A 72,089-nucleotide genomic window follows, 5' to 3' on the forward strand; every position below is an offset into this window, starting at 1 on the left:
GAACCGGAAATGCCGAATGGCCAGAAAGAGGCCGAGGAGCTCCCGATCGAACGTGCTGTATTTCCGCTCATTAGGCTGCAACTGTCGACTGAAGAAAGCCAGCAGTTGCCACGCCCCTTTCACCCACTGCTCATGCGCCGCCCCCACCGCATAGTCCGAAGCGTCCGTGGTGATGGCAATTGGAGCCTTAGGTGACGGGTGTGCCAGCATTGTTGCGTTTGCCAGAGCGGTTTTCGCCTCAACAAACGCAAGTTCCCTCTCTTCAGTCCAGTCCACCAGCTGTTTGATGGCCTTGCCTTTCAGGGCTTCGTACAGGGGCCGCATCACTTGTGCTGCTCGGGGAATAAAGCGATGGTAAAAGTTCACCATGCCTAAAAACTCCTGCAGGGCCCTCACCGTGAGTGGGCGTGTAAAGTTAGTCACTGCCTCCACCTTTGCCGGGAGGGGAAGCGCCCCGTCCTTTGTGATGCGGTGACCCAGAAAGTCAATGGTGGTCAACCCAAACTGGCACTTAGCCGGGTTGATGATCAACCCGTGCTGGCTGAGTCGCTCGAATAGAGTCCGGAGGTGAGACCTGTGCTCCGCTCTTGACGAACTGGCCACCAGGATGTCATCCAGGTAGACGAACAGGAAAGGCAGGGCCCTCAGCACCTGCCTAAAACACAGCTCCAGGCACAGTGTCCCAAAAGTGCGTATGGGGGTACCGTTCACGGCTTCCAGCGGGGGGCCCTGCCCGTCTGTCAGCATGTCCACCCGCAATGCAGGCACAACGCTCCTCTGCGCCCCCGTGGCGCAGAGAAAGTGCCGCCCGGAAACGTCGCCCCTGATGAACATACAAAACAAACACACATTCACTTCCTGCCACCCTTTAACCCCCCCTGTCACCAGGGTTACGCCCCTTTCCTTAAAGGGGCCCGTGAATTCGGTCATTCCCTACAATAGTATTCATGTGGCATACCAAATTTGATGGCACGCTGATATTTTTTATGACATTTTTCTAACATACTATATCATTAAAGTCATTATGTCATACGATTCAATGACTTTTTATGACATTTCTTCAGGACATACTGTCATTAATTTATTTGGAACACTTGAAAGGTGGACATTTCCAGTTGATGAAGGAAGTGTTGCAGCTCTGGTGACACACTCAGAAAACCGGTTACTCTGGTTTCTTGAGACAAGCCTGACTGTTTGTGGTCAACAACATTTTGTCCTTCAGTTCAAATTAAAGTTGTTTAGAGGCTTCTAAACAGAAGGTCGTTGGTGTGTCATGATTCCAACGACTGGATCATTTTTGTAGCTTCTCTTATTCCTATTGTTTACAGTGCCTTCAAGGGAAATCTATTTCAATAGGTATTAGTAGCATTTGCACTGACACTGCATCTCATGCCTGAGAGTAAGTAACTGATATATTGTTCAGCTCTACTTAAATCTGAGTGTAAATCCCTCAGTCGATTGGCTTTTATCGACGTCAGGACAGACAGACCTTGACTCGCTCTACGTAAACATCTTAAATTCAAGTCAAATCGACACAGAAACCCAGTGAAGTCCAACACATCCTGGGAACCCGGCAGACGTTCTGACCCGCTGAACCATCCCTCCATCCATCCATCCATCTGTTCTCATTGTGCAGCTCTTCTAATCGGTCTTCTAACAGGCTGGCAGTGTGGTCAATAGCTGTGGCCTCTTTCAGGCCTGCCATCCACCCTTCATTTGCATGCCGTCTTTCTTTAATCAGTGAAAACATCCCTTCTTTCCACCCATCACTCACATCATGGTGGTCAGTGTCTTCGCAACTCCTGGCATCCGTTCATTTTCCTACTTTATGCTTTCACACTCCTGACTGCTCCTCGTCCCTCCATCTGTGTGTGGAGCAGAGTGGCCGGTATGAGTCTGTATGCTCATCCTGGCACTGATCCACTTCATCCTTCAGTGAAGAGGACTGAAGGACTTGGACCTGAGCCAGCTGGCCTGGACTCAGTGCAGGCACAATAGCAAAAGCCAGACCATGCAGATGAGGTTAATGCAGCCCGGATCATGTTTTCAGCACCAGTGTCCTCCTCTCTAACTATTTGCCTGAGACAAACTGAGGCGGCTTCAGACTGATGGGGGATTTCTCCTAACATTTGCTCAAGTAACATAGAGGACAGTAACTTGATGTAGATGTTTGACAAATTAGTTTTGTATTTTCAAATCCCTTATCTGACATCTTAGCCAGTAGGTGTTGTGTTATAACAGCCTAATGGAATGTAAATACTGATAAGTTTCTCCTTAAATAAACAGACTTCTATATCAGTGCCAAAAGGTCACGCCCCTAAAATCAACAGCAGTGAACAGGATGAATAAGGAACCATTGGTAGCCAGCGGCTTTTGTTTTTCTGAACAGTCACTGAGAAGAATATGAGTGGAGAAAGTAAAAATCTCAAAGTGTGTCCCCCTTAAACTGTCTTCTTTACTTCCTTCTGCTCTAAACCAACTGTTACATGTCTGACAAATGACTGCAGGGTGCAGCCTGTAGAAATATCGCCCCTTCTGACCCCACAGCCAGTGAACGAGAGGAAGTTCAGACAGAGAGAGAGGGGAAAGAGGACAACACAGAACATCATTGAAGAGAGCAGTTGATGCCGGGCCAAGACCCTGACAGCTGTGTGGTGAAGGACGGTCCAGCCTCTGCCTGTTTTCAGAACAGAGGAGAGAGCTGTAGAAGTAGGGCAGAGGAAGCATACGCGTCTGGTTGAGATCAGTTGTGACCTTCACACGGCATGCAAACGTGATCTGCACACTATATTTACTAACTTCAGCAATTCAGTGTCTGAATACAGTTTTCAGGAAAATACTGGTTCTTTTAAAAGATGAGCGACAGAAAGAGTAGTTTGTTTTCTCAACACCGACAGCTATGCATGATACTACCAGAGCTGAACAAATTATTATTTTTACTGTCGCTTCATCAACTGTTATTTTCTTGATTAATCGCCTCAAAGTTAGTCTTTGAAATGCCTTTAGTGATGTTTTACCCAAGAGAGATGTTGGGCATCTTTTATTCTTTTCAGGCCTGCAAAGCACATTCTTATTAAAGTAGTAAGAAATCCATTTTACCCGACAACAAAAAAGAGCATTACTAATTCAGAAGAGACCAGGTAAAATTCTCAAAATATACAATTTATTCAAAATATGTTAATGCGCCATCCACATATTCCAGTAATTATAAAATCAGTAGTTTTTCGTCTTTATAATCTTATTGTTGTAGAGGCTTGCAGACAAACACAAGCTTTGATCGATACCATGAGAACACAGGGTACTTTTTAAACTCTCTGGCTAATACTGAGTCACTGACCAGGTCGTAGTTAGAAAATACTATTGAATGGGATTTAGATTTCATTATAAAGGAAGCAGATCTGACATTTAAATTTAATCGACAGGATAAATGTGAACTGGAGAAGCTCTGGTAAGTTTCAGCCGAAACATAACAAGATGATGTCACTGCCCTTTGACCTTTTAAAACATTACAAGAAGGAACCAAAATAGGGGACATAGCAATCTCTTTGACTTCATTTGTACTTCCTCAAATTGAGTTGAAAAAAACAGACTGCTTTCAATGAGGCTGTTGCGAAACAAATTGCACAAATAAAAAAAAAAACACATCCGCAGACGCTACAAGTATGATGATGACGCCTGGCTGCACTTCACTGTAAAATGTTGGACTACTGCAGTAGGCTACAGAGACTCAGTTTCTCCCTCTACCACCAAACATCGGCTAACAATGTTCCTCAATGTGGGCAAATGTATCTACATACATGTTCCTCAGCGGTAACAACACATACATGTAAATGCAGTTCATAGGAACACATACGGGGATACCAATTCAGACATATTTACAAATGCATCTGTAAATATTTGCCACTGTACAGTTGATGTTTTGGGGATTAATGTGGCATTGTGGGTCGGACATCAGACACGAACAAATCAAGGTAAAGACAATCTTACCCCAAAGTGTCACATGTCCACATCATGCAAGACTCTTTGGCACTCACAAGGAGATTAGAGGAGCTGCTATGAGATAAATGGAGTAGTTCAACATTTTGGGAAATATGCTTGTTCACTTTCTTGCTGAGAGATCGGTGAGGAGATTAATCACTCTCATATCTGCGATTTAAATATGAAGCTTCCAATCTTCTCACCCAACCTAAAAAGCATATTTCCCAAAATGTGAAATTATTCCTTTAATCAAGCAGAGTTGCTACTTCTAGTACTTGGTTTTATATTTAATGTTGAACCCATGATGCACTAGAGGACACCTGACATACTGGTGTGGGCTCGCTACATACCAAACCCATGTGTGGATTCATGTTTAAAGAATAAGTGAGGCAAGCATACAATTCCATACTAACAGTAATTCATTACATAATACTTACAATTTCTGTAATAAAACAAATACAGTGACTGGGAGAAGATAAAGCCACACAATGGCCACCAGCAAATAAAACGTAAACAAATAACACTGTTATTTGTAGTGACACAGATATTAAATCCATCCCATTAGGACGGCTTGTTTGCGTGATATTAATAACATACAGCAGACAATAACGCTTACTCCACTTCATTAGTTCAACGTTTGATTCTCCATGTCAGAAGGTTCCCCAGCTCATTCTTCTGTTGCATTCAAGCTCTCCACACAACATCCAAAAAATAAATACACTCAACTTTAGGAACCATCATTTTTTTCTTTACACTTTACATTAATTTCATAAATAAAGAAATGTACAGTCATTTTTAACCATGTTTGCATTAAATTATCTAAACGTGAGAGCGCAAGTTGAGTAATGCACAAAACAGAGCATGACCTGTCAGTTCAGGTTTGATGTGAGAGGACGGTGAGGTGAAGTTTCAAACACTAGTGCAGGACTTGACTCATGTTATCTCTCGCTGTAGAGGCACACTTCCTGAATATTTTAACACTCGTTTATGGCATTCCTTCCCTTTACTTACGCAGGCAGCATTTTAACATGACAGGTACTTCAGAGGAGACGTCACAGATCTCTTTTTGCTACGTTTCAATGTTTCTGTGGTGGCTTTCTTGCACGTTTGACCAAGAAATATGACAAAGAATCATATTTTGACAACAATGCTAGTTTGTCCTGAAGAAAACCGTGTTTAATTACATGATAACCGTATTTTTCTAAATAGATTTTCCATCTTCACCTCTGAGGACGAACATGCACCGTGTACCTTGAGATCTTCTCTACTTTCCTAGTTTTTGACCCTCCAGGTGAACGAAACCACCTGTCCACACTTCTTAGAGGTGCACAGGGGACAGCAGGGCCAGAGGAACTGCCTCTTACTCTCGTTCTCTCCATTGGGCTTGTGGAGACTGAATTTGAATCCAAGTGACACCTGGAGGAAAAAAGGTGTCACTGCTCGGTTCTGCTACGCTTGACACATGCCTGCGTTTGCAGAAGATGTCTCCTATTGTAGCAGGAGTGACGTGACAGGGAGGTACTCGGTACATTCTTCAGGCTAGCCATCTTCTCTGGGAGTTTAAAGGAGCGGAGGAAAAGGATGCTAAGAGACAGGAACACCCCCTCTTTCCTTCCTTCCTCTCCTCCTACAGCACTTTCCTCGCTTCTCTGTGCAAAGCACTTTTGTTCCGTCAACAGTCACATGACCAGGGTGCTATGACACGCAGCAGCAGGTTCGCACGTTGGGCTGCTCTTCTTCTATTGGCTGTTTCAGTTTGAGGAGCGGCGGGTCGCCGCTGGCAGGCGTGTAGTAAACCGCGTTGCCATTGGAGGAGACCAGCGGCATGCGGGGGTCCTCCGAGTTGTTTCTGGCATCAGTGAAGGAGTCTGTGGAGCCGTTACCCAGGTGACCGTTGAACAACGGGTGATTCAACAATTTGGCGGCAGCCCTCTGTTTCTTGAGCTCAGACAGAGTCTGAGCGCGCTCTCTCGGCCAGGCTTCCTCCTGAGCGGGCGGGCTGGTGGTGGTGGCTCCGCCCTTATCAGACGATGGCGTGTTGCCGTTGGAGGGCGACTGCTGTGGCGGCGGCGGCGGCGTGGACGTCGTCGTTGAGATGAGGCCGTTCTGTTTGCTGATCTTTGTTTGTTGCTGATCTTTGAGGATGGTGGGAAGCGTGGGCGTGTCTGGCAGCTCCACAGCTACGACCGGCTTGACCTGCAGAACATCAATAAAGATGACTTTAATCTCTACGAGGCTCCTCTTTTAGATTAAGTACAGCTATAGAGCTCATTTATTTCATACTGTAAAGAGAGGTTCCCCTCAGAAATTGTTGCTGGGGCTCTTCTGTGACGAAAGCTTGAAATGTACTTTTCCCTCTCAATATACTATCGTTTCAGATTATTATTATGTTAATGTACAATCCACCATTGAATTAGAAGAGAGAGTGGTCTGGAAACACAGAGTATCCATCTTTTTTGACATGCTATACTATGATTTTTATGGCATATTACACTTTACATTGTACAATGACTTTAATGACAGACTATACTATAACATTTGTAAGACATATTATACCACACCGTATGCCTTTTAATAGAATACTACACTACGACATCTTTAATGACATTGTAGAGAGCATACTGTACTATGACTACTTTCATGGCCTTTTGAAATAATATACTGTGACCTTTTTCATTTTTGACATTTAATAAGCTCGTACGAGACGAGACAGTCCTGCGCAGAATCGATCGCCAGCGATCGCCGCACAATGCGTGCCGGTTAGATTTGTGTCCGACTTAGATTTGACAAAACAAAATCCTATCTTTCTGTCATCTTAATACTTAACACTAGATTGTTGGCTATTTATCTCATATTTTGCAATTAAGGTTTAATCTAGACATATCTTGTGAGGTTGATGGTATTAAAACAAAGGACAGCATACAATACAGATACATTTCCACATAAATGTATATTTATTACAAACACATATCAATACATCTGAACGAGGTCTGCAAACTACAAGTAGCCTACAGATCTAACAGGAAGTAACTGTTTCTTTGACTTCCTGTTTATTTTTTGAAAGCAGCTGGAAAACTTTCCAACTTGACCGCAGATTTTTTACAACTCCGTTTGCTGCGACCGACTGCTCTCGTCCATTTTCCAGGCAAGGTGCAGCTCATCTCCAACGAGTGTGTTGTGACTTTTTTCATTACGTTTTTAATTACATACTTTTTACAATGGGTTTTATATATTTTATATGTCTTTTATATGTCTTTTTGTGACTTCCACGTCAGTCAGAAAGGTTTCAATGCTGCGATTTTCTCATCGCTGATGTCAATCAACACAAAGTTTGCATTTGCTTTCTTTCCCCATTGTGATTGTTAAGCCAGCCCTCTGTAAAAACTTGCATCGTCCATCAGTCCACAGTCCTCCGCAGGACGTTGGACAATGTTCCACTGGCAGGCTGTGACGTAGAGGCGCAGAGGTTGCTCTGCGTAGGAGTGTGCGTTCAGTCGCACGCCATACTTCTTGCCTTGCTTTCGACAACATCAAGCTTGCTCTGGCCTGTGCTCTCTCTCACACCGTGAAAAACATTTTTGCTGCACTGACAATTTATTTTTACAAATTCTGAATTTCAAAAAACAGAATAGGAGCAATAGTCTGGGAACACAAATATTTTTCCACACTTTTCTTTCCCCCCATACTTATTCAGACCTGGAAATGACCACAATCAAAGTACAATGCTTTTCCTCACTGCGTAGGAACCTTGAGAGGAGGAATTCTCAAACGCTTCTTTTAAAACTGTGCATAGGATTACAAGGAAAACAGAAACTGTAATAAATGATAAATAACCTGAAGACTCACATTAACCACCTGGTTATTCTCCTGATCAGACTCCTTCTCTTTTTCCTCCTCCTCCTCCTCTCTGCCTCCCCTCCACACGATGGCCTCGGTCTCGTACTCTTTACGGCACAAGTTGTGTCTGTCCGACAGGCTGGCTCGCCGCACCACTTTTCTGTGAACACATGGGGTTCCAGTGAGAGTTGTGCAGGTAGGAAAGAAGCATGCCAACAAACATGAACACAGCATTACTCGTATGTAGATTTTACTTAAATTTTACACTTGAAGATTAAAAGAGGCGGCTGTGCTCATCTAAACAACAGAGTTCAGAGTGTGCACATCAAAACCACATTAACTAAACTGTACAGAAAGCAGCACCAAGACTGACAGCTCCCGTCATTGACGAGGATTTCTGTCAAATTTAAACTCTCTTTTAAATTAGATTTAGTGGGAGCTATCAGTACAGTGCACAGATTTTATTTTTTTGTATAACTTAGCCTCAATCTGCCGATCTTTCCTTTCTCTTTGGGAAGGAAAGTAAATAAACGTTGGTAAATACTCTGTAGTAACACCAGCAGGTGTCAGCACTTACCCACGACTGCCTGCACTGGACGTCCGCCTACACAGTGAGGTCTTGTGTTTGAGCTGTGATTTCATGATGATGTCATGTTTGTGTTTCAGGTCCAGCAGGATGGCTCTGAATTCCTCGTCCTCGCACAGATCTTAAAAATGAGGAGGAAGGACAGGAAATGTTTTATGAGATTATGAGAAATGAGATTATAAAATGAATTCGTTTAGGTAATTATTATCCTTAGTGATGCTACTAGTTCCTAACACCGACTGTTAACATATACTCAAGTTCATATACCAAAGTTGTAAAACTTAACCATTTAACAACCATCAATACCTTAACAAGATCTAAATCAGCATTTAAGCAGAACAAACTCTGTAAACGAGACCATGCTGAGAGAAGACATTTGTTTTCTTTACCCCCCCCCCCCCCACCAGGTGTATCGATAAGAGTGTTGAGGTGTAAATATACCGATGGGGGTCTCATCTAGGAAGGTCTTGGCATTGAGACTGGCTCCATGAGACACCAACAGCTCCGCCACGTGCATCTGAAACAACAACAATCGCAGCAAATTATGTAAATGGCTTTGGAAACCTCTATGTGTGCCAGCTTATCTGTTTCCTGTTATGTTGACCCCACCTGACCCCAGCATGCTGCAGCGTGGAGAGGATGCCATCCATCGGAGTCTCTCAGGTCCATGCGCGCTCCGCCCTCCAGCAGCAGCTCTGCAGCCTGCACGTAGCCGCTTGCTGCTGTGATGTGGAGCTGCAAGGGAAACAATAAAAAAAAACAGATTTGTCCAGTGCACAGGATTTGCTATAAATATGCTCTGTGCATAAAATCCAGCGTGCATTTCACACTAAAGCCACAATTTAGATAAAATAAGAATATTGTAGTCATAACTCAAAGAAGACATTACACTACACCTGTAAAAATCTACATCAGGTATTCACTTTCGTCCAAGTTTGAGGATGTGGTGCATCACTGGGCACCTTCAATCACGAATGTTTTGTCACATTTCCCCAACATTTAAAAAAAAAAAGAAGCTCTGCCATCATTTCAAGCTGATGGTCCAGGTGGAACAGCTCTTCTGCGTTTGTAAACTGAACTGCGTTCACAGTTAGAGATTAAAAAAGGGATCCTGCTGATCTGAGATCACCCGCTCTGCAGGTCAGAAACTCACTTATATGAGGAAACACCTACAACAGCGGCAGAGCACAGAGAATCACTGCACACATTTTTTTAATTGCAGGATACTGACTGTTGTCACCAGCAGGACAGCCAGTACAAAGTTGTGTAATTCAGCCAAACATTGTTCAAACACTCAGTTGATTTACTTTAAATTCTAGTGGCCATATTAAATTTCCAAAGATGGTCCAAAACCCTGAGAGTGTTCCGTCATAGAGGACAGTCAAACACATTAAATATTCACATTTGAGAAGCGGGAGTCAGGGATTGATTGATCAAAACTGCTGCCAAGTACTAAGTGAGAAACAAAGTAATTGCTTTAGCTCTACATCGTATATTTGGCGAGGAGCTGCAGAAGCTGATATAACATCTGTATGCATGTGAACTTGTCGGAATGATTTATTATGATTTTAACAACCTTAAAGCTCCTTTAAGGGGAAACAAAAGAAGAAAACCGTACAAGCTCAACATTTTATGTTTCTTAAATGCTATGAATCCTATGCTTGAATGCTATTTAAACATTTTGATGTACAGCATGTTCAGAGGTTTTTGTTTGGGGTATTCAATGGACATTTTCTTTTGTCTCGCCTTCAAATCCCTCTGAGTCTGTCTGAGAAACGGACACGCGTATAAAACGAAGCAGTCACCGGCCTCGCTTCATCTCATCTCTTTCTGATTATTTCTCAAGCATTTGGTTGCTTTGGTGCCAATAACCTTAGACACTTCTCAAACTAGTGAGACGGAATCCATCTTGGTCTGACCAGAAACAAGTTTGAGCAACTGGTGACGACGTGAGCTCATACACACTAGAGTGTTGCTGAAGAGAGAGAGAGGAATGCACACAACATAAGATGCAACATACCAGTTACACAGCATTTTCTTTTTTACAAACTGAAGCAATTTTAGTGCACGGCGTTCTTTCTCTGTCCCCTACAATCAGGAAAGGGAGCACACTGCTACATGTATACAATGAGCACACTGAATGTGCCCGAGTATCTTTTAAAAGCAGCCTTTTCTGTGAAAAACTCCCAACGTTCATAACCCACAGTGAATGTATCGACAGCAAAATATCCAAAAATAATCCGGGCTTCATTGCGCACCAATCAATGGCTCACAGATCTTTGAGTACCTGACATGTTAAAGTGGATGTTTATCTGAGGTGCTACAATAACGGGGCATTTTAAGTGGATGAGGAGCTTTAAGGTTCATCAAGAGACTGAAAATGTGCCATTATCCGTGTTTCAAATCGCTTCTTTCTCCGCTCTAAAACCGCAAGCTTTTCACTCCACCATCGAGAATGCAGTTTGGATCAGGTAGAAACAAATACTCTTGCCAAAAATGTGTTGTGATAATCTCTCTCCGTCTGTCTTATCCTGTCTTTCTCCAACAGCCTAAAGACATGTCCGTTAGGTGAAACTGTACATTTTAAACAGCTGGTAGATGTGATTGGGAGGCTGTTTATGTCTGTAACCTCCCTCAAAATTGACTCATTTGTATCATTTTGTACACGTTATTTTGTCACCTGTGAAAAAAGACGCTGCCAATAATTGTTCACATGACCTTAATGCAAGAAGTGGAATATTTGTTTTGCTTCTTTAGATCTCAGATCTATTATTGTTCAGTTCTCATTCTTACTGTTCTTGATGTAAATTGATCGTTTGGTTAGTACCTTGTGTTTTTGGTTGATTATTCACAGTGAGTCTCACCAACATACTGTAGGTTGTACTTTCTCTCTCATCTGTTGGCATCACTTAAATTACACTGAGAGACTGGAACTTCATGAATGAAATAAATCGTCTCCTGTTCGATCAACCCATTTGCAACCACGAGGGATGAAAGTCAATACTCCGGCGCATCAAAACAAAGGACACAAAATGTATTTGGGTTGAAAACAAAGAGATTAAGCTTACATAACTTACCAGTTCCAGGTCTCTTCCTCTCTGTTTTTGGCAGAGATTTTAATAAGGCATGCTCTAGTTTGCCCCCATCGTGCTCGAATGAAGATTAACAGCGGCCATAAAGCAAGAGGACACACAGCTCAATGGGACAATCTGTAGTTAGACTTTAAAGCTTAACAGGGTTATTTTGGGCTACTACCATGTAATGTCCTCTGGCTATTTTCATCTAGTGATCCGTCACGTTGTTCCCACAGCGTAGATAAAACCTCTGATACAAAATAAAGACTCGATTAAGGCATTTGACATCGTACGCTCTTCTCAGGAAAAAAATTACACTTGTGATTTTTTTGTGCCCTTCTTGACTTTTTCATGCACCAGTGCACTGAAATACAGAAAAAGAAATTCAGTGACCAGTTCAGTTTGTGTGTCTGTGACTCACTATTTTAAGCCAAAAAAAAGTGTCTTCATACCAAACCCATGCACGCTTGGGTCCTCTCTAATGCAGCCGACATAACGTGCAAGAATGAAAGCACGCTTTGAAAACAAAAGAACCTTTTTGTTCCAATTCTCTTGACAGCAATCAATGACTCAAATGCTGATAACATGGCATCTGTGGCTGTCGTAGGACTGTTATGAGCCCGTCCAAGCATTTCATTGAGCATTGAGCCCGTATGAAGTGATTGGGTGGTCTACCTGCCCGTCTACCTACCTACCCTCCGTGCACTCTGCTGGTGCAAATAGTGGGATTGATGAGAGTCCAACACAAAGCTAGGCTGTTGTAGCTGTGAGCACAAACAATACCGATGTCCGTTGTTTAAGTTACGTGTTTTCTCACATGAGCTTGGTGGATGTGGTGAGTGATGACAATCTCTCTCTCCTGGACTCGTCGTAGTACGTTTAAGTGTTTTGGGGGAGTGGCTTTAGTAAGAGCCTGAAGGGAGCGATTTTCAGTTCAGAATCTCGCTTACTTATCTGGTTTCTCCCAAGTGGTCTACCCCTGCTTTAACGCATACATATTCATCATTAAAGGTTTATTCTAATCTACCGTCGGGTAGCTTTTAAATTGTGACTGCAGGTGTATTCAGGGCTCACAAACGGATCCCTTTCATATCTGCAGAGTGTTTTTTAATCATACAGCTGCTTTGCACTGAAGAAGACGATAATGAGTCTCTCAATGACTGATTAGCTTTAAAGGTTTTATTGCCTCATGAGCCAGTGTTGTAGAGCGCATAATCATTTGAAGGTGAATCGATAATAAAGATGCTCCTCTGAATATTTACGCACCTTTTCCTTTTACCTCTCAGTGCAGACCTGCCATGTCTGATCATTTTAAAAGAGTTCTTAAAGGAAGAGATGGAGTTATCTCATTTATAGCTCTGTAGTGTTGAGTCTCGTATTGTTTACTGCTGCGAGTTAATGATCAATAATATCTACACAATTATACGTCTCAAACAACTTCAGGATTATGTCTCGCCTTATCGCCACATCATCATATTGTTGGTTGCTTTGAGCTCAAATACAACACATGGTGACATGTATGTATAATTATTGTCCCTTACAAATAAAATATAGAAATTGAATAAATATTGTATCATATTAACTGCTACTTTGTACATGTGTATACCAGTGGTGGGCCGTCAGGGCCTGCAAGGCCTTCTCTGCTGGCCTACAGAATCACAAAGTTATAGCTATTTTATCATTTAATACTTTTTCATAAATACACTACATGTATTATAATTATCTTTCTCATTGCACAGCTACTGTCTTGCTCAGTTGCTCTGCTTCCAGTGCAGCTTGTTTTAAGTAGAGCTTTCATCCAATCAGATTTCACCTCTGTGTCTCTAGGTAGAAGAGAGGCCCAGGCCTGCAGAAAACTCAACAAACTTTTATTCTGTTAATATTTAGTTTGATGTTTTGACATTTTCTTTATACCCTGGTCCTAAGAGAGGAGAAATTTTCAGCAATATTTTCTCATGTCGTCAAAATGATGATAAACTTGAACTTTAAAAAAAACCATTTAGTCAGCTTGTTTTAAATTGAGATTGGTAGAGAAATGTCAAAACGAATACAAAGTCTTACCAGCGTGGCCCCCTGAGAGTCCTGTTGGTTAACCTCCTCTCCCTGTCTCAGCAGGTCCTGCACGTCCCCCATCATCCTCATCTCTGTCGATGCTCGTGTCTCGTTGATCATCTCCTGGGTGATGCCTGTCAATCAAATGCACAAGCAGAACCACAGCGTTAATCACAAGGCGGGCTGTTTTTTTCCTGCAGCATGCTGACGGGGCCAGTTCATCGCTGATCTGAGGCTCATGGAGGAACAGAGAGGCAACTCGGGTATAACGGACCAGGGACACATAATCATAATGCTTGTACTGAAACAGACTTCAAAAAGTCAACGTTATGAAGAGAAATTCATTTTCAAGTTTGACAGCAAAATCATTTTTTAAATTACACTGGAGGTTCTCTACAAGCAACGGGTCATGGGGTCCACAATAAAAGACTTCTCAGCAAGTATAGAAAATTGAAAGTTTTAAGGGAAGTAGGAATAAGTTTTAATGGGAAAGCAGCAGATACAGACTCATGTTTGTTTGACTTATTGCAGTCACGAACCAATGAGCCAAACTAAGACACGAGTAATTTATAACAGAAAAAGTTAAAATAATGTTCCTGGTTAACCGAAATACATTTGCAGACAATTATTTCAGTGTATTTAACTTTGTAAGATCAATACGGAGCTGCCTTCAGTTCAGTCTTTGAGTACCTGATAGAAATAAATTGACTGTTTCGTCTCAGTAAATGCAGTAATCCTCTTTCATGCTGCCTTTCCTTCCACCTTCTGCCAAAGAGTTTCATGGTGTTTGGCCCAGTTGCAGCTCAGGTGACTGTCTGTCACAGCCACTCGACATTCCTCCTTTAATTCATTGCCTCAGTGCCAGGTACGACTCAATACTGTGACAGCCACACTTGACTTCTTCCCCCAAAGCTGAGCAGTAATGTGCCCGACTGTCTGGCACATTTATAATGTATCATGAAAACAGTCAGAACTGTGACGCTTATACTCTCACAGTGTGTGATTGAACATGTGAATTACTAAAACTACAATAAATTAAGTGTTGTGGATGCAAATAAGATATTTTTAATTGTCACTTGAAAAAGTCCCTCAAGTGACAGCAGCTGGAAATAAAAGCTCAAATATGTTTGAATTTTCACAGAGATTCGTCATTTAAAGATAAATCTTTGTTTTTGTCAACAGAAACTGGACACTTATTTGAAATAAAACGTGGATGTAGACAGGCATCCCCTGACTGTGCATGTGTTATTGTCAGTATTTTCAGCCCTACGACCTTTCCTGTGGCGCAGTTATAAATTGAACCGGGCGAGTGAAGCTGAAGGCAAATCTATCCACTCAGCCATCATCCCAGCCTCCAGCCCGCCATTTTAAAGTAAACTTCCTGTTTCAGTGACACACCCGTGTTTTCAGCCACAGCCAAAACAGACATACGGGGATGGCCAGTGATTCTGAAAAATGATGAGGTGGAAAATTGGTATTTCTCTCTGAATTCATAAGCAGAATCACAGCCCGAGGGTGTTTAGAGGAGCGGGAATCAGGACGACAGTCCCCTTCGTCGACTTCAATGAAATGCATCCCTCCAGCTACTATTCTCTTCCGTGTTTTCTGTCAGCAAGCATCCGTCTCTTTGGTTTCTCTCATGTTTCGATTTAGCGACAGTGATGCCCTTCGGCTTAACAATGCCCCAATGGCTCTAAAAGAATGTAGAACACAACAAACATTCCTCATTGTCATACTGTGACGAATGTAGTTAACAGTCAATATATCATCACATAAATAAGAAAAGACTGATCCCAGGGCCAAGAGCATTGGTATGTGGAACCTGTGTTCAAGGATCACTGTGTCCCTGCAATGACAACAATACTTGCATAGTTGTGGCTAAAAACATGACTAGAGACACGACACTTAACGTGACAACTGCCCTCTGAATCTAATGACGAGTCACCAATGTAAAAAGATTGATTACAATCAAAATGTCCAAATTTATAATGTGCATTACCTGAGAAAAGCAGCAAACCCTCACATTCAAACAGTTGGAAGCAACGAATGTTTAGTATTTCTGCTCAACAAATTACTCAAACAATTAATTGATAATTAAGTGATTTTAAAACAAAATCAATTCCTCAAAAATTGCAGAAACTTGTGGGTGACATCTTCAATGCTACGGCTATGCCCATCAACAGTCTAGTCGAGTCTTAGGTTTGAATTTGAAGGACATCAGCTGTGTGGTTTGACTGTTCTGCATCCCCGCTTTACTTCACCGGGTTCAATTCCTGCGAGACGTTTGCCCGTTATCACTGCGGCTCATCACAGATGAACTGTGCTCAACGGGGGAGGATCAAAGGGATCAAGAGAAAGTGAGAACGGTCGATGCGGTGTGTGTGTGTGTGTGTGTGTGTGTGTGTTTGTGTGTGTGTGTGTGTGTGTGAGAGAGAGAGCGAGAGAGTGCTGGTGTGCCCATCCCTGCAGCTTCTCTGGAGAGATAAATCTAATCCAGCAATTCAGTGCTGATAATGTTACGGGAGCAATTAGCAGCGGCGCGCTTCCTTTGATCAGCTTAATAATCATTCTTCTCACCTACTGTACCGCTATCTGCATTCTGCGGCTCCAGAGATCTCATTGTAAACTGAGAACCTCATTTTCAGCGGCCTCTGTTTCCCCTTTGCAAGCCCCCAGCCTCTCTCTTTTCCAGAATTGTCTATTGTCTATTTGCACTGTTAAAAAAGTAATTAACCCCACACTTGTTTACTGTGCAGCACTTATCATAAAAAGGCTTTTTTCCAGACCTTTAATTGTCTGAGGAAATATGACTGAGCACCCATGATGCCCTCCAGCAGCACCCTGCCTCCACACCGTTTCCTCCTGTTTTCCACTCAGCAGCTCCACTGAAGCATTTGGGATTTACTTTTATGCAGAGGGGCGCCTTGACCGAGGAAAATTCAAGTATTTTCTTTTAACCTTCTCTTCTTTGCTATATTTACACACGCCAAATTGACGGCAACCCACAGCCAGGCGGACGCATGTAAACAAACTAGAAGAATAAGACGCTAGGTTGGTTAGCAGCAAGTTGCCCTGAAAGCAGATCTCTATACACAAAGGTCGACATTTCTAATAGTCTGTGCTTCATTGGATGGCGATTTGTCTGAGAATATGGGGAGTGAACCCCCGGAACACATTAGAAAGACTGATGAAAGAAACGCTAAATCAGAGATTGAACTGAATTACAGAGACTGTCGACCCAGTGAGCTACTATAGCTCATCTTGAGTTCTAGTTTCTGTGTTCATTTTTGGTCAGACTCAGAAACAAGCGATTAATGTACAACTGAAGTCAGAATAAACACAATTGTGAGAATGAGACCCAGATTGAACCAACCACACTTCAGCAGCCAACCTCTGCATTCATACTACAGCACTTCTCTACACCCGAAGCCCACGCAGCCACAGATTTAGCGGCTTTGTTCTCCAAAATGTGTGTTCACACGTCTGCCTGTAGATGTAACTGTTTACCAGAAAACAAAAACATTGACAAGAGCTTATGCTAAGACGGTTGAGCGTGATTCAACTCCAGTGTAAATAAAGCCGTCTGTCACCCGACTCTCTCTGTGTCGGTCCTCATTCTTATCACACAGACACCGACTGAAATGCAAACACTTCTCAAAACGCAGCGCGTCTTTCCCCCTCTTCCCTCACTGATGCGACGTCTCCTCGAGCTCTGTCTCGCTCACGTCACACAGACGCTCTGTGCAGAGTGTGTTTGTTTGCAGCGATGCAGCATGAATATACAGCATCCCAATCTGCATCCCGTCGCGAGTGAGAGAGCTGTGAATATCTCAGAGCACCCCGGAGAGTCAATCCTGAATCTCTGCGGGACACTAAGTGCTTTCTGAGGTCACAAACCTGCTGCCACATTCCTCAACAATCTGTTCCCGTGGCTGACATACTTTGAGAGCTGCCAGAAGCTACAGACACTCTTAACCCTGCTGTTCAGGTTAGGGCGGCTTTATACTTTCTGTTACAAGTAAGGACAGAGATTGGGGGTCAGAGACTATCAAATACACAGACTTGGCTCGGAAATATTAGCTAGACCCGTCCCACCAAGATCTATTGGCTACGTCAGCAACCGAGCTTTACTTTCAAAGGAGCACATCACGCACCAACAATATTAGCTTGTTGGTGAAATAAAAAGCCAAATTCACGACAAGCAAATTCCCCGTGTATTACTCCCCCACTGCACTGGTTACGACAGCAGCTCTGTCCTGCACTTATGGGATTTTGGGGAAGTTTACACTCCAGCGACCCCGACACAACGTTACCCACCTAACGAGCTCTACCCTGCAATGTGTTTTCCACAAGGAACTTTTTCAAACATGTAGCCTTTGCCATTTTTCAAATCAATATCATGCATGTGGCCAATAAGTGTATAATTAAGAGCCCTTTTCCATGACTCAGTTTGAAGTATCAAAAATTCAGCTAGAGACCGCATTTCCATCAACTCATGGAGCTAACACCAGCTTAATTAGCTGGCTACAGCTGATAAAACCTGCCAGTGACAGGAGGCAAGGCTAGAATGAGAAGCCTGCTTTTGTCTATATATATATATAAAAAAAGAAATCCACCACCGGTATCACTGTAATCTGCATTATGGGCTGAACGGTAACGGACAGCTTGAGTTTAGCAGAGATTGGATTCACATGCAGTTCTTTAAAAAAGGTACATGTGGAGACCCTGGGCCTGTCTTACAGCCGTGTGATTCAGCTTCACAAGAACTATAAAGGTTAAAAAGCCTGTAATGGTAAAATGATAGCGGTACAAGTCAGATCTAACTGGCATAATATTGAATCAAGTAGGCACAGCACACTCCCTCCAGTGGCAGCATAACTTTCCTACATAACTACATTTAGTCATTTATTCAAACTGCAGATGTTGTCGGTATGAAAAGTTCCCAAACTTGTTCAACAGCACAAAATAAATGTGTTTATCAACTGGGAGCTACAGCTTAAAGATTGTGACCACGGAGCCCCGATGTCTGCGGTCGTGCCATCTCTGTAAACATTTATGCTCTACCTCGGTTGGCCATCGCCGTCTCAATGATGTCCAGCGTCGGGTCGTCTTCACACAGGTCGTACGGCATGTTCCCATCAGAGTTGACCGCCAGCAAATCCGCACCGCTGTTGGAGACGAGCAGATAAATGAGTGGAATGTTAAACTGTATAAGCTAATAAAAGTTCTAAATATGCATTTCACAGCTTCGTTTACAACAAATGACATTCAAGTGCATTATCTGTGATCCAAATATACATATATGTGTTCATCATTTTTGATGAAAAAAAAAAACAAGATTACAGCTAAATATAATTTTTCAGATAATTGGTTTGTTGACATCGGCAATGCTTCTAAGGCCTGTATTTTATACTCTGATCAGTTGGGAGACCCAAGCCCTGCTGAAAAAAACCTAATAATAATAACTCAATGTCTTGGTGGAATAAATCTCAGTTCAAGCACTAATTGATGAAGCTAATTAAATTATTTCAGTCCTGAACAAGTCGGCCAGCATTATTCAGCATTTTTTAATCAATAATTTCCCTGTGGATGAGTCTGAGCGATGTCATGAGCGGATCAACAAGTCCTGCGTGTCAACAGATGGCAGCAGTGTGGCTGAATATGTGTGTGTGTGTTTCTAGTTATTGCATACCGGCAGAAACAATGTGAGTGTGTTCACATACTGTCAGCATCTGTGAATGTCTCTTTGAGTGGTGCACATGCTGTCTAATCAAAGCCTAATGTCACACTGTGTATGTAACTCTATACAGAATGTGTTCCATTACATCCATCACATTATAAGCGATTTTCATGCATTTGCCATACATCAACTGATTTCAGAAGTGTGGTTAAATAATAATGATGAACAGTATCTGCCTTCTCCAATAGGTCCTGTGCTTCTTTCAAACACCTGGTAACGCTTGAGGACAGCGTCATTTCTCCACCATGGCTTCCATTTTCCAATCTTTGTTTTTTAAATCATTTTATTTATTACAGCGCAATGTTTTTTTTCTTGCTCCTGCTTTTAGTGTGTGATCTTCCGGGCATTGCCTCTACTCTCTAGGTGCAACTTTCTGCTCCTCCAGGTTGCAGCTTCTGTTGTTTTAGGAAGAGAAACCCCGAATTTATCTTGCCCAGAACTTAATTAAATAAACCAATTCATAGTTTCCTACAAACTGCCTACAGTGGCTCACTGGGGACAGTGTTTGCATTCATTTCAGACTGGTGTGTGTGTGTGTGTGTGTGTGTACAGTTTTCCTTGGGAAAGCACTGAGCAAAGGCAGTTAGCGCAGCCCACCATTCTGTCTGATGAGCAGCCACTGACGATTCGTCAGGCCGGTCAATACAAACTTGAATCTAACTTCAACTTCAGACTCTTCGGGGTGAAGTGTGCATCCAAGAGTTTAAATCAAACTAACTTCTGCTTGGCCAGTTTTGTTTTTCTTACCCATCAGCACCTGGTTGTGGCTGATGGGATTGTTTTGATTTTACTTTTCTCAACTTCACAGCAAAAACTCAGATGTACTTTCTAGATGATGGTTCAAACCGGAGTCCTCATTTAACACTAAGTACTATTTACTTCACTTCCACGATCGAGCGCTGCAGGAAACCCTGGTGCAGCATATCTGCGTGTCTTACTGTGCAATGAGTATCTTGACCAGTCCTGCGTGGCCACAGGTGGCGGCGGCGTGCAGCGGCGTCCACAGCTCGTTGTCCTGAGCGTTGACGCTGGCTCCTCGGCCCAGCAGGATCTTCACCATCTCCTCGTAGTTATCTATACAACACTGTGGTTAAAAAGAAAGGGGGGGGGGAAGTAAGGAATGAAATGATATTGTTGGGGCTGTAACACTTGCCGGTATAACACCTCTGATTGAGTGAGATATGTGAAGAAGCTGGGAAAAAGGAGTGAGGGATTGATAAAGATTGATAAAAAGTGATGATAAGTGAACAAGAGATATGAAGGCAAGACAGAAAATGATAATAGTGCAACAGGTACGAGTTAACACTTTGCAGCACATATCTGTTGTTTTTAACTAAATCATCAAGTAATGTGAAAACTCTGGCGCCAGACATCCACAGCTTCCTCTTGTTTGGAGGAAATTGAAGTGCATTAGCTCTACATTTGATCATTTTCAGTCTGATGCAGCATATGATTCATACAGTGAGTAAGCTGTGTTGCATTGATGCAGCTGCACCTTAATCATCACAGGAAATGGATGAAAAGAGACTCATTGACGCAAAGAGCACAAACAAACGAGAAGTCCATCACGGAGTCAAACCCAATCCCTGCAAAAGTCTGTTATCGCATATTGCAGAGTGCAAAACTGGGAACACATGAAGCCAATTTGAACATTCTGAAATCTCAGCTATTGTGTGGGTTGTTCCCTGGATCTGTGACAGAAGCTGCGAATGCACCCATAACACACACCCATCCACAGAGACAAAGACGGGGACAGAGAGTATTTTCCTGGGTGTGATTATAGGGTGGGGTGGAAGCAGAATTTTTCCGTGTAAACCATCCTCCAATCTAGTTTCAGTGTGAACGGGGCACATCAGCAAGAGCCAACGCTGTCATGTATGCTGAAGTTGTGAAGTTGTGGGTTTGAATCTGATCTATCGAATGTTATGTTGGGATCCTCCCTCACTCTAGTGCATGTACAGCACATCAAAGAAAAAAAATGTCATAAACATCCTTCTTTGCTTCCAGAAACAGCTGCATGTTTTGAGAGCACATTCACTTTCGTGAGAAGCCACTGGAGTGTCGTCAGCCCTCGACTCTGTGCTTTGAAATGAAAATGAGTCATCTGTCGCCATGAAACGCTAAATCTGCTGACTGCTGTTAATCACGTTATGATTCAACCCACTGAAAGATTTTAACAAAGTGAGGAAATGGGGAACAAACGGTTGGTGACAAACAAACAAAATATAGAAAACCAAAAGACAAGAAACAAATGAATCCATCCATTTTATAAACCACTTAAGTCAGCCGCCAAATGATTCCTTTAATGCAAAAGTTAGAGCCTCTGGAACGTTTCTGTAATTATAGAAGGACAGAGTCTTTTTGACATGACTCAGGATTAGAAGATCTAACGAGACCTGGTTCAGTCAGCAGCCAATGTGGATACTTTATCTTCAACTTTCCCTTTGGGGATTGATAGAAGTTTTCAAAGAAAAAAATAGACAATTCTGGGGTAAATTGGTGGAGTCATTCATCATTCCGTGTCTTCAGGTTCCTTACGTACACAAAGAAGGTGACGCGAGTAGAAGTAGTGTACTTCTCTGTATGCCAGATGGCCAGTCACCACTGCTAGCTAGCAGCACAAACACTGATGCCATGTGATCTAGTGTTTATATCGTGTTATTGGTGACGTAATGCGAAGAATATGTTAAGAAATTGCAATAAGATGATAGTGTGGGCTTGGTATCATGATGTCGTATTGTGGGCCCTCTGGTGATTGCCACCCCTACTTTGTTTCCTTAAAAGTACATCCCTTCCCTCTTACACTACGTCTTTACGTATGTCACCACACCGCACACGCTCACCATGGAAACCTTGAGAAGCTGAGGTGCGCAGAGGAGACAGTTTTTCTTGTATTATGGATTTACATAGAGGATGAGCTGAAGTGCAATCTCGAGAGGTTTCTATCTGAGAGAAGGAGCGAGAGCAAGTCACAGCACAGCTAGAGAGGTACAAACGTGAATATAAAGAAACACGGTGGAGATGTCAAGATGTCAAGAAAGAGAAGGGGAAGCAGATTAGAAGATAGACAGAAGTCAGTTTTGAAAATGCAAACAGCAGCAGCAGATTCTTTCAAGCAGCATCCTATTGACGTCAACAGGCTAACAGCATGTGGATTCACCTTGTGTTCCGCACACAACACAGCAGTTAAATATGCTGGCACATATTAGATGTGACAGTAAATGTCCTTGTAGTAATGAGTGTGGAGTGGTTAGTGTAATCCAGACAGGAAGAACTGAGCACAGAAGCTGTTATTGTGTGACAAGGCGAGCAGATGTGACTGCGGGATGATTTAGTGGCCGAGAGCGTCACCTTTGGTACCGCGTACATCCCTGCTGGCTTAAAAACAAAACCTCAATCTGTCTTCTCAGTCACCTGTGCTCCATCTCTGTCTCTGCCTGCCTGCCACCAGAAAAAACAAATCTTAATCTGAGCGCTTAAACAACAATAAAAAATAAAAAAAGACAACCTTGACACGAGGGGAAAATGAGTTGTGTGTATTCACAGGGGTTGTGTAGCACCGACTGCCTGTGTGTGTGTGTGTGTGTGTGTGTGTGTGTGTGTGTGTGGGGGGGGGGGGGCTACATAAATTATTATACAGCACAAGAGAGTAAATGAAATTACTTCACGGATGCAGAGGACAGATAGCAGGAAGGCAAATAAGAGGTGCAAAAGATGCGTCGACAACATAAAGGCTGACTGACTGGAAACTCTACTGGTTGACAAACATCCTGTGACGGCGCTTTCGTCACGGTGGAAAGAATATCGTAATGATAGCAAGAAAATTGCATTACGTGGCCTGGTTACACACCTCTAAATCACTGCCCATGTCTCAAATTTGAAAATAGGGCTGGTGCTGACAGCTGCTTCACTGGGTGGAAAAACAAGCAACCAAATCAGACATTTGCAGGAAGATTTATAGCTTCAGACAGAAAGATTGGTGAAGCATGAATGAGATCAAGCTAAAGAGCTCGATGAAAACCTAAACGAATAATTACGTTATTGGAAAAAAACCGTAACCTTTGAAAGAAGACAAAAAAAGTGAAGCAAGAACGCCTTGCTTGACAGGGTTCTTTCCTGTGACAGTCTTACTTGGTCTGGTATGACCACTTCCTTTTGGTGGCTGATGTTCATTTGCTTTAGATACTAACAGACACTAGTGAGTCAGACAGTACTGCAGCTACATGATGCTAAAAGCCTTCAGTCAGCATCAAAAGAAGAAAAGATGAAAGACACGAACACTCCAGTATGAAGATCCTGGTCCCTGTCACAGAACACAGGAGGAAGTTCACTTCGAGGTTTCTCGTTTCTGAATCTTTTCTGAATCTTTTCTGACCGGACTTGATGTGAAAGGTTTGTGTGCATAAAAATCTCAGCTATAAATTGAGCTGGCGGTTACTGTCAGTGATGCTGAGCCGAGGAAGGCGAGAGACAGACTGAGAGAAACCGTCAGTGAGCTCTTCCTCTAAAGCTCCCAAAAGCAGAAGTTGAACTAGTTTATTTGTGTCAACTACTTCCGCTGTCACTGATGTCAAAAGAGCACCAGACACAACACATTTAAAGGAAAAGACGAGCGAACACGAGTCACAAGTTTCCTATTTGACCAAGTGTGTATCAGTGTGTGTGTGTCTGAAGGCATTCAATTCTTCCTCTTGTTACACCAAAATGGTCATTCAGAGAGCAAGTTATGGATTTCATTTTCTGTCTGAGTCTGGTAATGTGCAAGCCTGGAGATGTAATTCAGGGTGAATTAGCATTGAGCAGCCTCATCAAACTGCCACGAACAAGACTCTTAAGCGACATAAAAGCATGTCAAAGACATCCACTACACCAGAGGTCTTCAACAGGGGGTCTGCGGAAATTTTGGTTGATTAGACAATTTATAAAAAAAAAAAGAGATAAAAAAATAAGTTTTTCTCTAAACACGAATGTGTCCATTATTTTAATAGTTCAGTAATGTCTGCAAGATAACAGGTATCTTTATGCATGGCAGTGGCACTAATAGGCCATCGCTCATTTTAGTTTCCACATTCATGTTTAAAATATAAACATCAGTTTGAATAGCTTGTGTGCATGATTATCATGCAATTAACAGACAATGTTGACATTGGCATTGATATCAGCTGTTTATAAATGGCAGTGGGACGGCCACCCTACTCACTGTACCTTACACATGTTTAAAATAAAAACATGAACATATGAACCTGTGTATTATTTGAATAGCTTAGTATTGAATGCACAATAAAGAGGTATACACGATACTAGGCCCATTTAATATAGAACACAATTTTATTCAATATATATAGTCGGGGGTCCCTGCTCCATCTCTCTATCAGTTTGGGGGTCCTTGGCCTGACAAATGTTGAAGACCCCTGCACTACACTGATGGATGAGCGTCTACATCTCCATCCTGCAGCAGCAGCTTGACAGATGTCATCAAGAGACTGCAACCCACACAGCAGCCAAACGACGAGGCTAATCTCCTAACGCCCTTCTGAATAACCCACATACTTCAGCCCACCTGCTAGCTGACGAAACCAATCTCTTAGCTTTCCACTCAAAAACAAACAAAGAAATCAAACATATTCACACATACGCGCACTGACAAGCTAACTAGCCTCTAAACTAAGCTCCCAGCCTTCCCACGTAGATCCCAACCAGTCTTCTCTTGCCAACAAAGACTAAATGTGCCTTTCATGAAAACTACTCACACAAGGATGGGAGTGTGGCTCTGACAAAGGCTCGGATTATGTGGCTGGAAAACAACAGCAACAGTCTTGCTGGGATCCTTCAGTGGGCTGACAGGACTGTGGTCTGGGTCGAGGAGCAAAATGACGAGGGAGTAACGCTGCGATTGATCATTTTGGAGCACCACGAGGGCCGGTCCTGAAACTGAAAAACGGAGGTTAAATGAGCACGACCGGGTGGCTGAGACTGCAGGAGGTTAAAGGATAAAAAGGCTTTAAAATGGACCAGGCATGACAGGACTCATGCAAATCATGAGGAGGGAAGGGGGTCTGTGTGCAGGAGTGTTGAGAATTAGACAGAACGGGCTACATTAAATGAATCCGGGCTGTGACAAGCAGGTGGGACATCAGTCAGAGTACAGGTGGATGATTTCTGGACTCAGTTTTAGCTTAAACCATTGTTGCATGTCATTAACTGGCTTTTTTGGTCACTCTCGTTTATCTATGGACGTATGGGACACTTAAATCAACGTCTGAAAAATAACTGAAAACACAATGACAACAATAAAGTCCAGGAGACTAAATGAATGGTTCTTACTGAATCCGGGGTGCTGCGTACTAGAACATAGTGCTGAAAGGCTGGTAGACTGAGTTTAAGGTCCTCAAAGTCTGAAGTGACGAATGAGCTGAATGACTGATAAAAAGTCTGGGACCACACAGGAATGCAGTCTGATAGGGGCGTAACGGTTCACAAAATCCACGGTTGGGTTCGGTACGATACAGTGGAGCCACGGTTCGGTACGTTTCGGTTCAGTAGAAAACTATAAATGCCAGAGAAATGTACTTGATTTTAAAATATATTGATTCATCACAACTAACATCATAAAGTTATTCTTTGACTTTGAACAATGATGGAAGTATACCTGAGTGACTCATCTTCTGGGGTGTCTTCTTAGCAACACATAAGCATAAAAAACAAAAACTGCTCCTGAATGTTATGTAGTATTGTTACTTACATCTTGCAAAAGAGATTTTTAATCTCAATGGGACTACCTGGTTAAATAAAGGTTTAAAAAATATATATATGTATATTTTTTTATTCAAACGTATTCGGTTCGTCATGCGTACCGAACCGTGAGCCTCGTACCGAACGGTTCAATATGAATACGCGTACCGTTGCACCCCTACAGTCTGATAACTTCACACCTCGAAGCTTGCATCATTAGAGCTCAAGTTAAAAGGCCGCCTCACTCTCTGCCCGTCTCCATCATCTCCGCATAAATGTTTGAGTGGCTGAATCACTGAAGTAAAATGTTTAGTTTTTTTAAGTGTGACTCCGGCAGTCTGTTGATGTTCTGGGTCATCGTGCCTGAAGCAAAACACAAGACCTCAGAGAGCTCGGATAACAGCGGCGACTCAACCAGAGATGGGACAACATGAGCCGGGCATCGGCTGGCCAGGATGCCGTCTCCCCTCCACCTCGAAGGTTGTTCAGACCGAAAAACAACAGTGTTGAATAAAACGAATGAGGTGGCGCTGGTTACGAGTGTTACTACCGACACAGGTGAGGAAAAAGAAAGAGGATCGAGGGAGCTTAAACTCTCCTGCTATATACGGTGCAGCCTGCTTAAATCTGCCAGAGTTATGGATCAGCCCACAGCAGAGGATAGCCCTGCTGACTCGCTCTGTTGTGATCGTGCTCCGCAGCAAAGCCAACCAAGGCCGTCACGTGACCATCTCCCTCAAAGCAAAGTCATGTTTGATCGGCTCAACGGGTGTTTCTGTGCTGGTTGTTAAGAGAAAAAAAGTGCTGGTTTTAGAAGCACATCTTTTGCAGCTTGTACCTGGATATCTGTGCTTTGGAGATAAGTTTCACTCCTACGCTTCTGCTCGTACTTTCAGATAGTCATGTTTTACTTTCAGCCACATCTGAGCTGGATTTGAACCGAGTTACTGCTACAAACCAAACAGTTCCTGCTTCTTCACTTTCAAACCTCACAGCTCCTATCATTCTATTATATCTACTGCTGCTATTATTAGAGCAGTAGTCCTATTTCTATTGTAATTTCTGCTAATATCATCATTATCCTTCTATTATATTCACTGCTACTATTATTTTTTATTAGTCCTATTATAGCTTTTGCTCTGTCTATCTGTCTGTGTCTGTCTGTGTCTGTCTCTGTGTGTCTCTCTCTCTCTCTCTCTCTCTCGCTGTCTCTCTCTCTCTGTCTCTCTCTCTCTCTCAAACAATCAAGTCGAGACAGATGGACGCCCACCCAGAGCCTCGTTCTGCCTCCGGTTTCTACCCTTGAAAGGGTTTCTTTCTTTCTTGCCACCCAGTGCTTCCTCATGAGGGAATGCTGGGTCTCTGTAAATTATACGCTACAGTCTACTCTAGACCTGCTGTATATGAAAAGTGTCTCGAGATTATTTAACTTAAATGATTTGAATAAATAAATGAAACTGAAAATAAAAGCTCACCACTAGCAAACCAGCGGGGACTTTTATTGTGAAGCCACCAAGGCATATGCAATCTATTTGCACTGGAGGTAATGGAGCTTTTCTGGCTTCCATAAAATTTTTATTTACATCACGCCATTGTGATCCAGCCAGCAAACTGTGGAAAATCATATGTTCTCAATCAGAACTGAAGCATATGAAGCATTCAGTTTGTCTCAAGGGCTGACATAGTAAATATTGAAGTGTGTATACACATTAGGTGTGTTAGTGTGTGTAATCTGGCACATACTGTTCCAGCGAAAGCCATCTATGGATTAATGTCTCCCACCAGTGAGGTGAGACCAACTCTAGATCGGTATGACATCTCATTTAGAGAAACACCGCCACCACTTCCCTTCATTCATCTCACCCTCTGCCGAATGACGTGTGTGTGTGTGTGTGTGTGCGCGCGCATGGATGAATTTCCACATGTGCATTTCTGTCTGCATAGTGTCTTGCCTGCGTGTGAATGGCTGTATTTGTCAAATTGCAGCAAGAGTGAAAAGGTCTCATCTTGAAGACATTGTGCAGGCTGGACCGTCCAAATAGATCAGCGGCTACACACACACACACACACACACACACACACACACACAAAGCTGAAAGGTCAATCCGACCTCTTGGCGGCGAACGGCCCACAGCGTTTAAAAACACCAGCCACACCAGTGGTGACTGATGGACTTCAATTTTCTTTCCCCTTGTTCATTTCGCTGCCTCCCAGCAGGAGCCAGAGTATTAGGCTTTGAGCAGCCGGGAGGGAAAGAGAGGCGGCTGTTTGAGCTGAAGCAGAGCGGAGAGAGAGGACATAAATTGTCAGAGGTGTACGGCTGTATAGAGAGGAGAGGAGAGGGGCCAGAGGCGATAAATCGATTTTATCAATTAATTTGAATTCATGCTTTAGGAATATTTTTGAAATGAAATTGAATGATTTTCATTTGAACCTGGGTTAAACTGCTTCACTGACCTCCTGTGGAAGTTCATCGTAAATAGAACCGCGCGTTTTCTTCAGACACAAGTAAAATACCCTCACGACATCCGTAATGCACGCGCTTAGAAAAGTGAGGAGTTTCGTTCCCAAAACACTGTTCGAAGTAAAGTTTGCATCAACTAAAAGCAGCAGCACAACTGATTCATTCCAGCATCTCAAACACCTGCTCAAAATAAAGAAAAACAGCCGACTCATCTTCTCTTAATATCCCATACGAGAAGAATGCGAGAGCAAATGAGAACGCTGGAGCTGGAACAGCCGACTGCTGGTTGCTCTTCAGCTACAACAGCAACGGAGAGAGAGTTGCGTTAAAGCGAGAGAGTCGGCATTGCAACTGCCTACGCAGAGAACTTGAACAGAAATAAGTCGAGCATGCTAACGCTTATTCGCTGTAATCTGGCATGAAGTTTGGCTAGGTCTGGCTGGTGTGACTGGAGGAATGTGTTCTTAAGTTCTACTCAAGGATCTGATGAGTGCAGGGCTGGTTTCACACAGGTCTGTTTAGACTGGTCTGTAGTGTTTAGGCCGCTATTCTTTTTTTGCGCTTAGATTCCATCACGATGACTCAGAACTAAGAGCCATGTCTCCATGTTAACAATACGTCTGCTGACAGCTCATAATTTGAGGCTTGCTAACATTTTAGTGGAACAAGTATTGAGAAGAGAAAAGGGTTCATCAGAGAGTTACCTGTTTGAGATATACAGCCGTTCATTTGTCCAAGGAAACTATCCTGAGCCTGCCTGACGAGGGAGCAGAAGTACTGCCGGCGCTGCCACATTAAGAAGACGCAGTATCTCAGCCCTGCTGCAGCTCGGCACTGCACTGAGACTTTGTATTACTGGAACACTCTTTGCTGAATTTTACACTGTAGAAAAACGCGTTCAGCTGGAGCAAAGAGAGCTGTGCAGTTGGATGCAGTTGAATAATGTCTATTGTCCAGAACTCATTGCGGAGCAGTCAGACCCTAGAGTGCGTTGTGCTGAAGGCTGAATATTACCGTAGTCTGCGCTAAAGCAAAAGTCAAGGACTCCCTTTGTGAAAGCAGGATTTGATTTGATGGTTTTGTTGTTTCACCCTGTCTGGAGTCTAAACAACAGTTTGTACCGTGAAGAAGCCGGCGGTCTCTTGTACTGTGGTGACAGGAAATGGCTTCAAGTCAGAGGAACGAAGGAAAACTCTTTCAAATAAAAAGACTGATTTGTGATTAAATGAGACATGTAATGACGTATTATTTACACAGACAACTGAGCAGGTTTGATTGAAAGTGACTGGGAGCATTGATTTGGATGAGGGGGAAAGCGTTGATTATCATGCCAGTAATAGCTTTAATTAGCAACTGAAAATGAGCCTAATCTCCTGTATCCATTTCCTGCATCAAAATGGACTACTTTCCCCAATACTCATTTCCTCACTGTTAAAAATCATTTTTTCACTGTCAAAAAACCTGAACACCATTCTGCACAAGGCACTTTAATTGATACTGCTACAAACTAATCACACCAGGAAATGATTGAATTATATTTCAACAAGACTGAGGTGGAAATGGAAAAGTTGGATTCGATTAATACAAGTTTTAAAAAGAGCAGTCACAATGTTGCTCCACAGGGGCAAAACAAGGGATTATTTAAGAGGATTCCCGAACATGAACAGGCTGCACTTTATGACTCCCAATAAGTGGCTGTGCTTTGTTAATATATATCTAGATTATAAGGATATGACGCCTGAATCAAAGTACAAGTTAAAGTACGACCCTCTGACAGCTTCACTGAGAAAGGGTTTGCTGTAATTCTTGCTATAATATAGAAAGTTTCTTTCAGATTCATCATACAACAATCATCTGTTCTATTTTTAAAGATTATCTTTTGGGCATTTTCGCCCTGTATGTGACAGTGCAGAGGCAGAGGCTGACAGTGGGAGGAGAGAGGGCTGTGACATGCTGCCAAGCAGAATCATTCATGGAGAACGTTGGTCTAATCATGAGGAGCACGTTAGGGTTGATTGTCTTACTCACGGACAGAAGAGGCCAAGGATCGAACCGCCACACCGTTGATTAGTGGACGACTATCAATCTACGACTGAACACAGTTTCTCATTTTGGGGTTTGAGATGAGATTCCATCAGTGCCACAGTTTCAGAGAAATAGTCAAACAGTAAGAGAGCGAGAGAGAGCCGGACACTCTTACCTGATGCAGAGCGGTGAGGCCGTCTTCATTGCAGAGGTCCGGACTCACATTGTTCTTCAGCAGGTAGCGTACTGGTGGAAAAGAGGTGGAGAAACACATAAGTGGCGGTGGAAGTATAAAATGACGGGATTTATATTTTGGACTCACTAACATGCATGCTTCACCTGCAGTTAAACACCATTTAGCAGCTAAGAATAGAAAAATATTCAGTTTGCTCTCACAAGTTGCGAGTCACCTGTGTTGCATGGTGATGCGGCCATTCAGTTAAAATCAATATTTCAGAAAGAATACGATGTAAATAAAACATCATTCTCGATTGCGCCAGCAGCCAGCAGGTGCACCTTTAACCCTTGTTACCCAATGACATCACCAATCAATCCATTAATCTCACCGCGTCACTCTGATGCCTCCCTGCAGGAACTTCAATCTCTCAAATTATCAGCCCTGCCCGGATGTTACCCAGCTGACCTTGGAAATATGGACGAATGTTGGGCGACGGCGAGGGGAGGGTGATGGAGGATGATGTAATGACACTTGGGGATTACACCGTTTGTCTGCCTCACAGTCCCAACAGATAAACTCTCTGCCCAGACCCGAATTCAAAAGATATCAGCGATCACAGTCTGCACACTGGACAGCTGCCCGACTGCAAAGACCGCTAAACCTGCTGGCCTGAGCAGGAAGTGGCGGTGGCACAAAGGGCTCCTCTCCACGCCAATAGTATCCCCTGTTGTTTGGCAGAGCTGCCATCTGCCTTTGTCTCACAGAGACAAAAAAACAACAACAACAGAGCGATTGGATAAATCAGGTTGTGACACTGAAAGAGAGATGAGAGAGATTTGGGATGATAATTATCACATCTGTCCCTCTCAGTCAAATGGCGGCACACAGAAAAACAGCACAGACATTCATGTAAAATTCATTTTTAACATTACACAATTCAAGCTGATCATTTGTGAGGAATTTCTGCTTTTCTCCGTTTTATTTAAATATAAACTGAATCTCTTTGTGTTTTGGCTGAACAAAAGAATAGTTTAAAGATGTCCCTTTGGGTTTCTGGAGTATTGTGATAGGTCGTTTTTATTATTATATAAAGCAAATGATTAACCAATTAATGAAGAAAATAATCAACAGATGAACGAGTAATGAAACCGTTTAACAACCGTTAGTTGCAGCCCTGCTGCGTGGTGAAAGCAGAACGTGAGCGCAGCAGCAGCTTCGGTCCTGCGTCTGCGTCTACACAGGATGCACTCAGAGACAGTATTGAGCGTTTTGGCCGCACTAAGAGCCAAACCCACAAAATGTCACAAATAAGAAAAAACTCTTCAGGTCGCGGTTGCGGTCGTAAAGCACAAATGAAACACGAGCCATTACACGGCCTGCTGAATGGATTCAGTTAGTGTTCTGCCACGGCTGATGTTTTCAGATGGACAGTGAGGCGACGCTGTTGAGAGAGACTTTAGCGAGTAAATCAAAGTTAAAGTGAGCCCTCGTTTACAACACACACTGTGCTGGTCCATGCACAATCAGATACAGACCGACACTACACACTGTTAATCCTTACACTGTATTATCTGTTCGGATAGCTGTTTGCTTTCTCTACATGCAGCACACACACACACACTAAATAATGCACCATCGTCAGAATGCAAGCACCTTCTGCGTGAGAAAGTAAATGGCAGATGAGCAGGTACTTTGACAGATACTCTACTTCACCTGACATGTTTTTGGAAGAAATCGTTCTGAAGTTAGAAACAGTTCGAGCTCCCAGAGGAGGGCCTGTTGTATGAACTAATGACAGGCAGCTGATAAAAACGAGGCAGGGAGGCGATGACAACAAAATGCATATGAATACCGGTCAGTATTAATGCCCGCTGGCTACGTGTTGCAGGAGCTTCCCCTAAGTGAGAGTTAAATGTTAGTGCTGTTTGACGATAATGGCAGCTGGTCGTTACGGAAACGCATTGTGCAATCCACAGAACGTGGCAGAGGGAGTGCTTTTTCAACCGGAAAGTAGATTGATGGAAGTGCAGCCATCACCAGTCTAACTCCATTATCCCACTTCCTGAATCCTGCAGCTATTAAGACCTCAATTAGGCTTCCGACAAGCATCTCTGTTGCAACATTTGTGTTATCACAACCATGTATACGCAGGAGCTCAGCAGCAGAAACATCTTAAAACCACCGGACAAAAAGAGCTGCTGTGTGCTGGGGTGAGCGGGGGGGGGCGGGTGCTGAGAGAATTGGACCCAAGGTTATAGAGTGTGTGACATCCAATAAATGTCACGCACCATCTCTGCTCTCCGCCGTGTATTTGGAGTGCTTTGTTGTCCGTGCGCAGTGCGGAGGCTTGATTGTAAACACATCTCAGAGGAACTACAGCATCACGCTCACGGCCAACACAAGCCGCCTCATCGCTGATTCTCTTGTAATTACAGACGGGGCGTTTGTTGTGCATTCAAAATCTTCCAAGGGACTTTCTAAATGTCGCGCTGAGCTGCCCGGGGAGATTATATTTGGATTTAAATTGGCTCGAAAGGCGCATTTAAATAACACTATTTATGATGCATCAAGCACAAGGATTCCTGAAAATAACTGATTGCATTACTTTTATTTCCTCATGCCCAGAGGAGGCCAAAGGAAAGTCATGTTGTGACTCTCAATAAGTGGCAGTGGTTTATGAATTTATTTGTATTATAAGAAGATGATAAGCATGAATCAGCATGCGTGAGTTACTGAACTATGAGGAACTCAACAACAGCAAGCTCCATTGAAACCTTTTTACCAGTGTTTTGCTGTTACATGGGCAGCTTTTAAACTATCACATTGACGTAAGTATTCAGGCCCTTAGCTTAGTGCTTACAATTACAACCTTGAGTCTTCTACTTTCTGAAGGTGCTGTCTGATTTATCACGGCATAATCACGTCTAAATAGATCTGTACATCAAAACATTACACATGAGCAACTAAATACATAAACTGACCAAACTAAACAGCATTTGTCTGTTGTAATGGAAAGAAATCAGAGCCAACGAAAGACTCCAAAACACCACAATATTATCTAAAATAGATAACACAAGAAAATAATAAAGAGGTTTAGGTGCCGATATCGGCTGCAGTGACAAAGCCAGGTCAGTGTTATCGGCAGCATTTTTCAGCTAAGAAAAAAAAACCTGTGATAAAACCAGATGTAAATGAATTAAGGATGCAACACGACCTCATCACTTCCTGACACAACCATCACTTATTGACACTTTCCTTTAGCGTCTGGATTCTTAGTTTACCGGAGCAAATTAATTACTACATCAATGAGTCGCAGTCTGGCAACATGTCAGGAGGCCACTCAACACCTGACGTGTTTAGTGGGCATCTACCTTTTCATCCACAGGATGATTTAGGACTACAGCCATGCATGCATGAGTACATGCTAATGACCTCCACGTACATGCAGAAGACCACGTTTCATACCAAAGTGTGGACACGTGGCATGGTGCGTCCAACCTTAGTTAGTCCTATTGTTTAAGATGTGTAGACGGTGGTCATTGTCAAAGATTATACGTCCAATACATCAGTTAGTGTCAGTATTGATTCAAAGCCTGTCTCAATGTACCTTTTCTGTCAAGCTTTGGATTTTTTAACATGCTGAAACTGAGTTAATGGTTGTAGTGAAGAGTTGAAAGATGAAAGAAGCAAGTGGCTGCAGTACTACTACAGTGATTACTTTTAGACTGTTGTCTAAAGTGCCAGAGAAGTTGTGAGGATCTGGATGACGTTAAACTTCAAAGTCCAATCGATCAGATATCTCACGAATACAAAACTAACCACCAAAATCTACAAATAATCACAAATAGTCTGGAAAACCTTACTGTGAAAAAAGCGAAAATTAAATTTTTCCAACAGCTCTGATCAGATACCAGAGATCTCATTTCTGTTGCATTTAGCTTGAACAAAACTCATTATTTCGGCATGACTATCTACGAAAATCCAGTTTCATGACAAACAAATCAGTGGCGTGAAAGTAGAAAACATCCGGATGAATGACAGTCTTGGTGAACATCAGCACTCGATAAACGCTGCCCTGTCACTGCTCACTTCACCCGCAGGAACTCACAGCTATTAATCTCCATTAAACACTGACTGGTGGTAGAAACTGCACACAAAGCTCTGCAGAAGTATACGTGTGTGCGTACATTAAGACATGCATGTTTTTACGTTATTCCTCATTCACATTCTGGGCCCTTTTGTGTGTTTAGATTCAACACAGACAGCGATGCTTGAAGAGGTTTTATAATGGGAAGGTGACGGCCGTGTCCGATGGCGTCCGTGGGAGGAAGAAGTCAGATAGCTCTGCCTACAATTAAAAAAATAAATACTAAACATGTGGTAGAAACTAGAGAGAGATTGGCAGATGAACATGCAGGCAGCACAGACGCACTCACCACCACCAAAGCAGCTCGTTACTTCATTGGCTTTTACGCAGGCATGCACCAAAAATATATATGCATTGGTGCTGAATTGCTTTTTCTGTGCATTCGTTGAGATGAAATAGATTTGAGTTGTGATGCGTCTGAAGATGAGAGAGATGTGAGCGACAGAGAGACGTTTACACAGCTCGAGGGGAAAGGCAGAGAGTTGACTCGCTTAACATTCATGAATATTTCCGTTGTTTTATTGCGTTTCTTTGATGCATATTTCATGTTGTGTCGTGCCGTTTGATATTTCTTGTCATGTCTGGGTGGAATTTTTTGTTTTCAATCTTTGGTCTGTTTGAACCCATTTGTGTAAACAATGTTCAATAAAGTGGTTATGAAATTCAAATGCTCTACCGCGCATGCAATACACTGCAGTAGCTACGTGAAGGTGACTATAGGTGTGAGTCTGTGGTGACAGCCTCCTCTATCATGTCACACAGCGATGCACACTGATGCATCAACTCAGAGGCTAATTCAGGATCAATTTCTCTCTGCTGAAAGAAGCCACATATTCTTTATTATTCCTGATTAGTTTAATATGGAACTAAGAGCGAGCCGACGTTATCACAAACACCAACAAACTACGTTTTCTTGGTAGAATGGACGGACGTTTCTGCACACTAGATGATACAGTATCTATCAATGCACTCACTTCCCTTTCGGGGTGAGTGAGAATATTAAATCAATTGTTACGGTTCGATTTTGTTGTATTTCAAAGAGCAGAATGTATCCGTGCATGAACGGTGATACCAAAAGTGGAATTGTGTCTCTTTTTGTTTGGGTTTCTCCCGCTAAAGAGTGATTATTCCGCAATACAATGCATATCTTCACCTGCTGGTGTCATAAGAGGAAGAGTCAGGAGATTAGGGACGGGACGCGGAGCGCGATAACAAACACTCAATGAATTGATTGGAGAGAGCTGTCTAGCACATGTCATGGTAGAGAAGTGAAAAGTATAGATTGATTTAAAAATACAGGAATTATCATGTAAGAAAGAACAGACTCACACAATGTTGTTTGTATTTATTTACTTGTCCTATTTTTTGCAGGGGGGGTCTTGTGATTTATGGTCACCTTGTTTGTTTGTCACTAAGAAGAATGTTCACTAAAACAAGATGTGTCCTGGGATTCAATACATATTTCCCTCTTAACAAAATGTAAAGTATGTTTTCAGCATATTTTCATGATTTTCTGGATAATATTGTGAATCGCAAGTACTTTGAGCAGGATAATCGTGGCATGACATTTTCAGGGGATCACAAAAGTCATGAGGATTCATCCTCTGGGACCACGAACGCCCAAAATCTAATAAGATGCACAACATTACACGCCAATCAATCCATTAGTTGTTGAGATACTTCAGTCACAATGACAGACATTGCCATCCCGAGACTTTCTAATGTTCATATTGACAAATGAATGAATTTTCAGCGGCGATGTAGTTACTTCAAAGTAAAAGTCCCCTTTTCACGCATAGATTATTTTTCATCCTGCACGTCTCATTAGCAGCACATAGACTCCGACTGACCAATGACCAACGGCACTTGAAAATGTGCGACTTCTTTGCTTTTATCTCACCCCGTGGCATATGAGTTTTTATGATAAAAGGAAAAGGGATCTTAGAGAATATATCGTACAAACCCTGACAGGGAAGTGCCAGGGATAAAATGTTGTGGTACGTCACACAGACAGATACACTGGTGCAGAGGAAAAGAGAGGAGCAAGTAAAATAGAGTTGGAGCTGGCGACACAACCCATGAATGTGATTACTATCCGCCTGTTGCACCACCCAATGCAAACGCACGCAAAACCACAGAAATCTTTAAAAAGCAATCCATTACATCGACGGGGTCACCATGGGGATTATCTAGAACGCCACAAAAAGCCAGTAACACAACGCTGCAGAAATCTCAAGCACGCCTTCCTGGGAAGCTCCCACGAATTCCCATCGAGGGAGGAGATGGATCTGGACGAGATGCTTCCCAAAAGATAAAAGACGCATCAACAAACAACGGCGCACGAAGAGAGACCCACCCTTCCTTCCTGTTATCTTCCTGGGCCTCCACAAGACTGTGAATGTGTGTGTGTGTGTGTGTGTGTGTGTGTGTGTGTGTGTGTGTGTGTTTGCCGGAGATGGAAACAAATCCCAAGTGAATGAACTTTGACTATACAGGAGGTATTTAGGTCATAAGTTTCCTGAACTCTGATTATTGATAAGAAGCTTTCACAAACAGCCAGGTTCATGAATATCATGAATACTAATATATTGTACATTTTTATAGTTTTCTATGTCGGCTCTTAATAAGAATGTAAATCCTCTTTACTGTCCTGCACATCTCAAAGAAGCTAAAGCAGGTATTTTGCAGTTTGGATGCTGATTTCCAGGTGAAACCAGAAAAGATCTTAAAGGTCCCTTTCAGGTTTTTATAGTCACTGTTTCTGATTTAATTTACTCGCAAACTCCGCCCTTTTCTTCAATAGAGTTTCAAAGTGAGAGGAGCCACTTGTTGCACGAGTATTTTTCCTCACTCAGAGTTTCCATTTCATCATGTTTTCCGTGATATCTTCAATGTAACTGATCATAGAAACAGGCGACTCTCCCGGATAATGTAACAACCCTATAGTATAGGCTTATGTTATGGCCACAAAGTTTGAATTATTTCATCTTTTTTTCTGGGAAATGATGCTACGGAGAAGAGACGAGTCGGAGGCTCTAAACAGAGCTGCTGCATATTCAAAACAAAACACTTTGTCATTGCAATTGTAAGATGCAGATTGTATCATCATTTACCGTATAAGCGTTATTTTGACCCGCCACCTGCAAGTAACAGGATTTTAGGCTCCTCGATTGGATTTTTCTGAACAAAAAGGGCGATGAAAACAGGAGTTAACCTAGAGTAGCTTTACTCGACACTTACTGAACATTCATTGCAAAAGGGACGAGTCAGAATAATACAAAAATCAATGTCCTGATGTAGGGCTGGGCGATATGGCCTAAAAAAAAAATCTCCGATTTTTTTACAAAAAATCCGATTCACGATTTAAATCGATTTTTTTCCCCCAAAATTTTTTGCAGATGACAGAAGCTGTTGAAAACAATTTTTTCTTTTATTTTGTGATGATTTTCCCAAGTAGGTTGATAAAAATAAAGTGCAAACAAAACCTGAACATTGTAGAAAGGTGCCTGTAGTATACAAAAAGTATTTGGTCACTCTTTTGTTTGCCTGAATCATTTAAATATAAAATTAAATTAAACATAACATTAAATGGCATTAAATAGTAGCCTTCCATTGTAAACAACTGTGCAAATGTAACTTTTTACAGTAAGCTTTTCTAACTGAATACACTGATACAAACACAGCATGAAATAAAATGTATATGACCCTTTAACATTCACATTTTCAAAAGTGCAACATCTGATCTAACATCAACATAACATATTTTGCACAGTAAATAAGTGCATGTAAACAAAATCAAGTGCATTCACAACATAACCAACAGTATTAAACAGTAGTGCATGTTTTTTCTAAATATTTTTTGCCAGGAAGACAAGCCTGTCTACTACCTCTGGCTTCAGGCATGCACGGTGGCATGTAACAATGCCCCCCCCACACACTGAAAAGCCTCTCAGAGGGGGCACTTGTAGCTGGCACAGAGAGGTATTTCTTTGCTAAAGTACTTAGCCTTGGAAAGTTAAGTTGGTGACGCTTCCACCAGTCAAGTGGATCGGTGTCTGGGTCAACCTGCTGGACCACAGGTCAGTTGTTGCGGAGTAGAATGACATCCCCTCCAGCTCCGCAGAGATCCTTTGGCGTGTACTATTGTACAGCCGAGGCAAGGCAACGTCAGAAAAATGTTTACGGCTTGGTAGCACGTACCTGGGGTCCAAAGCTTTGAGACGGTGAATAAACCCCGGCTTTTCCACGGTGTATATGGGCACCATATCTTTTGCGATATACATCGCGACTGCATCCGTGATGGCTTTCCACCGGGCACTCTTCTTCTCATGCGGAGTACAGTTGGTGAATGTCTCCAAAATGCTGGGTTGTTGTTGTGAGGTGGCGGCGGCGGCGGCCAGCAGTGAAGCTGCTGGCCGCCATTGTTTTAGTTTGTAAACAATGCGCGCGCACTCTACTACGGGAACCCAACGGGGGGGAGGGGTGGGGGCGATTTTCTCGATTTTCAATAAAACACATCGCCTTAAAGCACACATTCGAATTAATCGATTAAATCGATTTATCGCCCAGCCCTATCCTGATGTTACACAATGATTGCCTTGTGATCAGGATCCTGGTGTCCTTGGACCAATAATCCCCACTGCCTCTAACGTGAATCTGAAGCATACAAACCAAGGTGAGAGCTGCACGGTACATCATCTGTGGTCATGGGACCATATCAAACAATCTTATTTGTTTAACACTCAATATTTGTTCATCTGTCTGTAATGTCGTACTTATGTTTATTGACAATAAAGAGTCATAATCTGAGCACTTCAGAAGTTCAATTTGAAATAATTGTCCTTTTAAAAGCCCGGTGTGTGCAGTCAGCCATCACGCCCGTCAAATCATATCAGCTCACAACGTGAAATTGAGTCGCTTGTACAAGTACTATAACCCTCCGCCTGCAGCTACGCAGATGAGCATCTCTCAGAGTTCATTGCAGGATGCATTTTCATGAGCCTACTTATTCCTGTCCAGGAAATGTCCTGTCCTGTCCTGGCAGATAACTGATGTGGGAGCCTCACATGGCGGCCTATCGCAAGCACGCATGTTGAGGCATTTATAACGGTGCATAGCATCCGCACGTGTCTCGTCATTGAAAAGAGCCCCTTTTGCTCGCGAATGTACAGCACAGTTAATGCAGAAGCACGGGCGTTCTTATTGTCAGGGTTTAGCTCAGGATGCTGACTCATCCTGATCCCCCTGGAGGCTCATACCTCACAGCCAGTGATCACTGATATGGGGGAACGGCCGGTGAAGTGAGGATCAAGTAAAGATTGTAATATAAGAGGGGCTGTGTGAGACCAGACGCAGAAGAGGAGAATTGATGTTATTTCCAGAGCATCTCTTTGCTGTGTTGAAGAGACAAATATTTGTTGCGCAGCAGAAAGAGCTGCCACAGAATCCCTTAAATCTCACAGGTTAGCTGATACCAATGAGAGAATGGTTTATCTAACATATACCTAGAATGTCACTGTGGTTTATAATCCATCTGAAACAGTGATATGATGGCGAGAAGTCAGATTCTAATGCACTGCAGGCAACACAGGTTACTTTAAAACATTTCAAAATGGGTCCAAGTAACGACAGAGGGTCGTACGTAAGGGTGGTACACTTCAAGCTGCTCCCAGTGAGCTTATTGGATTAAAAGTTCAACCGAAATTTGAATTTGCCTATTTATGGATGCATTTTTGGCATAAATTGACAAAACAAAGACCCACTGTTTCAATCAGTCAATATGTTTTGGTATGATATCAGTCAGTTTGTCAGACTTAAAGGGGCAAGAGCTAAAGTGGATATTAACCTGCACTGTAACTGTAATTAGTATTTTCGAAGTAACCCTTAACCTGTATAAAAAATGTGCAACCATTTTTCGCCATGTTATATATTTTTTTGCCTCAAGTGATCATCAAAATACAATACTAGCAGAAAAATATTCTAAGATGCTAACCACGATCACAGCCATACTAACACATGATCATACTGAACGTACAGTTCTGAACAAGATCTGAAACGAATGACAAGGAGTTATAAATTGGCTTTAATTTGATGAATTGTATGTACAGTAGTTGCATTAGGTTGATGAGTTACAGCGTGATCACACTGATTCAATTGGGCTCTTTTTCAGTATTTAGACACATGAACGATCTAGAGGCCACTCTGCTCTTTGTTCTTTCTCACTCAGCTCGCAATACTGAGGTAATTGATCAAATAAATTGCTCGTATTCATTCCTGTCGTCATGCCACGACCCCGTCTGATTAGTTTTTCCCGATTTCACTTCAAATGGGAAACAGCTGATGTAGCACACATATTCATCAGTGCGCATCAGTTCCCACAAATTAGACACTGTAGTCTTAGAACAGACAAATGGCCCAAAACATATCAAACAGTGCAGCGGTTCACAGAAAGTGACATAATTACGTTGCAAGGCGAGGAAGCCTTCCTTGCTTTCCTGTCGGCTGAGCAGAAAGTAGGCCACTTGGCACTGCCACAAGTAGAAGCTAAATTACATTGTTTTAGTAGGACGTTAGGAGAGAAGATCATTGATATATTTAGCATTCCACTGTGTGTTATAATTATCCTCCACATGATGAGCTATTAAGGGACTTTAATTGTATGTTACACTGCTTTAACAGATGTAGTTAGACGGCACAGCGGCAAAGAGCAATTTAAAGACAACGCGCTGTGTATTGGGATGCAGCAGGTTTTCTCCGGGTCACCGTGAGCAAATTAACGCTGCCGTAGAATAAACATAACATGCTCCGATGAGCTCGGCTCTCCATTCGGAGAGATGATGGGGAAGTCGCTCTAAAAAGAAAGAGCGATTTAAAGCACTTTTAATAATGTAATGAACAGACAAATCCTTCAGGTGACATTGTGGACACACTGACAAATCCCAGACGTCGTCTTGTGGTTCTCAAATATTAGCCGCCACTTTGAAGAAATATGAAGAAACAAGGCTCCCAACGTCAGATTAACTCCAGGTTCATAAATCTCATCTCATTTTTCCTTTCAAACTTTGAGGCAGAGCTGTTCATGTATATTCATACTAATTAAGCCAAAGATCACACTATAAGCATTCACAAACAGCCTGTTTTAATAAACTTTACAAAATAAGGTCATTCCCCATCTTGCAAGAACAATTGTGTATTCTTATTCTTCTTATTTTGTTAGTGCAGTGGTCTTTTACGAGTATGCCACGTCAGATTCAGTAAATGCTCCAAACTTCAGATAACTGTGTAAATGACGAGTGTAAACGCAACGAAAGCCATCTGTGCTCATATTACTGTGAGAATGAGCATAATTAGTGCCTCAATAAGACCATAGAAGGCTACGCATCCTGCCGCATACGTCCCGAAGGGTTCATTCACCGAATAATTACAGGAAGATCTTTACATGTTCTGTGATTTTAGGCATGCTTTCGGAGATCCATAAAGGAAAATGTATATTTTGTAACACAGTCAGCAGTTGAATTAAGGGACCTGTTATTAAAGCCAAGGGTTTGGAGAACATAACTAGTGCTGTTAATGCCGTGTCACCTGAGGGTCAAACTGTCTCACCAATAAAGAAGAAATCTGTATGAACATGGCTTTAAAAAAAAAAAAAAGCATCGCGCCACAGCAAGGCGATTGATGACTGCAACGGAGCGGGTCAAGAAGAAGTCTCCATCAGATGGAGATAGATGAAAGAGAACTTGCCATAATAGGTGATGTTGCACGGTGCATGTCTGGCATCACAGCGGCGGATGTTCCCCCTGGACGGCATTTTGCATAAACCTGCTAGCAGGTTAAATAGCAGCCCTGATATGAGGCGCTGAGGCCAGGAACTAATCCAGGCTTCATAATTAGTCGTACCAGTGCAGAGTCACATCAGGTAGAGAAACAGATGGAGAAAAGCAAAACACATTAAAAAAATACCCAATTTTACCAAACATTTCAATTCATTATCTTCCACTCGGTCGCAATCTTCCAAACCTGAAGCCAAGCTGCCCTAAAATACCCTATTAGCTCTTATAATTGAGTTTCAACTGCTTGTCGAAGGTTTCATTTGATATCAAACAGGATTATTGAAATAGTTTCTGTTCAATGTGTTAATCTAAATACAATTCAAGAGTCATGTTCAAGTACAAGTTTGTGATCCACAGGAGTAAAAAAAGGGAAAAAGAGTGGCGCATAACGTTCGGAGACAAGCATCGGCATGGTTTGTCTCAGTAACACTTAAGCAACAGTGCTCCATTCAATTAGTTCCAGTATGCGTAGAAAAAGGCATGAAGATAGCAGGCTTACACCGATTACAGTGAAAGAGAGGGGAATAAAACGTAAGGGAGTAAGTGAGACAGAGGGAGGTGAATTTGAATGAGAAATAAAACATGAAGACCTGAGTCACACGTGGTTCTGGTCTTTCAGAGTGCTACTGTGAAATATGCATTGAAAAAAAAAATAGTAAAAAGTATTTTGTGGAGACAGAGGGAGTCGTGCGACATCTGATTAACTGACTCGTCTGTTGGGGCTGAAGACTACAAGTTTGAAAAGGAATACAACTTTGTGTGGAGCTAAAGAGCAGTGAGCTCACTAGACCTCTGCAGCCCGCTCCTCTCCTCCGCTTCAGGTTACCACCTTGAGGCTACATTAGCCGCAACTAGCATAACACACCCAAATATCTACCTGAACAGTCGGCAGTAAAATTGCATTGTGGGTAATGGCTCAAGGTTTTGACAAGTGAGAAGAATGCATGAAATAAAAAATATATGAATATACACTGCTGGTTTAAACTGTCATTGAGTCCTGTTATAAAAGTGCAATGCTACATAAATACTCTTTGAAAGCCATTTTTCAGATGCAGTTCCTTTAATGACCACTAGATGCTGGTCACAAAACACTCGGACGAAAGTAAATTCAGAAACGTTTCTCTTAAAAAAACAAAAATCAATCAATTCCCAGGAGCTCATTTGACTTCTTCTAAAGTGTCTTGGTAGCAATTTTGAAAATGGTTCCATTGAGGGTGTCTGAGGCTTGTAACGGTAGTTATACATTTGACTGACCCCTCAGGCAGCTGCAGCAGTTGCCATTTGTTCATCCCCGCTCAGCTGCACTCCACTGCCCCCATTTGGATTTTATATCTCCAGTATTATCTGACAAAGATGGCAGATAGTCGAGATTATTATTGGTGTTTCATCAAATCTGAATCTAGCATTTAATCTGCTTTCTGACCCCGGAGTTTAAATCCCTTATCACATATATCTCATAAGTAACACAAGTAATACATATTTGCACTTCCTCCAATGTCTCAATCAGACAATGTACTTGTTCATTCAAGACCATATTTGTCAAATCGCTTTCGCTCCAGGGCAGTTTCTTCAGGTTAGTCAAAACATTGTAAAACGTTCTCTCACTCCTCATTAAATCCATCCTCTCAGTCCACAGGTGTTCCTCACATACAAATAAAAAGGTCACTCGCTGTGGCTGTGGTTTAACATCATCAATCTTACTGTTGTTAATGAAACGCGCTGCCCTGGTTCGGTGAGGTCTAATCCTCGTTGGTTAATCCACAATCCTATCGTGGGCTTTACTCTACGGTGGGGGGCTTTTCATTCCCGATGAGTCGGGGAGGTGGGTGGGTATAGTTGGAGAGGCACTGGAAGAAGTGAGGTGGTTTAGAAAGAGTGGGGGAGCAGCGAGGTGCTGACGAGGCAATCGGGGGATTTGCAGCAGTGGATAAAGTCACACCGCCACTTTAACAACTTCTGCCAAAGTACCAGCAGCTTCAAACACGGACGCTGATGAAAACGTAGTGGAGCGGTTTTTCCCTGTCTGCATATTTAAGTGAGCCAATTAATGCTTATAACTATGTCAGTTACATTCCATTCATTGTAAAAAATGTAATTTAGTAAAAGAAAAGTTTTAGAAAAGCATTCACATTTCTCCCCAGTTCATGCAGTCCTGTTGATGGAGTTATCGGCTCTATTGTCGCCAGTTTACGCCTCATATATGATGTCAAATAAATGTCTATTTATTTCAGCTTCTTTCAGTCATCTTCATTAAAAACATTCATTCAACAACAACCAGCCATTTGGGCGTTACCTTTCACCACATCCACAAAACAGCAACAAGTCTTCCAGAATAAGTGACAGAAATATTACGTTCACAAGCATTTTATGATCCGACGCCCACATTAACAGGACGACATCGTAAACAAGTTAATCTGTTGCAGTTAAGGTTTGGTGTTTCTGTTTTGGGAAACATTGTAGTTTGGGTTGAAATGACTACATTGTCATGGTTACAGTGATTCGTCACTTGCTGCCGCTCGTCTCGAGAGGACCGTCTCTGTAACACCTGTTATTACCATTAATAGTCTTAATAATTCAGCTCATAGGCACCTTAGAGCCTACTATTGGTTTTAGCACTATTTCACAAAAGGCAGTTATTTCCAAAAAGTAGAAAATTATCCAAACTCCATCCAACGTATGACTCTTCACCTTGGCTGAAATAAAGAAACCTCTACATCCGTTAACTGGTCAATGTTCAGTGTATCTACCCCGTTTAGTCAAGCCATATGAAATCTTAATATGAAGCTCTTTCTTTCCCGTTTTTCTCTTAAGTGTAAAAGAGAAAAACGGGAAAGAAAGAGCTTAATATTAAGATTACACACATCTTTCCTAATATCCGTTGACTATGATTTGGATCACACTATTCACTTCCACCCGTGACAGATTTACTTGAGGGTAAGTTCGCCCAGCAGCCACATCCACCATCTCCCACAAACTATCCCGTGCAGCAGCAGCAGCAGCAGCAATGATGATGCGCAATTTGTGCATTTGCAGCCGAGTAGCTCTGGGCCTCGGCTGCCTGGACCAGCCTCAGTTACCATGGAAATAGGAGTTAACTTGAGAGTCGGGGCTCTCTTAGGATATTTAACTGATGTGAAGAAGGGGAGGAGAGGGAGGAGGCTTCAGCGAGCTCGTTGGCAGACTACCGCTTAGTGCAAAAACAATAATCCGGCTTTAAGTCAGCAATCTGGGGGAAAAAGAAAAGACATGAAGAGAAGAAAATGAGGGCTTTACTGACACAATGAAGCAGAGATAGTACTCAGGAGAGTAACAGTAGCCGTCCTAATCACAGAAGCATTGATACTGCTCACACAAGGACACCTTTTATCTGTGGCTCTGAACCTCGTCGTTGTCGCGGCCCCGCTCGGGGCATGAAGTACCGAATCCCACTTAAGTAATCAACTGCTTGGAAATGTCAAATCAATGGTGATCGTACAAGATGAAAAATGTGAAGAGGCGGTGGTGAAGGAACCTTGATTTCGCCGTAAGTGAAGCAGCTTAATTTTGTCACCAGGAAAGACGCAGAGGTGGTAAAAAATGGTTGCACTCATCTTCAGTCTTATGAATAAAACATCCAGAAAGAGGCGTGTGGCGTGATTAAACGCAGTAAATGCAGAATTTTTGCTTGATACATTTAATTGAGATTTGACTCTCAGATCTCAGAGCCCGTCTGAGCTCAAAGCACAGCACACTGTTTGAAAGCCGCGGTGTTATAATATCAAACTGTATTACTCACAGCCTTTGGTCAGTGATCATATGCATGCATCCAGAGGGTGGTATAATCTCGAGCTGCAACTAAATATTGTTTCCATTATGGATTAATCTGCATTGTATGTTTGCAAATTAATCAAGTATAGTTTATAAAATATCAGAAAACAGGAAGCCAATATGACATATGATATGCAGCTTACCATCGTCAAAAATAATAATAAATGAATCAGAAAACATTCATTCAGGAAGCTGGAGACAATAAATATTTGGCATTTTTGCTCAAGTAATGACATAATGAATTAATTATCAAAATTGCTGTTCATTTTTTTTTTTTCATCGACCAACTGAATAATCAACTAATTGTTTCAGCTCCAGTTACATTTTACATTCACGCAACGACAGAAATGCACAAAAGGTTCTAAAATGTTTAACGTCAAAAAAGTGCATCATAAAAAGAGAGATGATAGACTATGGTGGCCCTGATGGCTCAACACGATGCAACTTAAGAAAACATACAAAAAGACCAAAATAAATACAAATTTGAAAAAATAAATTTTCAATGGAATTAGTTAGTTAAGAGAAGTTTCATGGGGAAACTAAACGACCGCCAAAATTTGTGTCCCCGGAAAATGATCTTGCATTGTAACTCATTTCCGTTGCGTTCTGTGCGACCTGCAGCGTGTCTGAGGTTGTGCTGTCTGAGCATTTCTGTGGTTGTGTTTTCCCCCCTTGCAGCATTTTTCTTCTGAACGCTGCACATGTGTCGTCTTAAGCCGCAGTGCATTTGGCTCACAGAGACACTTTAATACACGGGGCCATACTTCTTAATTTTTAGAGATCTATACACACACACACACACACACACATACACACACACACACACACACACTCTGTGTCCTAACACACTGCTCACCCTTGTTGTGATTTGAGTTACGACACATGATGCAAGAGAGATCGATGGGACAGCTTACACTACGGTTGTCAAAGGTCAGAGGTCACATCAGCTTAGCTGAGCATGCGAGTAAACAACCTCCTGTTACGGATCGCTATTATTGCTGTGCAACAGCATCTCCAGCTTAAAATCCTTTATAAATCAGTGGCTTTTAAAAATACCTCGGGCACAACTGAGGTTGATCACATCTCTGCGTGTCTAGATAGTTTAAAAATAGCTCAAGACTCAGTCACAACACTGATCAAACAACTCTCAGAACATATTTAAAGCCTCGTTATCAATAATCAGCACATAGGAGAGAAGTAAGAAGGGAAAGAAGAAAAGGACAAGGAGACATAGTTCTGCATGCAAGGAGGCTCTGAATCACTCGTCACATAACTTTATATCAGATCAAATGTGTGACAGAATCTGATGGCTCACAACAAGCTTCAGGCGGCTTTTATTAACTGCGAAGAGAAAACTGTTTGAAGTTTACCAGTTATCATTGCAATCCAACACATAAGGCAGTAACACTGATATTGATGCAGAGCAACCTACATTATTGAGGAACTGCACCGTTTGATTTTAACATTATGACCTTTGCTCAGCTCATCGCTCTCGTCAATGACAGCAGACGCTCGTTTGTTTAAGGTGCTGATTTGTGAATGGGGTGTATTTTCTTGTTACATTATATTACATTCATGTGTTTTTTGTCCAAAGAGACTTTTATTGAGTGCTTTCAACCAAACAATTGTAAATGCACCCCTCCATATCAAACAAGAGAACCTTTTTGTAAAGAAATGAGACGTCATGGGGTGTCGACATGTATAGTGGAGCCAGAACAGACACGAGTAGACATGTAACTGACTACAAATGTCTATTAAATGTTATAGCTAAGTTTATTTAGTTTCCATACCCAGCTCTAATGAAACCGGCCGTTTGTAACATTATGTGACAAGACAACGAGTCTACAGCCTGATTGCAGCTCTGTGAGGCTGTACCGTGCTGCTTTGAGCTAAATGCCAACATCCTCACAATGACAGTGCTAAGATGTTGAGGTCAGGCAGGTGTAATGTTTGCCATGTTCAACATCTTAGTTTAGCGTGTTAGCATGTTTACATTGGCTAATGAGCGCAAAACACAAATCGCAGCTGAGATTGATGAGTAGATGATAGTTTGTTAAAGTATTTTTATTGTACTTTTTACTCCACAATACTTATTTTATTTCGGCAAAGTAACTACAAAATGTAAGTACTTCCATTAAAGACTGTGTAGTAGGTGTGACAGTATGTTTCTGAAGTCCAACTGCCTTCAAACATTAAGAAAAGAGGTCAGAGGTCACTGACACAAGGGTCCTAATGACTGTGTGCCTTTCAATCTCATCATTCCTGATCAAACTCCATGAGATGAGTTGGTTAAATCGCCCCTCCAGCATTTGAAATCAAGAGCAAAGGTTAACCAACAAACGGAATCATCATGCGTTTCCTCCTATAGATAAAAAGCCGGGGTCACAATCGACTGAGCAGTGTGAACAAAAGATGGAGAGAGGGAGAGAGAGCAGACGTCATCCCAAAGGTCAGTGTGTTATTCTGACAACCAGTTGCATCCGATGTGATGTATTTTTGTTTGCTGCACTCGTCGTCTGTTCACTCTGCTCTTGTCTTTTTAATGCCACTCTGTAGCAGCCATATGCCTGGGAGCAGCTAAGCCTATCTACATAAGGCCTCTAAGGGGAAGGCCTTACCACTCTAATAAGACAGCAGAAGAAGACTAAAGCTCCTCCGAGACCTAATTTGCACACAAATAACTAGTAAGTGGGGGTAAAAAAAAAAAAGCAACAAGATAAAACCATTTGCGAATTCTCCTTCCAAGAGGCGAAACTCGCTGCTGGAGATATTTCTCTAGAGTTATTCCTCTTCTGTATTTATATGGTGATGACATGGAAGAAGAAAAAAAAAAAGGTGGTGAACCAAAAGTAAGCCGCAAGGCTAAAAATGGAAAATTTAAAGTGTGGCTTGTCAGACATGGAGTTATTAGTCATGATTTTAAGTGTGGAATAACTGGTAATTAGCGAGCTGGGTGTTGCCACATGAGGTGGTGAACAAATAGAGTCCAGGGCTGGAAAACACACTCGGCTGTAAAACACAGACCGAGTTCAGGGGGAGCTAAAACACATCATCACATCAGACTTCGAGTAAAATACTTAAGATCTCAACCAAAAATCCTTTCAGTGAAGACGAGAGTCGCAGGTCTGTGGAACACTCACTGTTTCAGGTGACTGATGTTTACAAATAGATTGCCCTGAATAGGATCATTAAATAATACGCAGTGTGAAGCTGTTGATGCACCAGTATCCTCGATCAGAACCGCTTCGGTGTCTTGCTCAAGGACACTTTGAAAAGCAGTTAGGATTTCTGAACCATTGTTTTCATCCATGTTACTTTCACCCACTTACAGTCAGATTAGAGTCACCAAATGTTCACATTAACTTGTTGTGTTAAGAGGAACGGTCAGGTCAGTCGACACAGTGGCGTGTGTGTGTGTGTGTGTAATGACTGTCCTTTCTGACCCTGATGGCTGCTCCTCTGCAGGATAGCTACTCTCTGGAGAGAAGAAAATCCATCAGTCTCAATAGTCAGAGAGCTGCACAGAGGGACACGGAGGTGCTCCACAATAATTCACAGCCATCAACCCTCATCACAGTGAGGGGGCAGAGGGTTCAGGACGGCGGCAGCCGGAGGGCAGAGAAATGGACACAGAATCGGGATGCAACACTTTCCATCCAATCCACTCTCCTCTCTACTGTTTCCTCCGTTGTTTTCTCCTCAGATCAAAAGCCCCTTCAGGGCGTCTCCAGCTAGCAGCAGACCAGCACACACACACAGACACACACACTGAAAAGTTGATCTAATATCCAAAACAAAGAAGTCGTACGTTTATTTTCTTTCTCCCTCTCACAACCACAACACATCTTCAGCCCGAGTACACACATTGTGTCCTCTGGTCCTTTGCTATATCTGCATCTCCTCACGGCCACAGCTTCCAGGGAAGAAGTTATAATGACAGAGATGTTGTAGTTCAGAGAGGAAACACAACACACATCTAAAAATACACACGCAAACGAATACACACACTTGAACACAAGCATACAGATCATACAGACGTCCAAAAATCCCAGTTTTAATAACACTGTTGATGGTTCAGGATACAGTAGAGCATACAAAGTACAAAACAGTAAATACTCCATCCTTAAAATATGCACGCCGATGAACACACACATTTTGTCAGTGTTTGCTCGCACACATGGCCTCCGGTCAACACACAGATGCTCTGACTGCAACCACACAGCAGAGAGAGCAGTGAAAGAATCACAAGAAACATCTCACTCCATCCAACCAATCTGGGATTAAGCAGGAGTCAGTCCAGCCAATCCGACGTCTCATCTCATTATGTCTGACTCAGCCTCAGGTCAAAGGCAATCTCAGTCTCTCCGTGTTGTTTTTAGCTCTCCATGTCAACCTTTCTCTTTCATGAAAAAGAGTCACATCTGTGAGCTTCCACTGCTCACAGTGGCTTTGCTAGTCGCTGTTTTTGCAAATTAGGGGTCTAAATAATTTGTGTAATTCATGAAAATCAATCTCAATGTGAATGTCAGTGCTGATGTTCTGCATTTCCAAGATGCTAAAACTCATTTCCATCATGATCCACATTCAACTTCCCCTTTCTGCTTTTTGCATAACCCTCTCTGTGAAATGACTGCACAAGAGAACAAACGACACTGTCACATAGTCTTTTTGTAGAGGAAGCCCAGAGCCTGGGAGCAGTGTGCATTGAGCAGCATGCAGTCACGATGCTTGATCGAGCATTGGACCAGAGGGAATGAGAGCGGAGATTATCGGGCTCCTGAGCGAGCCAGCTGCCACTGGAGCTGTGTGGGCAACACTACAACCTGTCCCTTGCTTTTTATCTCTCCGCCTCTTTCATGGTCACCCTCATTAAGCAGCACCGTCGGCAAATACTTCTTTGCCCGGGCACTGTCAGCGGTACAGAGAACTTATCGCCGATGCTCAAAGCAAAGAAATCTGCTCTCAATGCTGCACACTGACTGCTGTGTTTACTCGGATGTGTGAGAAAAATCACATCAAATGTGAACACAGTCGTGCTAAAAAAAACAACTGACCGGTATTTATTCACATCGCTGGGCTTCACAGATACGGGGTCAATGACTGACGCCATCTTTAGAGCTGTGTGAGTCATAATAGACTGAAATTATGTTTTGTACATATTGAAATATAATGATTCATGATATCTTAAATAGAGCTACGTAAAAACTAGACAGAGTCTAAAGTCATGCTAATGATAATGCTAACATGTAGCAGGTATAAAGTTTAGCTTGCTAACCATCTTCTTTAAGCATGTTAGCATACTAAGATTCTGTAATTAGCACAACATCGTGAGTTCTGGAGAAATTGAAATGATGGTGCGAGACATTTATTACAATTCATTCTGAGGGGGAAATGAATGTCAACGTTGATGAAGTATTTCAGTCAGAAATACAGCCTCATTGTGGTGCTAGATGAAAAGACAGAGGGTCACCAAAATTCCCCAGATTCCTCCTCTGGGGAACATGAATGTCTGTACAAAATGTCATGGAAAGGCATAAAGTGGATGTTGAGATATACCAGTCTGGACAAAATCTCTACAAGCATTCCGCCTGCGTGGCTGAAGATGTAGAATACTGGATCTGCTATAAATGCAAAGCAAGTTCACTTCACAATGTATAATTAATGCACATCTACAGCAACAGTCTAGTGTTCTATCTATCTATTCATTATGTATTCAGCCTAGCAAAACCCTGCCCTCTCACTAAAACGTAATCTCTAATATCGTTTGGCCGAGGCTGCAGACCGGACAAACACCAGTTGAGGTACTCGCTTAAATCATGAAAATTATTTCAATTTTAGAAGTCGCCAAAATATGGACACTAAAGAGCAAAATGGCCTCCAATATTTGTTCAAAGGCTTTTTGTTTCGCTCAAATAGCTTTTATGTAAAAAAATAAATAAATAAATAAAAGAAAGAAAGAAAGTGCTTCCTGTTGCTTCCTGCGTCGGTCCTCTCAAAACTGGGAAAATGGCACACAAAAAGGTCTGACTTTAAATACATATAATATATTTCTGATAGTTCTTGGAAGTATTGTTATACATATTTCCTGAAACTGACAGTAAATAAGATGTGTTCCTCGCCGCCTCGTGTGGTTTCTCAAACTAAATCACATGAACACCGACAGCCACAACATCCTGGTTCAAAGTCTAATTGGCTCAGCAGACTTCCTGGGAACGAAACTCGGCTCAGCAGCGTACGACAAAAATCCCTTTTAATGCGTTTCCAAAACATCTCTCACTCTCACACACACACACACACACACACACACGCACACACAACACCACATCTCTCTGTGTCTAATGCGGCAGCAGCAGAATTACCAACATAGAAAGAGCTTCTCCTCAAAAAAGGTGATATATATATATATATATGTATATATATATATATATATATATGCATACGCCTGCCCTGTGAGAATCAGCCTTGTGGCTTTTTCCATATCTGTAACGACAGCTTGCACAAGCAACAAATGTACAGTAGCACAGCCATGGGCTGTATTGGTTATGATAAAAAAAAATGAAAAGAGTTCAATCTCATTTAAAGTTAAAGCAAAGTTAAATTAGATGTCGTATCAAAATGACAAGGAGCCTGTTATCATTCCTGCATCACTGGCTCAGTGTTAGCACTGCCACAGCATTAGTACTGGAGGAAACCAATTATTATCTCCAAATAGGGAGGCACCATCCATAGAAATTTTAATTAAAAAGACTGGCGTGAGTTTCATCTCAGTGTGACAACTCCATTATTTTACAATGAGAAAACAGTCTCCACTGGCAGTTTAAGTGGGCAGGCCCAGCTAATCGTTTTCCTGACCTTGGCATTCTGATATCCAGCTGAAGTAGTGAGGTGAGGCTGAAATTAGAGTAATTATTCAAATGTGGCGTCACTGAGCTTTGTGCCGGGTTTGACTCTTGAGCTTATAAACAGAAGGCCGGCACATATTTTCAGTGTGTTGCCTCGTTACAAAGAGAATAAATCTACAGCGGTTCAGATTCCGTGTGTCCATTGGTCACATGTTAAGAGCACCTGTGTAATTTACTATTTTCACGACACTGAGCACATTTCCCCATGAATCTCTATTTTCCAATTTGCACACATCATAAATCCCTACCTTCATCTGGGTCGTTCCTGGCCGAGGCCTCCAGGAGCGCCACGCTGGCGGCGAACGACACGTGCCTCTTGGTCTCTTGCTGGAGGTTGTTGGCATTGCGTCCCTTCTTGTCAGCCTTCCGCTTCTTGTTTTGCATCTCCTTCTCGTACACGGCCCATCTCTTCAGCTGCTGGGTGCGCCGCTTCTGGGCAGTCCGCAGCCTCTCCAGACTGGGCACTTTGTCCAGCTGCTGCAGCTCCTGGATCAGCTCCAGATGGTTGGCCATGGCGCCGGGGCGGAGGGACGGCAGCAGGGGATGTTATGGGTGGAGGGGTGAGGTTTGGGGGAGAAAGTGCGATTCTAGCGAGGGCTGCATCTTCGGCCGTGGTCTCCGCCCATCATCATCATCATCATCCCGAAGCACCAGTAAACGTCCTGAGTGAGGAGAGAGAGAGAGACACACTGTTTACTACCTGGTACTGTAATAAATACAAAAGAAAATAAAATGTGGTCGTAGTTTGATGCGGCGTTACACTTCCAGTAAATCTCTTGAAAGATACACCGACAATCAAAAGTGAAAATTGGTCTGATGCACCGCCGTAAAGTGCACAGAGATGCATTTTGGTGTCCTAGTTAAAGAGACGCGAGTACCACGCAACCAAGCGCTGAATAACGGTTTGCTCGTCACGTGTTTCCACTCTCTGTCAAGTGCAAATGAAATCAGATTTGTGTTCTACCGAACACTCTTTGGTTCACATCGAGGTGAAACTAAAATGAAAGCAATGTCGTTCTCATAAATCGCTTAATTTCCTTCCATTCACTAGCATGACACACACTCCATGCAGATGATGCCTTTAAGGGTTCAGGAAAGGGGACACATGTACCTCTATGACAAAAGGAGGCCAATTATTCCATTTATATCTAAACGACAGATATGAAATGTGAATTAAATGATTAGCATGTGTTGCAGTCTCAATTTTCCATTTGCTTCTAGAGCCGTTGTAGACATCTGTACCAGCCTCCATCAAGGTTAACCACTTCCTGGAAGCTACAAGTAGACGGCAGTCTGGCGAGACACTGATAAAAAGAAGACAAAAGAAAAACTGCTCGGGCAGTGAGCTGAGGTGGGGATTCACTCTGATGTAGCCTTGCTACACATAACATGAACACATGAACTCGCTCTGGTTTCCTTTCTGACCACTGAACGTTATGCTGCCAGTGAAACAACAAAAAACAGCTGACTGTATATTTGTATCTACCAAGAAAGCAGCAGACTTTATGTGTACATATCTTGACAAATGATCGTATAGATTTGTAAAAACTAACTTTTAACAACATAACGGGTCAAAAGCAGAAACATGCACTTTTAAAATAAACCTCAATGTAGTTAAATAGAGTAAACACGGACTAAATGCAGTTAGAACATCTTCAGGGATTGAGTCTATTCAGACCACTTCCTTTAAAACAGAACTCTTAACAATGTACGGCACACACATACCACAACAAATGACACTTTATATGATTTACATAAGTTTAAAAAATGTGTTATGTATCAAACTTACTATTTCACCGATGCTGATGAATATTTCCTCATGTCTGCAGCCGTTCACTCATGAAACCAGCAGCGTCGCCTGATAAAATGCCCCACAATGCAATGTGCTACTACATCAGCCTGCCACCGACCTTATGCTACATTTCCTCTGCAGCGATACACGACTGGTACCTAACTGCTAAAAACATGGACAGGAAACACGCAGTATAAGCACTTCCTACAGCATCCTACAGTGTGTGTGTGTGTGTGTGTGTGTGTGTGTGCGTGTGTGCGCGTGTGTGTGTATATAAGCTTTCAAAGAAGACGTGGTGGATGCAGCAGTGTCGAGTGTTCAGTCTCTAGATTGATTTGTCTATTAAAATGAAAAATTAAAGATTTTCTGGTGTGAAAAGCAAATACGGGCCAGAAGAAGCTGGAAAGAAGTCGGTTTAGTGTTGGTGGTAGTCTGCAATGTGGATGAATTTCACTTCTTCGCCGGAACATTTAAGATCTTTCCAACATCTGGTCAATAATACAGATATTCATCATTTTGTCCATTTTAAAAATGTCTGTCATCAACATAGCTTGCTCTACATTTGAGGTCAACATTCATTTCTGTTATCTTTTATATCATTGTGTTCATCAGATCACCTCATGGATGGAGTTATTTGGAATCTAGGTATTTGTTAACATGACTTAATAATCTAAATAGAGGATTGTTTTCACCACAATGAGTGTAAGTAAGTGTACATCTCAGTGTATCAACACACAAAAACCTAAAATACGTTCATTACTTATTCACACAAAGGCTGTAAATAAGAAACAACAACCACAATGCAGTTACACAGCTACACGACAAAAAACATTTCACGATCAACATCATATGCTGGATTGTGAAGAGCGTTCAAATGAAACAACACAGCGTTTCAAAAAAGCAACAAATGTATCAATGTGTATGGCCATCAATCCCATGGTTATAATAAGAATGACAACAACAACAACTCTTCTAAAATGTCTTGAATGTAAATATATTGTGAAAGCACCGCTACAGCCATAAATATTGAGGTAGTTTGTGCCGTCATCTGCTGCTGACACGATGTTCCTGATGGAGGCACATCTGCTCAAGTAAAAACATGAAGCAGACTCCTCTTCAGCGTGAGCCAGTGCTCAAGCAGGAGGCGCACCATGCTGGGCGAAGAGGAGGAGGAAAATAAAAATAAAAGCTCATGAGCAGCTTTTTAATCTTCGGAGTTTCAAACAAACTGCAACCCTAATTGTTTTGCTCATATTATACTTCACTGTGTATAGATTTATATATAAAACATTCGCTTAGCTGTGAAGTTTTCATTGCCTTGTTTTATATGTGAAATTAAGGTTCCCTCAGCTGAACTGCAGCCAAAAGAAGTGAGCCGCCCTTCTCCGCTTTATAGGAGCCGAGTTCAGAGAAGGAGCTGATGAAATAATAAATGCTCCACACGATCGGACACACACACACACACACACACACACATATTCACACAGCGCGCTGGCTGCCAAGTTACAACATGAAAAACAAAGACGGTCGTGGAAAAAACACGCTTTTGATCGTCGTGAAAGGACGCCTCAAACAAAGAGCGCTCTACATCTGTGTCTGTGTAGGTGTGGATGTTGTAATGATGCACTCTGAGGTGTCTTTTATACATCGTGCCTTCTTTTGTATACTAAGATACATCAGAGGGTATTTTAACCGAAATACAAATATATGCTGCACAGCAGACCTCGAGGAAAAAGTCAGTCAATAAATAAGAGTGAAGTTAATGTATTCATAACAGCATTAATCCAAATATTTCCACTGGGATGAAGTTGTAAAGTACATCACAAAAGGAGCCGCAGACAGTGAAGCTGATCCAATGAGTAACTAAGAACAACTGCGCTTTAATTCACAACATGCAGAGTTTTACAAGTTAAAAGTTTCCTCTGATGCACGGTGAAGCTTCCGGACGTGTACCCCCCTGTCCCCGTCTCTGTCTCTCCCCCTCCCTCCCCCCCTCTCTCTCTCTGAGATGCGAGTGCAAAGTGAATTAACGTCAGACAGGATGTGTGACAAACAAGGAACGTCCAGTGTTGTCTTTAGCCGTCTTTGATGGTCAATGGCATTAGTGCCGGGAATATGAAACCAAGGAGCTACTGTTAATCAAATCAGGGGAATCAGAGCAGCGGTAATGATATTACTCATAAACACACACACACACACACACACACACACACACACACACACACACACACACACACACACACACACACACACACACACACACACACACACGTATATAGCTAGAGACGGAAAAAGCAGCGAGTGACGAAAAAACAGACCCAGACAAACTACGGTAATAACTTCTGCATTAATCGGCGACTGACAGCACTAATTGGTGGCTGTATGTAAAGCACTTTGAATGTCCTTGTTGTGAAAGGCGGTTACTTACACAGAGCTCTCACTGCACTGGCTTCACGTAAAGGTATCATACAGCACACGTACACAATGAGCAAAGGGAATTATCACATGTCAGTGTCGGTTTGATTTACTCACCGAAGTATCCCTCCAACAGTGTCCTCCGCCTGGCCAGCTGTTATCCTGATGAGAGAGTCTCTGAGTTGATAAGCTCGCCTTTGCACTCTGTGTATGTTACAGAGTGTCAACAGTGATAAACCTAACGAGCAGCACATAGTGGACTTCATGGCTCGTTTGTCGTCTTGTTTTACAGGCTGTGCTACCATGGAGCATGTTAGAGGACGCAGATAGAGCGATATAATGATTAGTCCATTAATCCCTCGTAAAAAATGAAACATTAAGTATTTTAGTTTGCTGATGTTTTATTGAACAACTAACATATATAATGAAACAATAGCTAGTTGAAGCTGAAGATGTCAGCAGGTCTTCATGAATGACTTCACTGAACTACACGAGGTTTCATTTGATCCAGATGTGTTTCCCAACTTGTTAAACCAAACCAACACCCTTGATAGTCATAAAGTTGTCATGTATACAGCAGTACGAGTCTAATCTAGGAAGTCCTTATTTCAACACTCTGATCAACTACTCCTCATATAAAATACCAACCTCTGGGTGGAGACGATGCTGCCAAACAAGCATGAATTCATCAGAGAACAGCACAGATTTTTAGACCCCCTCTCAAGCACCCGAACGCCTCCAAAAACCCACACGAGCGATCAGGACCACTGGGTGCCTGAACAAGCGTGCAGCGGTTTCACTGCTCATCTCACGTCGTGCCAGCTCGACCTTTTCTCATGCGTTATTCTGTGCGGGACATTTACAGACAAGTTTCCATTCCACACACCGACTGTCGGCTCTCTCACAGATCATGAACCTTAAAGCCGCTCACGATGATCTGTGGTTTTGTTTCTGTAACAGGTGAGTGAGAAGATGACAGTAGCGCAGCCTTCAGGCATTTATCAAACAGCAGAAGACGGAAGAGAACAAATCGTTTGTTGGCCCCGGACGGGGGATCGACTCGCACATTAAGAACTTCAGCAGCGCGTGAAGAGCAGACAATGCAAACGCTCCGTGTACTTGACACGAGGCAAAGACAAACTGTTTGAAGATATGTAAAACTCGGGGAGCCGTGGGCAACGGTAATGCCTCTGGTGATGTCACAGCCGGTCCCCGGGGCCAAGGCAGCAAATCACAGATTGACCTCAATCGGCTCCCAGGCTGCAGATAAGAATGTGGCACTGCACTCACACTTTGTGTTTTTACCATTTCTTTGTGAGGACAAAAAAAGAGGCACAGCCGAACGTTTAACGATTTTCAGAAGGTCGGGCGATGCACACCTAGCAGCTGGAGCCAAACAACATTTATGCCAATGTGCCAATTACTAGCAGTTCTGCCAGTTTTTTCCGTGGTTTTATTCGAGTTGTTGTTTTCATAAATGGCCAGCTGCCTACGCATCGCAAAAGCTCCCGTGTTGTTGTGATTACAAGATCACAAAAATGCAAACCACACCACTCACACTCCTGAAGTAAATATGAGTGGTTTGGACTTCAGACAATGCTCTTTCTCTGCCAAAATAAAGACAACAGACGTCTCTCTGGGGCAGACTTTCCATTTATCTTTCAGACTCAAACTATAACTGCAGCTGATCCGTCAGAGCAGAACATACAAGCAATAAAAAGACACAATATGCTATAAAAACCACTCCCATTGTTCAAGTTAAACATCTTAACAAGGCATTATCACAAGCTTGGAGCTTTCAGGACTCGATCTCACCGACTGAGAGAACGAGGCGGTCTGAACATTTCGCCTGTCATGGCCGCCTGACGGTCCAGTACAAAGCCTCTGTCACTGAGCATTCAGCTCCATTATCTCCTTTTCATCACCGACGGCTATAACGCAGCTGTGTGCGTTCATGAGTTTCCACACTTATGAGAGCCAAACGTCCGCTCAAGGACAGAAACCAGAACTCTGAATTATGGACGTTCTAAGAGCCCTCACTTGATAAAAAGGAGCCGTTTTAAAATTAGAGGTACGGTATATGAAAAGGGGCTTAAAAAGAGGAAATGAATCAGATAATGAATGCCTCCAGTGACGGCACAAAAATGATAGCATCACAAAAGTGTGTGTGTGCGTGTCCAGCAGTGCTGACATCAGCTTTAATTCACTAATATCTCCACAAACCAGCTGGATTGAGGTCATGCTGGCCCCTCCATCATCATTATGAAGGTGATTTGGCAATAGATGTACAGTATCGCTAATGGCAGCACAGTACAGCCCATAATACACCACAGGCAGGATTTCATCTAAACCTCTTATCAACATCAACTATCCAGCTCGAATATATTTTATGTTTAAGATACTTTCTCGTCTTCTCTTCCCGCCTCATCATGCTGTATATGCACATGTTTGTCAGCAGCATGGAGAAATGTGGAAAACTACTCAGACTCTGTGAAGCATGGAATCAGATCACGGTTAACTTATTTGACCGACTTCTTCACTAAAAGCAACTTGGGTTGCTCTTCTGTAGTGTTTGTTGTGGTATCAAAGCAAACCTGCTTTTACCACCAGGAACCACAGGTGCCGCCAAATCAACCAGGACCAGAATGGTGTCAAAAATGGCCACTCAACAGACGACCCATGCTGGAGCTACTGTTTGGAGTACGGTCTGTTGTATCTGTAACTACTAGGCTGCACATCCTCCAACAGTAAGAGCGTAAGAGAGCCCCTCCACCACCCAGTGCAGGCTGGTTCATGAAGAGTTTAACAAGCCGACAGAAAGTTAATTCCCCACGCATGGAGGCATGCATTTCTTCAAATCTGCATTTGAATCCATTTGAATTTTTAAGCTAAAGTCAGTCACTTGTGTTTAATGTTTTACTTTGAGTGCCAAGAGAATTTTAGAGAGAATACATTAAAACTATTTGACTTATAGCTCAGAATGAGGACCGGTGGTCGAACATTACGTTAATTAAAGGAGACGGTTTTAACATTCGTCCTTTCTTCTTATTTACTTTAAGAAAGGAGAATATGGACGGAAGAATTTAAATGGTAATTCTGCTTAAAATGATGTCATCTGACTACAAAAAGTGACAAAAACAGAAGGGTTTTGTTCCAACACTGGCACCTCTCCATTCAGTAGCTGGCAGGATTTTATTAATACTTGAAATGAAAACCATATATTTTTCCATTTCCTCACTTTCAGCCCATTATGAATGTCGAATGTCTTTAAAAATGCCCCCATAGCCCATTACAGATAACCACAATGGTGTTCTTCTTCAGGTGCAGAACAGATCTGACAACCAATTACTTCACCTGTTTTACTTCTGAAAAAACTCAGAATAAAAAGACATAGTGCTGAAATAGATTAATGGGGGGAAAAGATGAATGATAAAGCTAACTGACAGCAGTTCTAAGAGTAATTATAAAGTTATTTATCAAACACAAATAATCTAAGTAATAGTCAGACACGGCCCTGAAATGACATAATTTAAGGGTCCCTGCACAACTAATGATTTTCATTATATATTAGTACGCTGATTATTTTATTAATTGATCAATTAATCAGGACGACATACTCAAATGTCGTGCTTTGTCTGTTAGTTCATAGAACAGAGGAAAGCTGAAAATAGTCGCTTTGCATGTTATGGAAACTAAAACTAACGTATTTCTTAATTAGTTGCCAAACTGATGCATTTCCTCTGGATTGACTGATTTATTGCTTAATGGTTTCGGTCGCATCACACACAAACAAACAAACAAACACACACACACACTCTCGCTGCACTTTGCATCACCAACAATGTCAGTAACAGTGCGTGACATTTAGCAGTGAGGAGGCGTGTGCTGTGTCAGGACGCTCCGCTTGGAGACACAGTGGCGGCAGTGTCACACACAATGGGCCAGTGTGTGTGTGTGTGTGTGTGTGTGTGTGTGTGTGTGTGTGTGTGTGTGTGTGTGTGTGTGTATCTGTATTTTATCTACATGTGTGTGTATTCATGCAGGCTGCACAAACCCCTCTATGTCATAAGAAAGTTTGTGTACACGGTGTTCGCATGCCCGCCTACTTGTAAAACTGTGGCCTCAGCAGAAGGACGTGAAGCTGTGGCCCTCACCCTCTGCCCCGTCTCGTCACCGTGCTGACCCCCAGAGGCCCCGAGTTACAGGCCGACGCTAATGGGCCAAGCCGAACGACAGCATTCAGCCAGATAGTAGACGGACTTACAGCTGTTGTACAAGTGACACCGACCATCACAGCTCAGATACAAACACTTCTCCCGAAACCTTCTTTCACTCCAAGACCTTTCACCAAACGGACCGACTTCATTTCAGGGTTTTTTATAGCAGAGGAGACAATTTACTATGTTCATTTAAGGTTGTTTTCTTAAATTGGAAATTCTTTATAGGATTTCTTCGAGGCCCCAGTGTGAAATGTAAGATTTAGAGTTGTGAGACTGTCACTTCTGGAAGAGCACAACGGGATTATTTTGCTAAGACATTTGCAATAAAAGAACTCGATCCAATTTCATGTTTTAAATGGCCGACGACATCTTCTCATTTCAGGAATTAACTGAACCATAAAAGGCTTTTGCACGATGACTGTTCCGAGTTCATAATTGAGCCTTTCCAAAGTGTTACGGTCACCAGAGACCAAAAACAAATCCATAACACCAGACTGTGCAGTCCTTTTTCAACTCGCTGTTCTAAGCAGCAACCGAACGTAATTATATTAAGAAAGGTTGAATATAGGCTGGACAGTTCAAGAAATACTTATTGTATGAAAAAGATATTGTAATAATATGTAGAATACAATATATATATTATATATCACCCTGTTTAATTCAAATGAACACATCTGCAAGATGAGAAATGATGATGAAGAGCTCAGAGAAGGTTGCAAACCACTGATATTTGGAGGTAAAAATCTAAAAAGGAGAACACCAGAAATGTCACTAACGGCGTCTGAAACCCGCTTTTCATCCGTCCTGCATCATAATCGTAAAACTAAAGTTTCCAAAACAGATAATTTTCATTCTTTCAATACGACTGAGTGCAACACCATGAGAACCTTCTGTTATCCTCATTTTAAAAAGAGTACCGCCTCTCGCCTTCCACTCTGGTCATTCGGAGCAGCTATGAACAATTGTTTTCTAACGCGGTTTGATGATGCGTCGTACAAAGTTATTTTCAAGCATTACAATAATCGCTCTCTCGCTCAGGGAAACTGCAGAGTTGTTGTGTTCTTGGTTTTCTCTTCTGAGTGGGTTTGGCTGACCTGATGGTTTGTTTAAAGCTTGAATTATCCTCTACTCGTACATCTTGCCCCGCTGGACTATTGATCCCAGATCTAAACGGTTAACTCGGTGAATACAATGTTATCGCCACAGACAGGAACGACGGCGAAAACTATGAACAAACAGACGCAGTCGTAATGACGCTGAATTCCTCAGACAGTAGGAGCAGCTCTTGAACGCATTTCACTGCAAACCGAAGCGTCAAAAACTGAAGTTGTACACCGAGGTCCTTCGTTAACGAGCAATTAATTTGGGCCCCGAGTCGGTGTTGAGGAAACACTGCACAAAAGGCTAATGACACAGCACATGGCCATTAAAACAGGAAGCAGTGGGTTTTGACTGCCGCACGGAGATTTGACATCGGCCATTAGCCGAAACACGACCCCTGGCCGTGTCAGCCAAAGGTCACTGAAGTCAAACTGACAGAACGCAGGTCTGTGTTTGGAGAGGCACACACACACACACACCTTACATTACTCACTGTACACCCAACCTGCGTAGAGCTTGAGTTAGTGCTGCAGTTCCCCTCAGTCAGTTAAACGCTGATATTTCTCGTCTTTCTAACGCCGTGTATCAGTTGTTTCACCTAAAGTCTTTTGAATGATGTGCTTAAATTCCTGTCCTCTGTTGCATGATGTCGTGATCCTATGCACTAATTATGTATTCTATATGTTAATCTGTTAATCAGGCCGTGTGTTGCTTTGCTTTAACTAATCACCGACTCGCTTTTCATGCATTTCTCCTGCACGTCCTCAAGCTTAAAACCACGTTTTCGTGAAAATGACAACTCCATTATTGTGCTCAATCAGCACTGAGTGAAACTAGATGATTGATCGATATTTAAAGGAGCTGTATTCAACAACCTGAACATGAATATAGCAGCAAACAAGTATTGTCGATGTGAAGACGTGATGGATTAATGTCTAACCTAAGCAGGGAATGAGGTGTCTCTCCCTCTGTGTGTGTGTTCTCAGCAGAGCTTCTCCTTGCTTTGATGACATAGTCGTGCCAGCTGTGCATGCTTTTAGTGCACGTGAGCGTGCCCCACTGGCTGGCACCCGGCCAGCGCTCTGCACTGCGCTCATACAGCTGATAAAGCCGCCCCGACCGAAAGCGTGGTTGCAGAAGAGCAGCCCCCCCCCCCCCCCCCCCCGCCCTCAGGTACCCCCTCAGGTAAACACGGTTAGCTCTGTCAGACACTTTCTCCGTTGTTTACACTGTAAGCGATGTTAGCACCGGGAGCCGCCGGCTCGCCGTCGCCATGTTGAGAGGCATTCAAAAATGCTCCCAATCCAGTATATTGCACTTTTCAATTTCCTCTCCCGTTACGTTGAGTTATGTTATGAACGTGTGTCTCGGCTCCCCCCGGCAGCAGCAGCAGCAGCAGCTTCCTTTCAAACCAAAAAAAAAAAGAGACCAAACCTTCTTATTCAGAGGAGTGTAAAGAAGAGGAGCAGCTGCTGCTGTAAACAGATACACACAAAACAGGGCAGGCTTCAGTGAGCCATGGAACTCCTCTCTCTCTCTCTCTCTCGCGCACACACACACACACACACACACACACACACACACACACACACACACACACACACACACACACACACACACACACACACACACACACACACACACACACACACACACACACACACACACACACACACACACACACACACGGGCTTAGATCCTAAACGAAGATGTGTTAAGTCGAGAAACAGCTAACCTGGCTCTGTCCAAAATCCACCAGGAATTCAAGACTTTTTAAGCTATATAGCTTAAAATTTAAAAAAATAAGATATCTGATCAAAGAATAAGTAAAGCAGACAGAAGTTCAATGCCACCTTAAGTACTTTTTACAGTTCTAGATACTCAATAATACAACAGTTTGTTACCCCGCCCTGAATATTAGGATCATTCCAGTTGACTAGTAGACAAACCCAGGAGACAATGTGCTCCGATTCATAAACAGCAAATATAATGCAGAAGAATGGATGCAAAAACATGTTTTCTGAGAATTTTGCTGCCTACTTTTCATGGAACTGCTCTGATCAGTGTCCCAGGAGAAAACTTGTCTCATGTCAAAAGGTGTGTTGGTGTTGCAGCAGTGCACCACTTTTCCATCTATCCAGTCAATACTCTCTCTCTCACTCGCTCCCTCTCTCTCTAAGTCTATCACGTCTTCCATCCCTCTCTCCCTCTGCGTCGTCTAACAGGACGTTTTTATTCTGTCTGGATTACTTGTCCTAGTTGGCGCTGTGCGTGCCGGTATAGGGAGAGCATTTATTTCCTCCGGTGGAGCCTTGATTTAAAGCACTCAGGTCAACTAGATTCTGGGTCATTGTCTCCCCTGTCGTAATGAACCAGGGCAGAGGTAGACGGCAGACTGCGCGTCGACTGAAGCAAGGTGTTGGGGGTGCCACAGGATGCTACAACCGGCCAGCTGCCTTCACAACTGAGCCAAGAAGCATTAACACCAAAAGTAATTCCACCGTGATACACATGAATAAGCTCAAACTACATCAGCTTATAGCCACGTAAGCTGTTTACTTGATGCTTGTGAAGAACTAAGAAAGCAATCTTGCAGTAAATCTAAAATTTCTCTTCCAGGACTGATCCTGCAGGGCCTACTGACCAACATGACTGACATATTAATCCCTGCTACACAACCCCGCTGGCCCTCCAGTCCACATTGTAATTCCTGTTAACCTAATTCATGGTTGTACATCGTGCTGCCTGACACAGCCGGGTCAGCACCGGCCAGGGCCAATAGTCCTGCCATTGTACCGCCTTCAATCCAGCATTTAGCCGAGCCGGACAAAAAGACCTCAGAACTCGCCTGAATGGAAAGGCGTGAGACACGGGGTCTAGAAAGTCCACAGAAGAAGCCTGACTACAGAAAAGAAAAAGAAAAAATGTTCTCACATTTTAAGGGCAGTATACTAACCCTAACCCTCCAAGTAGCAGCAGACTGTGTTCTTACATTCTCCTTATTTGGCCAATAATAACACTTAATTATTTAAAGAATCTGCTATGACACCAGAACAAACACAATCTGCTTCTTGCTTGACGTCACTACATTTTTCCACTTTGCTTGTGGCAGCATATTTATATATATATATATATATATATATATATATATATATATATATATATGTGTATATTAAAAGTCTATCTTCTCCTGCTTCTCCATCTTGTTTTGGTTGTTTCAAGAGAGCGGAGGAAGCAGAACACAGAAGAAATTCAAATAAAAAGGCCTGAAGCAGCCAAGACATCATGGCTCTTCACTTTCATCGAGTTCCATAATGCATCTGGACGTTAAGACAGCCCTGTTTAGGACACATGCAGGTGTCACCAATCATTACTTAGGAGGACATCCAATACAGCACCTGAAGGACACCTTCACTTAAAGGCACAGTGTGTAGGAGTTAGGGGGAAGAGATTATAATATTCAGAACTATGGTTTTAATCAGTGTATAATCACCTGAAACTAAGAATTGTTGTGTTTTGATTTGCTTTAAATTACCTCTTAATATCTTCATATGGAGCGGGTCCTCTTTGTGGAGTCCGCCATGTCGCGTTTTTATGCTCCCTGAAGGCCACCGTAGTTCTCCGACACGTTCAAGAAACTACGGTAACGTGAACCGCAGAGCGCAAAAACGTGGCAACGCCATCCGCCGCCTGACTTCCGTTGCTCCTGAAGTAGTGTTATTAAGGTAAGGATGGTGGTACAGGAACACGTTACTGCAGTTTGGGAAAGGGAGGAGGGAGTGGAGGGGTACACAGCCGGCTGCAATCTGCAACCACAGCACTAGATCCAACACACTGGCCCTTTAACGGACCCCGCGGTCACATGGCAGCTGAATCATGGAGGAACAAAACAGTTGTAGTGGGATACATTCAACAAGGAGTAAAATTAGTGAATTAGACATTGACATGGACAAACAGTCGTGAACAGAAACCTGCTCGGTCTCAACTGTTGAGACGTGCTCAGAAACGCTATCAATCTGCTCCTGTGCCGTTCTGTGTGTGGATAGAAATGAAGCTGTACAATGAGGAAGAATGAAACCCCTTTGTATGCTCTCTGGAGGTTCTTGTGTCTTTCATATTGGATTCAGAAAATGCATTTTGTCCACCAATCCTCACTTCTAGCTGATTCATATTCAACCCACAATGGTCCAACTGCCCAGGATGGAAATGATGTGAGGAAGGGCCGATGTACGAAACAAACACACATATTGTACTAACAAAGCACGGCAACGGGCTGTACAACGTTTGACAACAGGTGACCAAAGCTGCAACAATCAAGGCCCAATGTGGCACCTTTTTGTTTTTCTTTTTTCAAAGCCACCATTGCATGTGGGAGGACACATTCCTATTGTGTTTGTACATTCTAAGATAAAGTCTCTCACAGCCACAACACTTTGCAAAAAACGGTTACGATCGGCACGGTTTTCATTGTTTAGTGTAGATATAAATAATCATGCCTGAACTGAATCGTCATTTTTACGACTAGATCTTCAATCGGAACATCTTCAGAGCAGAGACACTAAACTATGTCAACGGACACAGACAGAAACATTTTTCCACCCCTGCACAAGCCCACGGTGGCAGCAGCAGGTCAGAGGGAGGCTGAAGCCTCAGCTTACCAAGCAGGCAGAAGAATCTAGAGCACTCTATGTCCTTTTATTTAAACACAGGAAAACACACTAAAAATAGGCGTTGGACTCCTTTACCATTGCGAGTACCATGCAGTTGCATGGTACTCGCAATGGTAAAGGAGTTGTTTTTATTCCTGGTGTTTCACAGGTTTAGTAACCAGCAAAAATGTTACGGTGGTTACTTTCAAAAGCTCAAACTGGAGTTGGTGATTGTTGGAAGAGTGAAAAGACGAACAAAGACTGTTTTCATGAGTTACATTTTGTTTCTGTCGAGTTCAAATAAAGTGAGTTTTACGACCATCCTCGAGGTAAAGTCACTGCTGTCTGGCTGGAGTCGTATGTACGTTAATAAACTGTAATAATTGTCCAAATACCTGATGGTTTTATTCATGATACATTCACTTCAATGCACGTCACAGTCGCTGTGGGACTAATAAATCTTATCTTAGCGTTGCACTGGAAAAGGGGCCAATATCAGCGTTTCTAGCCAGGTGTCGCGTATCAAACACTGCAGATGGGAGCTGGAGCTGATTAATACCTGTGACGGCTGCAGTGTCACCTCCCCCGGGAATGAATGCCGGTTGCAACCTTTCCCACTGAAGAAAAAACAGCCAGATGTTGGTGGGTTTCTTGTCCAGCAGGAAAGGGGTTGTACTGTGCACCACCTAAGCTTCTTGTTTATCTTTACAAGAGTAGACAGAGGTTTCTTGTAGAAGCCTTTCAAATCAATTCAACTTGTATTTTTAAGCAGTGCTTGTAGTTTATCATGCAATGTGCCGAAAGGAGATTTAACTCAAACAGACATGGAGGTCAGCATCTAGGGACCCAATGAAAGAGATGAAAGGATTCCCTCAGGATTTATTTTTAGCATTCAAGACTACATCAAACAGGAAATAGAGACATTTGAGAAACTGGAATCAGAGAATGGTTGGTGATTTCAACAATGAATCAGTCGATTCTCGAAATACTTTCAGATTTCTGCCAAGCCGCTCAATTAACTTAAACTCGAGCTCAATCGACAACTCATTACAGCTGCGAATGCATTTTCCTGAATAACAAAACATGCACAAATATTTTTTGTCTTAAATCGTGCATTGGTTACAATCCATGCATGCCGGCTCGTAGTCTTCTACATCATTGCCTTTGCAGGCGCATTGCTGCGCTACATCAAGCGCTGCAATAGCATAAAAGCCGAGGCAGGAATGTGCATCATGTGGCCCATGTGCAGACGAGTGTTCGTGGTCCAAACAAAACGAGGACCCGCTCATAAAACATTGCTTCGCACAGCACCTTTACGGGTCAAAGAGTTCACAGGGTACCTCTCATTGCCTTGTCTCACGAGCCACATACCACCATCTGGCACACGTTATTGTATAACCTATTCAACGCGGACACATTAAGACAAGACACAGACTTTCTCCACATACAGTAGAAGAGAACTACGTGTGAACTCCTGAACTTTGGTAAAACTCTATTCGAAGATATTTGGAACAAGAAATACTGCAGGCTGCCTGTGTGTAAGTAGCTTACGTCTTCTCATCTGCACGCCTGTCTTACAGTCCATTAGGCTAACTTTGAAGGAATATAATTCACCTCCTCTCACCAGCACTTTGCAGTACAGATTCATGGCCAAAAAATATGACTTTATTCCTCCCACTCTGCTTTGTTGTTGTGCAAGTCTGAAGTCTCCATGTTCTTGTTGTCTCCGCTACTGTGTGAGGGTTCCTTTTATTCCCTTGAGATGTTTTTTCAACAAATGGACATCTTCTATTTCACCTGCCCACTGTGAGACAAAAAAAAAAAAAAAAAGAGATGCAGATCCTCCGGTCAAGACACAACACTGAGCCCTTCACTGCAAATCAATTTTGAATTGGACAAATGTCTGAACAGTTTTTTTGCATGGATGGTTTTTCAAAAGGCCTCATCCAGTCTCTCAGCGGCCCATCGGACCCGCTGTCCTGTCCCGGTCCGGGTGGGGTTATTCGTCCATCTGCTCCGCACTGACCTGAGCGAGCCATGTTTATTTAAGACAAATCTGTCTGTTTATTTATAAAAAAGGGTTTGACCAAAACACGCCCTGTTTCACCCCCCCCCCCCCCCCCCCAGTCATCCGGTTCACTCTATCTCAGGACAATCCTGTTTCTTTTTCCCCCTCCTCTCTTTAAAAGTCTTTTCTCTCGCTCTCCCAGTGCAGAGCTCTGTCTCGCTGTTGAGTCATTTCCCTGCCTAATGATGGTTTGAGTCTCTGGTTAAGACCAAGCCAGAGTAAACAAGGCTCAGACTCAGCCAGCCTGCAGTAAGTGTCACTTCTAATCCACGACTAAACCAAGATGGGTGCGCAGTGATTCTGCACCGTCCCAGTAACTGCGGAAATTGGCCAGAGCTATACAAGCCGATTTCTCATTTTCCTACAGAGTCGTCTGTAAATGTTAGTTTCAGATGAGCCAGGGCTGACAAAACCAGTGATCCTTTTGATACATTGACAACTTATGTTGGAGGAAAAATCTATTTCTACAGGTTTGTGAATTTCTGCTTTAATGCAGTTATAACACTCACACTGCCGTGTCGATGTGTCCTCGGGCAAGACACTGAACCCCAAATGTCTCAGGGGTATGAAGCCTTCGATAGCCCTGATGGGCAGGTGGCACCTCGCATGGTAGCTCCTGTCATCAGTGTGTGAACAGGTGAATGATGACATGTCGTGTTAAAGCACTTTGAGAGGTCGGAAGGCTAGAAAAGCGCTGTACAAGCACACGTCCATATGATGAGGACATTATTACTTATAGCACTGCACTGTTTGCAAGAAAATGTGTCACTGAGCACAAAGTAACATGCAGGCCCATCTTGATGCCACACAGTGTCTCATCTTCCAAGTAGGCCAGTGGAAGTAGTCTCTCCCTTCAGTGATTCTCACATCGCTCCACTAACCCGCACACGGTTTTCCAAGAATAATTCAAACCTACCGCAGATTGGAACCAAAGTAAATAAGTGTAAAGCCAGACTGGCAGGATTAGAGGGAGACGGGACCATCGCAACTCGAGTTTAGATTCAAACAAACCCAGTGGGAAGACGGCTGCCTTTTTATTAAGACATTTCAAAATGATCTCCAGTATTTGGTGTGTAGTTTTGTGCGTATTTGAAGTAAATAATGGAAACAACGAGGCCTGGGTGATACAGACAAAATCCTCTCTCATGATTAGGCAATTTCATTTTTCAAGTTAGATATCTCGGTAAAGCATTATTTTTGATAATTCAACAAATGAAGTCCATTTGAAATCACACAATATGTATACTATGTATACTCTGGTGTGAGTCAAATACTTGACTCATTAAAAGGTTTGTTCTCATTCAATCGAGCACTTTTGTGCAAAAATAATGAGATTATCTGAGACATTTGAGTTAGTGTGTGTGCTTGTTATCAATTTAGACCACGTAATTATGTTTCATGATTTCTTCACAATATGATTCCATTGAAAATCAATATGATAGATGAGCATATTGAATTATCTCCGAGCATTAGAAACAACAGGCTCATTGGTGCTCAGTCGATATTGGGATCCAGATTGTTGCCGATTGTTTTTTCTACCAGGTGGTGATTTTAATGTTTTTTCATCCAAATTTGGATTCGCGTCGATACACACTACAATGCAGTAGTTCATGATAAAAATAGTAAAAAAAATAATCGACAAAGTCTAATTTCACAATTTAACAAAAGACCAAACGATTGAAAATGTAAAGCCACATCAAAACAATGTTATTTTGTACTTTATTTCTTTGAAAGCTGTCAACATGATTTTAAGACATCCTGTCGACAAACAAGCAGGACAGAAACACACAAGCTCTGAGTGGAGATTATTAGATATCTGGACTGAAACCCAGCAGGGACTTTGACCCACAGCTAGCAAACTGACCATGTCATTGTTTCAGAGCTGATGCAACAAAAGGCCGCACATCTGTGCCAGATGTGAGCTACCGGCTCCTTCTTTGAATGAAAAGTTGCAACTGGTGCTGATCGTTCAGACACCAGCATCGCGTCTAGATTATAATACACTTTAAACTGATTTTGGAGGATTCCTAAAAGTAAGCTTTCAGACAAACTTGTGCTCACTCATCACTATTTAAACAGATCCAGCTGTTCACACTTCAAAAGGAATCCCGCACTTAAGAAATCTGAGCTGAAGGAGCATCGCTTCGCTTGTGTGTGTGTGTGTGTGTGTGTGTGTGTGTGTGTGTCGAGGGTTTTCAAGCACAGGGAGCCATCAAAAAAAGGGGTTCAAATTAGTTTTTTGGGGGGGGTTATAAATGGCACACACGGCCTAAAGAAAAGAAACAACACCAAGCGCACAAACCCCAAACACACAACCCTCAGCTGCAGCCTCGGTACTACCAGACACAACCAAGCACCAGAGTGAGCAGTCAATTCTACACCAATGGTGTTCGAGCGCAGACAGAGATGGAAGACAGGGAGAAACCAGACGTTAAAGGCCCCATCTCAAACAGCAGAGGGAGGATTCATGAAAACAGACATCAAAAAGCACAC

At 42.6% G+C, this 72,089-nt stretch overlaps 1 protein-coding gene across 1 annotated transcript; it reads right to left on the bottom strand.

Annotated features, from left to right (window-relative positions):
- Positions 1-3,206: 3,206 nt before the first annotated feature.
- ppp1r16b (protein phosphatase 1, regulatory subunit 16B) lies at positions 3,207-55,209 on the bottom strand. The gene is made up of 11 exons (XM_079265888.1): positions 55,141-55,209; positions 53,600-54,013; positions 30,664-30,734; positions 20,206-20,351; positions 18,592-18,695; positions 13,537-13,661; positions 9,011-9,136; positions 8,843-8,918; positions 8,393-8,522; positions 7,825-7,975; positions 3,207-6,174 (listed from the first exon to the last, which is right to left on the bottom strand). Exons 2-11 carry the CDS (start codon positions 53,862-53,864, stop codon positions 5,674-5,676), a joined length of 1,695 nt encoding a protein of 564 aa, XP_079122014.1. The 5' UTR covers positions 53,865-54,013; positions 55,141-55,209; the 3' UTR covers positions 3,207-5,673.
- Between the last annotated feature and the right edge of the window lie 16,880 nt (positions 55,210-72,089).

The sequence above is a fragment of the Melanostigma gelatinosum genome (genome assembly GCF_949748355.1).
Source record: "Melanostigma gelatinosum genome assembly, chromosome: 3".
In the NCBI taxonomy this organism is placed as follows: Eukaryota; Metazoa; Chordata; class Actinopteri; order Perciformes; family Zoarcidae; genus Melanostigma; species Melanostigma gelatinosum.

Bases quoted from the DNA above. Each gene is read 5' to 3' on its own strand.
- ppp1r16b (XM_079265888.1), bottom strand. From the start codon at position 53,864: ATGGCCAACCATCTGGAGCTGATCCAGGAGCTGCAGCAGCTGGACAAA. The intron at 20,352-30,663 runs GTAAGAGTGTCC...TTTTAACCACAG, and splicing joins GCCTCACCGCTCTGCATCAG to TGTTGTATAGATAACTACGA. The intron at 8,523-8,842 runs GTATATTTACAC...CTCATTTTTAAG, and splicing joins CCTAGATGAGACCCCCATCG to ATCTGTGCGAGGACGAGGAA.